We start from the raw sequence: 71,515 nt of genomic DNA, 5'->3' as shown, positions 1-71,515 counted from the left end.
AACATCAAACAACAACTATGAGTCCTGTATGCTATCACAGGTCCAGTCTCTGAGGTTTGATCACTTCTCTGCCAGACCTAGTTCTAACAGTGGCAGGGGAGACATGTGAGTCCGTTGTAAGCCGTACTGCTTGGGTAGGCTCCGTTACAGTAGGAATGTCCTCTGGTGTGAGGTCACACCTGTGCTCTGCTTCTGGCAGAGGCACGAGTTGGTGACGGTTTCTTCTGAGGGTACCATGTGGCCCACTGACTATGTAGGACCGTGGGGTGTGATGTGCGGATGTCACTATACCTGGCGACTTAGTGTTTGTGACCCACACCGGATCTCCGGGTGTTAGCACCGGCAGGTCTTTCACCCGATGCCTCTGATCATAGTTCTTAGAGTCCATCCACCTCTTCTCCCTTTCCTTCTGTTGAACCCTTCTCAGGTCCGGGAGTGCTGGTTCCAACACTGCCGGGAAGGCCGGCACGGTGGTGCGTAGACGGCGCCCCATGAGGAGCTGACTTGGACTGAAGCCGTTGCTCAGGGGCGTCGCCCTGTACGCGAGCAAGGACAAGTAGGGATCAGAAGCTTTTTTCAGCAAATTTTTGACTGTTTGGACTGCCCTTTCGGCCTCCCCATTACTCTGGGGGTACTTGGGACTGCTTGTTGTGTGGACAAAGCCATAGCTAGCAGAAAAGGCCTCTATGTCCTGCCCGGAAAACTGTGGGCCATTGTCCGACACTAACACTTCTGGAATCCCATGTCGAGCGAACATAGACTTCAAGTGAACTATCACGTCAGACGATTTAGTTGGGCCTAGCTTGGCTATCTCCACAAATCTGGAGTAATAGTCCACTACCAATAAGTAGTTGCTGCCCTTCAGGGAGAACAGGTCGGCCCCTAACTTCTGCCAGGGCCTGTCGGGTAGTTTAGTTGGCATGAGTGGCTCGCGTGCATTTACTCTCTCTTGGATACACGCCCTACAGTTCAGGACTAATTCCCCTATCTGACTGCTAAGCCCTGGCCACCAAACTGTCTGTCTCGCCCTCTCCCTGCACTTGACCACCCCCTGGTGGCCCTCGTGTATTCTGTCTAACACACTGTTCCTCATGGATGAGGGGATCACTAACCTTGTGCCTCTCAGTAGGAGTCCATCATGCATGCTCAGGACACCCCTCTCCGCCCAGTAGTGCCTCACTGCCGCACTCAGCCTGTTGCGGTCAGGCCAACCCTGCACGCAGTACTGCATGACCTCCGCACACACGCTGTCATTGCTGAGTTGTTCTCTGAGCTCACTCAGATAGCCGCTGCTCGCCGGCAGGTCCCCCATGACGGCGTCGACGTAAATGTTGGTAGCCTCCATCAGTTCATTGTCCATCTTTGTCACTCCGCTACTGAGGGGTGCACGGGACAGGGCGTCGGCCGTGAGGAGGAGCTTCCCTGCGACGTGAGTCACAGAGTAGGAGTATCTCATGAGCCGCATCCGGAACCTCTGAATTCTCGGCGGGAGAGCATCGAGCGCTTGCCCTCCTAGCAGGCTCACCAGTGGCTTATGGTCCGTCTCCAGCTCAAAATGCAGACCCAGGATAAAGTCACTGAAACGCTCGCAAGCCCAGGTTAGGGCTAGCGCCTCCTTTTCCACCTGAGCGTAGCGTTGCTCGGTGGGTGTGAGCGACCTTGAGGCATACGCGACAGGTGACCAGGCATCATCATGTTTCTGCAACATCACAGCCCCCAATCCGAAGGACGAGGCATCCGCAGAGATCTTCAGTGCTCGGTTTGGGTCATACAGCTTGAGAACCGGTGCAGATATGAGTTCCTGTTTCAGGCCAGAGAACACCTTCTGCTGCTCGTGTCCTCCAGACCCACTGATTCCTCTTGGATAGTAGATCTCTCAGGGGTTTGTCCTTTTCGGCGAGATTGGGAATGAACTTCCCGAGCTGGTTGACCATACCCAGGAAGCTCCTGAGCTCACTCATGTTTGTCGGTAGTCCCATCTGCCGCACCGCCTCCGTTTTGTCCGGATCCGGTCTCACCCCCTCCGCGGAGAGGACGTGCCCGAGGAATTTCACCTGCTGGACTCCGAACTCACACTTCTGAGTGTTGAGTGTGATGCCGGCCTTTTGGGCCCTGTCCAGGACCGTATGCACCCTTGTGTCGTGCTCCTCTTGGGATGAGCCCCATATAAGAACATCGTCCATGTGGCAGGCTACCCCCTCAAGGCCCTCTGTGACCTCTGTTATCATGCGATTTTGAAAATGTTCCGGAGCAGAGGCTATTCCGAATGGCAGGCGGTTGAAGTAGTAGCGCCCGAATGGGGTGATAAAGGTGGTGTAAAGAGCAGACTCCTTCGCCAGGGGAATCTGCCAAAACCCCATGTTGGCGTCTAACTTTGTGAAAAACTGGGCCCCGGCTAGCATACCGAGGGTCTGGTCCACCGAAGGCAGGATGAACTTTTCCCTGCAGACCGCTCCGTTCAGGGGAGTCAAATCCACACAGATTCGGACCTCGTCTTTTGTTTTCTTCGGAGCGACAACCATGCCGCAGCACCAGTCCGTAGGCTCCTCAATCCTGGTAATGACCCCCAGCTGCTCCATTCTCTGGAGCTCTTTCTTGACCTTGCCCATCAGCGGTAACGCTACCCGCCTTGGCACGCTGAGTGCAAATGGTTTGGCATCTGGCTTGAGCTTGATAGTGTATTCTTTTTGCATCAAACCCAGCCCCTCACAGAGCTTGGGGTACATCTCCTTCACCGTGTCTAGGCTAACACTATCTACCCTAGCCACCAGGTATAGCCTGACTGAGGCCGGCCGGCTCAACAGGGCTGTATGCAGGTTCTTCACTATGTAGACATCTTCTGTGACTGCCCTGTCCCCATAACACAGTGTCTCTCTGGCAGCCCCCTTAACCTCCAGTTGCGCCCGCCCTGGCCCGTACAGTGGTCTGCGTACACTGGTCAGCATATTTTCTGTGCCTGGCTGTACTATCTGTCTGTACACCTGCTCCGACATGACCGTAACATCGGCCCCGGTATCGATTTTAAATCTGACCGGTGAGCCCCTAATCTGGATGTCTACAGTCCATGGACCATCTCCTGCATCCACAGCACCTAGAAAAAGGTCACTCTCGCTGTCCTCTGAGACAGCATCCACCCCAGCTGATTTACAGACTCGACCATAATGCCCTCTTTTACCACATCGGTGGCAGTCTACGTTTCTAGCAGGACACTGAGACGTTGGGTGGAGCGGTGTCTTCCCACACCGGTAGCACATTTTCTGGTCCTCTCCCCTTGGAGAGCCTTGCTTGGGTTTATCCTGCCCCTGTGCCTGCCCCTTGCCTACGTACTTGCGCTGTCTGTTTTTAACATGCACAGCATCCACAGCATCAGTGTTTGCACTGGCCATCTCCCCCCTTAGGTCAGTCTGCTGCCTCTTAATTTCCTCTGACTGCCTAGCCATAGTGACTGCTTTAGATAGTGTCAAGCCTGCATCTAACTGCATTTTTTCTGACAGTGCCGTGTTTCTAATCCCCACTACTAGCCTGTCCCTCATCAGCTCATCACGAAGCACTCCATACTCACAGCTTTCAGCTAATGCGTACAGAGCAGTAATGAATGAGTCCACAGTCTCAGATGGTTGCTGCACCCTTTTGTTAAATTTGGCGCGCTCATAAATCACATTCTTCCTGGGTATGAAATGGTTGCGGAAGGATAGCTTCACTGGCTCGTATAGCTGCCGTTGCCGCGCGCTCAGATCCTGTCCCCTCAAGATGTCATCCGCCTCATCCCCCATGCAGTAAATGAGGGTGTTCACCTGACTCGCCTCTGATGAGTTGTTTAAGTTGCTAGCCAGCCTGAAGCGCTCAAACCTTCTGATCCATTTCTCCCAGTCCTGTGGTTTGGAGAAGTCAAAAGGCTCCGGGGGATTAATAGTGAACGTCGCGGACGGAGGCGCAGCCACATGCTGAACAGGAGCACTTCCCGCCGGCGCCGACGGCCCGGTCAAGTCTCCCGTATCTCCGTCCTCTTGATCGGACATGATATCCAACTGGGACCAAACGTAGCTAAACTTCCACCTTTCAACAGGTTCCTCACTCGACTCCGCTCAAAGTAGGCTCACTTCTGACACCATGTCAAGTTTAGGGTTCACTACAGTGAGCAGACGGAATGTAGTCTTTAAGATACGTTTATTAATGCGACCGGCATAGTCATTCACAAGCCGTAAACTGAATCCATCTAACCCTGGATGTCTTCCCGCTGACCTCTAAGTCCCGCCCACTCCCGTTAACTATTGGCTCACACCACAAATCAGACGGGAGCTTTCCTTAGAATCGTTCTTAGGAAGAAATTTAAGAACAGAACTTAAGAAGATATTGGTGAATGAGGCCCAATGATCTTTACCAGGTACTTTTTTGTTTGTTATTACAAATACGGTTTTCTCCCTGACAACAAACAAAAATAACGAGTTTTTACATCAAGGAATACAAATATGAATACAAATATATTTGTTTATCTACAAGCACATGCATAATGCATGTGTACACACACACACACACACACACACACACACATTCCAAATCACACGTTATCTACTCACAATTACCGAGGTTCATAATTAATTTAATTTGCCAGAACTCTCTAGGCAACAGCCAGGTGTGCTTCAAGCACTCTATTTTCAAACACTGAGCAAACAACCTCGTCTCCTATTGGCCCAATTACTAGTACCCCCCCCCCCCTCTTTCTCTGTTGACAGAGGGTAAGATCACTGAGATGAGAGATGATATCATATTTGCACAGGCACCTTAGAGAAGCCTCGTTCACGGGGTCCTCTTGTTTACATGCACTCATTCTCTAATGATTGGGTGCATCTTAATAGGTTGAATTAGCCTCAGCCCCCCCCCTGTCTCCCCTCTCGTCTCCCCGTCATCTCTCTTTAATCTCTTCTCCTCTCCTCCCCCTCCTCTCCCGTCCTCTCTTCTCCTCTCCTCCCCCTTCTCTCCTCTCTTCATCCTCCCTACCGAAGCTTTAGATTGGGGAAACCAAAATGGCGTACGGTCACTGTGGATGTGTTTACACCCATGCGTGCTCTTTTGCAGCAGTGCACACACACACACGGAGGGGGAGAGGAGGGCCAACCAGGCCATTCTGAAACACTCCCCGTCACTTCTAGAGTGGCCAAGTGTCTCCCGGTGATTTTTGTCATAAGATTTGTGTTACTTTGTGTTGTTATATTGTGATTGGAAGATATTAAAAGTGTGGTCTAGTGTTACTGTGTTTTGTGTGAATTGTGGCGGGGAAATGAATGTTCTCTGCTGAATAAATTATAAATGAAATAAATAAATACTGCAACATCTTTGATTGGCCTGGTCTGTTCTGGCCTGGTCTGTTTTGGCTTGGTCTGTTCTGGCCTGGTCTGTTTTGGTCTGTCCTGGTCTAGTCTGTTCTTGCCAGGTCTGGTCTGTTCTTGTCTGTTCTTGCCTGGTCTGGTCTGTTCTTGCCTGGTCTGGTCTGGTCTGTTTTGGTCTGGTCTGTTCTGGCCTGGCCTGGCCTGGCCTGGCCTGGCCTGGCCTGGCCTGGTCTGGTCTGGTCTGGTCTAGTCTGTTCTGTTCTGTTCTGTTCTGGTCTGGTCTGTTCTGGTCTGGTCTGGTCTGTTCTGGTCTGTTCTGGTCTGTTCTGATGTGCTCTGGTAATCGAAGGTTGGTGAGTGGTGGTACGGTATAACATTGTAGAGTCACAGAGAAGACCATGTGAGTGTGTTTGGTGTGTTGAGCTGTATTTAGACCCAGTAGGGTACATGGTGTTACGTTGTTGCGGTGACTCATCTCCCTGTGTATGACTCATCTCCCCTAAGACGACAGCAGACCCTTTAACAATCACTTACTGTGGAGAGCACACACACACTGTTAGCAAACACTTATCCATGATTATTTAGGAGTGGAGATGGAGCCAGAAGCATTAGCTGTCCTCATAAAACTACCCTGGTCTGTCAAATATTACAGAACCGGGGTGTGTGTGTGTGTGTGTGTGTGTGTGTGCGCGCGCGCTTGCATGTATCATGTGTGCCTGTCTAACTGTGTGCGTTACAGCAGTAAACAGTCTATAATCAAGCAGACTAGAACATTGAAAGAACAGCCTGGTAACTGTTACCTAACTGGAACATTGAAAGAACAGCTGGGGTTCCTGTCTCCTAACTAGAACATTGAAAGAACAGCTGGGGTTCCTGTCTCCTAACTAGAACACTGAAAGAACAGCTGGGGTTCCTGTCTCCTAACTAGAACATTGAAAGAACAGCTGGGGTTCCTGTCTCCTAACTAGAACACTGAAAGAACAGCCTGGTTCCTGTCTCCTAACTAGAACATTGAAAGAACAGCTGGGGTTCCTGTCTCCTGACTAGAACACTGAAAGAACAGCCTGGTTCCTGTCTCCTAAACATTGAAAGAACAGCCGGGGTTCCTGTCTCCTAACTAGAACATTGAAAGAACAGCCAGGGTTCCTGTCTCCTAACTAGAACATTGAAAGAACAGCCTGGTTCCTGTCTCCTAAACATTGAAAGAACAGCCGGGGTTCCTGTCTCCTAACTAGAACATTGAAAGAACAGCTGGGGTTCCTGTCTCCTAACTAGAACATTGAAAGAACAGCCGGGGTTCCTGTCTCCTAACTAGAACATTGAAAGAACAGCCTGGTTCCTGTCTCCTAACTAGAACATTGAAAGAACAGCCTGGTTCCTGTCTCCTAAACATTGAAAGAACAGCCTGGTTCCTGTCTCCTAACTAGAACATTGAAAGAACAGCCTGGTTCCTGTCTCCTAACTAGAACATTGAAAGAACAGCTGGGGGGCATGTGAGAATGGGGGATGGACGGACAGACAGACATTGGCCTATATCTGGATTATAGACGGGTTAAGTACTACCACGATCCTCCCTCTTATAGCAACGATTGTTTTTTTAGTTTGCTATTCGTGCACTTTGCCTTCAGCACTAGATTATGCTGTTAGTCACTTGTTTTAGAAAGGAGATGCACTTCTGGCAAGTAGTAGTTAATTGGCTTTTCCTATGTTAAATGCGATTATTGTCAGTCACTTTGGATAAAAGTGTCAGCTAATGACTAATGTAATGGGTTGTAATGTGATGTAATGGCTTGTAACAAGAGCAGAACCACACAGGTTCCAAACACCACCTTTTGGAGTGGGGTTTTGGGGGTAATGTGTTTATGTTGTGTGTTGCACTTGTACAGTTCAGTAAATATGAATTTCCTGCAAAGCACAATAAAGACTAATCTAATCTTAAAAAGGCTCTTTTACGGACTTCTTTCACAGGGTTCTTTTGCTGTTACACATGGTTATACGTAGCTCCTTTTGCTTTAGCATAGCTGCTTTGGTCACACATCATGAAGCACACCTAGTGTGCGTATCTGCGATGCGATATTAGAAATTAGACTCTAGATTGGAGGCGCTTCTCACATGATGCAAATTAGTCACCAATACGTATATTTGGTTGATTCATTCTCTCTCTCTCTCTCTGATAAGAGAGATGGATGTCAGATATTGCCGGTGTTTGATCACAATATTGGTTCTTCCCGTCCACTCTTCTCTTCTCTGAGGAGCGTTCAGTAATAAACGTCGGCCACCTCTAGTTCACCGCCGAGGGTCCAGGGACTCAGCCTTATCAAAAGTTTGCATTGTTACAAAGTTTTTTCCTCTTTTTTTGTCTGAAACCAATCATGAGATTTAATAGTTAAACACCCCTGTGCATATATTTGCATTCGATTTGGGTTGGTTGAGCATTAGACATTTTTAATTGGAATTCCAAAAGGTAGAGCGATATTATATTACCATCACTCTTCCTGCAGACAGAACGCTGTCAAAATGCAATATTCCAAATTAGATTTTATTTGGATAATCTTTTGAACTGTAATGGGTTTCAGCCAGCAGGCATATTACTGCTCGCACATCATTATTAAACAAAAGTGACACCGAACCATCACTTTGCTGGGCTGTGCCAGATAAACGCTCTGCGCCGTGCAAATAATATTAGTTCTGCATTCAGAGTCTGGCGCTTATCTCCACGCTGCTATATTGGGTTCATATCCCTGTCAGGTGGAGCGAGCTTCCTGACGGAAGTGTCTAAATTTATGAGGAACCACAAGGGTGTGAGTTGCATGTATGAATATCTGTGTGTGTGTTTGTGTGTGAGCTCTCCTACCTACTGTAGATGGACAGTGTGTCTGGCAGGAGAGACTGTCCTCTATAATGACATAATGAGACCCGTCAGAGTGGGTTACACTCAGACTGAGATAATTGCCTGAACACTGGGAGACAGGCGACGTCGTGGACGTCCACAGCACCCTACTGTATAGGCCTACTATTGAAAATTACCCATTTCTCATTCATGTTGTAAATAACCCTTAGTGAGGACTATTTATTAAGTAGTTACTTCCTGCAAGCCTTTATTTTTCTTAGTGCTGTTTTTTGGTTTGTTATGAGACCTTTATTTTGGTAAACTAACCTTCTGTATTTGCTCCCTGTAGCATTTTTGTTACCTGTAACCCATTAAGCACCTAGCTGGAACGGGAACAAGGTATTGTTTGTTGTGTGATTTGTTTCGATCCAACTGTTAAGAAGTATTTAATTCAATTGATGCATTTCTACCGCAATGGCATGCTGATGTTAGCTCCTGATGTTAGATGTAGTTGAAATTAATGGCTGTAACGCTACGGGAATGCTAGCTTTCTTATACATCAATTGATATGGTCTACCGTTTAAGTTTGTATGTTGTAGCTCATTTTATTTCCATCATCTCTCCTGTAGCTCTTACGGTGTTTCTTGAGGAAACTGATAGGAAGGCATTGTGTTCAATATAAGGACGGCTGAACAATAAAAGGCTTCTGGAAACATCAGTACGCTTCACCGCATTATCTAGCTAGGGTTTGCTACACTAAGAATGATTTCTGAAGTGTATTTCACTCAGAAAAGTATGGAACGTTTGACTTGGAGAAACCAATCCTGAGACGACACACACACACACAGTCACACACACACACAGTCACACACACAGACACACACTTACCCACAGACCCACACACAGACACACATACACACACACACACACAGTTACACACAGTCACACACACTTACCCACAGACCCACACACATTTACACACACACACAAACACACAGTCAGTCACACACACAGACACAGACACACTTACCCACAGACCCACACACAGACAGACACACACACAGACAGCAGAACCACACACAGACAGTGGAGAGGCTTTCCTACTGTAACAATACACTGGTCCCTGATATGATACAAACCTTTCACAGATCTCCATCCTGGTTAGCCCACCATCAGGTTCATGAAAGCTGATGTTGGTGTCTCTCACAGCCTGACATTGAAATATTATATCCTCACAATGATAATCTTCATCACGCTTACCCTCATGCCCAGAATCAGCATACACACACACATACACACTTCCATGTTGTCTCTATACAAGCTGCATCTATAGGCCTCTGGTCTCTGACTCATGGCTGTGTATATGACAGATCTCCCCTCCGCCGACAGCAACGTGCACGCACGCGTCCACTGGCTCCTCCATTTCTATCAATCTCTCTATCTCTCTCTCTCTCTCTCTCATGGCTCTCCTCCGAGACCATGGCCCTCTCAAAGTTTCATCATCATCCACTCTCTGCCCAGTATCAGTGATAACCATATACTGTATCTCGTTTTTCATGGTGCCCAGACACATTACATTTACATTACAGTCACTTAGCAGACACTTTTATCCAAAGCGACTTACAATAATTGCATTTAACGTAGGTAGTCATTAAGTCAGTGTACTACTACTCGTCAGAACTCACAAGTGCATTTCCTTTCTAAACAAGTGACTAAGAGCATAATCTAGTGCTGAAGGCAAAGTGCAAGAGTAGCAAACTCAAAATACAAAAGGTCCTTTAGAGGAAGGATCGTGATAGAGGTGAGTTTTGAGCCTGAAGCAAAATATTATTTTGACGTCAGTGGGCAGTTCGTTCCACCACTGAGGGGCCAGGACAGAGAAAAGCCGTGACCGTGTCGATTGACCGCAGGGGCCTTGGAGTGACGGGGCATCCAATCACCCCGAGGTAGCAGAGCGTAGCGGTTGGGAGATGGTGTAGGTCTTTACCATGGCCTGGAGGTAGGAGGGAGCTGGTCCTTTCATTGCCCTGTAGGACCAGAGTTTTAAACTGGATGGGAGCTGCTACAGGGAGCCAGTGTAGAGAACGGAGAAGGGAAGTTGTGTGGGAGAACTTGGGGTGGTTCAACACCAGGCAAGCAGCAGCTTTCTGGACATATTCCAGGGGTTTAATGGCTGACGCCGGGGCTCCAGCAAGGAGGGAGTTGCAGTAGTCCAGGCGGGAGATGACAAGAGCCTGGATGAGCACCTGTGCCGTTTCGTCAGTGAGGAAAGGGAAACATCCTCCTGATGCTGTAGGGCAGGAGTCTGCAAGGTCATGGCGTGGCTAGCCCTTCCCCGGGAGGAACAGCAGCTCAGATCTTGTCCAGGTTGAGTTTGAGATGGTATGTCGTCATCCACTCCGAGATGTCAGCCAAGCACCCAGCTATGCGTGTCTCCGCTTGTGTCAGAAGGGGGAAATGACAGGACCAGCTGGGCGTCATCGGCGTAGCAGTGACGGGTGAAGCCATGCGAGCGAATGACAGAACCCAGCGATGTAGCGTTTCACAATGTCTCTATACAAGCTGCATAAGGCCTCTGTTATATGTAGGCTACAGCACTGGGCTGCAATGCCAGGTTATTCCGATTCCACTGACTGTGTAGGACCAAGCTCAACCCGGTAGACTCCTCTCCCTGCATTACATTACAGTAATCTACCTTACTCTCCCTCAGTTCACAGCTGTAGAACTGCACTGACAATAAGGAGCAAAACAGTTCATTTCAGATATTTCACAGCGAAAATCAGAAAGATCTAATGTGATGGTTTTAATATCTACAACCTGTCGTGGAACTAGGCTCCTTTGTGTGTTGACTGTGTCTATGTGTGTGTGTGTGTGTGTGTGTGTGTGTGTATGGGCGGGGGATTCTGGAGATGAGCAGATTCAAGAGGACCAGGAAGTAGGCCTCTACTATTGCATCTCCCACATCTCTCCACAGACTCCTCCGTCTCTCTCTCTCTCCGTCTCCTCCGAGACCAGGGTCTCTGCGTCTCTCCTCTGAGAGCCGGCGAATCACGGAAAAGCTTCCGCCAGCCACGACTCCTCCACCGGCGATCTGAACGTTCGCGACAAGCTTTTCCCCCTCGGAGCCTGCGGGCGAGGTGTTAATCGTTAGACATATCTCCAGACAGCCTCTCCCTCTCCCGCCTCCCTCTCCCCCTCCTTCCCTCCAGCCATCAGAAATTGGATTTGGAGCAGAACGTTCTATTAGTTCCTCTCCTCTGTCCCTCCTCCCCTCCCGCCCTCGGCTTCATCTGGCTATTTTTACCTGGAGCGCGCGATGAGGTAATGCCTCTCCCCGTCTGTCAAGAAGCCAGTCATGCGTGGTGATTGTGAGCACGCGCGCGTGTAGCTGACGCAGCTAGCGCCATCGCGTGGCTCAAAGAAGGAAAGGCTTTATTCGAGAAGGATGACATCATGTGTTGTTGGTCTGGAGGTTACACTCACCTCCACGGAAGAGAGGTTTGGAGACAGAGCAGGGGGAGGATGACATGGGGGAGTAGTACATGGCCACTGAGAGAGAGAGAGCAGAGTGAGTGAGGAAGAGGTTTGAATGGATGGAGACAGACTAGCTGGGAAAACTAGTGAGAAGTAGGCTACTAACATAGGAGCCTAAGAGACATTCTGAGGAGGGCTGGGAGAGTGACAGCAGAGGTGACACCCACTCTTTCACTCATCCAATTACATAGATATAACAACATAATAAACAAAACAAAATAATAACAACAAAAATAATAATCACCATCATCATCATAAATATAGTGTATTATGATAACATACAGCTATTACCTCCAACAGGAGGTAGGGTATGTTACAAATGTTGACCAAATCAAATCACAAAGAAGTTAGGAGAGCCAACTTCACTGATCCGGTTGGCTGCGCCTGTCCAACTAGAACAAGACCACAGTGCCATCTAGTGGGAGAAGGAGAGAGCACAACATCCAGACAAAAGCAAGGTTTTTATTTCACAAAATAAAAGGTTAGGAGTACTGATTATGTACCTCTGTATTACATTATTAGCGCCTTGGAAAACAAACTACTTAAAAACATGGTTAAAACCACACATGTACAAGTTGTGTTATTTCAAAGGTGCTCTGCCAGAGCCTATTCAAACCAATCAGAAGTAAGAGCAGAAGGAAGACTCGTCAAAATCAGGAGCGCAGCGGAGTCGCCCCTCATACATACAGCTCTCAGATCAGTTTAGCAGTTTCCCCGTCAAACGCTGGCCAGGATTTGGAACGGGGGAGGCTTATTCCAGAGCAGCCCCTACCTGAGGTCGTATGCCTGGGAGAGGCTAAGCACAGAGCTGGGATAGCATGTAGCAATAATAAAACAACTCTCTAAAACCAGTCCGTCCTCCTCAGATCAACTCAGGGAAATCATTGAAGATTCCTGACAATAAATGACTGTTTATAGGAGCACAGTACAACTGAGAGATTCACATGAAGTCTCGTTGACTGAGTATACAAACAGAAACATTCTAAAAAGCTAACGCAGTGCTCCGTCATTCATTTTACTCCCTTGTTTACACCTCTGTTGCTATCGTACTTCAGCCTAATCAGATGCAGTATTGTTAGACCAAGATTAGGACAGAGCATTATTGCATTGGCCAATCAGACGTAGTGTTACTGGACAGAACATCATTGCTGAAAGCAGATCCAGTCAGGATTCCCTGTCTAACCGTTAAATAGCTATACGCTAGCTTTTCAGTGACCTAACAACCGCATCCACCTCACACGCAAGCACTGTCCCAGAAGATGTAACATAAAACGTACTTACTCAACATAAAACGTCCACTTGAGAAAAAGACAAATAAATAGATATACTGTACATGTAAAACAAGCCTTTTGAAATAAATAGCCAATCTATTTTTTGGTGAGCACTTGAAATCACCTTGCAGTCCTGACCCCCACCAATAAAACAATACTGGAGAAGGCGGAGGTTTTTAAAATGTTCATCCTTTACTAACTCTCCTTCTTTGACCGACTTCGTCTTCAGTCCCAGCGTCCTTGCTTCTCTGACATCACACCAATACCTCCACCTCCTTCTCCCCTTCCACCTTCCCCCCAATATATATATATCCTCATCACTCCTTCATTCTCTCTTCCTCCGCCCGTCTCTGGCCTCTCCCTCTCTTTCCCCCTCTCTCTCTCTCCCTCTCTCTCTCTGGTTAAGGCACAGACAGTGAGTGTAGACCGGACAGACTCGGAGCTAGCAGCTGCAGCGCAAACTCTCAGTCCTCCTTCCTCTTCTGCTCTGGCGAGAAGCCGTTGGTGTGGGGCGCAGCGTGGGGGGTCGGGGGGGCCGAGGGGGCCGAGGGGGAGAGGTAGCGCTGGCAGAAGTCGGGGTGCTGCTCTGCAAAACGCTGAAGGTCGTCTGGAGAGAGGGGGAGGGGGGGAGAGAGAGATACGGTCAGGGGTTACAATATCATGGCTCGTGTTCATGCTGATTTTATTCGCAGCTACAGGTGGAATTTGGAACTCAAGAAATGGGTATGGATGTGTGCGCGCGTGCGCACACACACACACACACACGCTGCATTCCTTTTGTATCGCAGTTCCAGATTTGGCGCCCGGGACAACGTCAGATCCCAGTTGAATACGTTCCAGAAAGAAAAAGCTACAAACCCACTTTCACCCATCTCACCAGTTCTAGCCAAGTTTAGCCATTGTTAGCAATACCAGTTGATAACAACGAACTATGCTATTTTGCGCATACGCACTTCATAGTAACATTGTCCACTGATAGACATTGGACAGTACTGTGTGATTTAATGAGACACAAATAAGACAGAAGTGCTAATAAACAGTCTTATTACAGCTGTCACTTATTGTTGATGTGCGGAGCAGCCATCTTGATTGACGTCAGCAGCTGACGTTGATGAAGTCGGGATAGATTGTTTTATCCCAAGTAAAATGGAGGAAATCCTGAGTTCGGTGACGTATTGATGACGACTCTGGCATCTAATCCAGGAATCCCAAATACAAAAGGAACACAGCAATACACACACACACACACACACACACACACACACACACACACACACACACACACACACACACACACACACACACACACACACACACACACACACACACAGAGCTCGCCCTACTCTCTTACCGTAAGTCACCTTCCCCGTATCGTCCGCATCAACGGCGGCGAACAGCCGAGAGACGTCCACCTCGGCCACTCCCAGCGCCGTTCTCAAAATGGCCGCCAGCTCCTCCTCCACGACGGCCCCACCCTCCTCCGCCTCAAACATCTGCAGTGCGACGGGGCGTTATTATGACGGAGCTATGACGGGGCGTTATTATGACGGAGCTATGACGGGCCGTTATTATGACGGAGCTGAACGATGGTCCCACTCACCCTGAAGGCCAGCCGGAGGGTCTCCAGGCTCCTAGACGGTCTGCACACCACGGACAGAGAGATCACATACCGCCTGACGTCCAGAGGCCCCTCCCCCTGGAGAGAGAGAGAGAGAGAGAGAGAGAGACTACGCTTATTGACTTGATTGACCGGCCGTGGTGTGTGCACGTGTGTGTGTGTGTGTGTGTGTGAGAGAGAGAGAGAGAGAGAGAGAGAGAGGTGAGTGTTGAGTGTGTGTCTGTGTTTGTGTGTGTGCGTGTGTGTGTGTGTCTGTGTGATAGAGAGACAGAAAGAGAGAGAGAGGTGAGTGTCTGTGTTTGTGTGTGTCTGCGTGTGCATTTGTGTGTGTGTTTGTGTGTCTGTGTGCGCATTTGTGTGTGTATGTGAGTGCGTCTGTGTGTGTGTGTATATGTGTGTGCATGTGAGTGCATCTGTGTGCGTATGTATATGTGTGCATGTGAGTACGTCTAGGCATGTGTGTGTCTGTGTGCGCATCTCTGTGTGTGTGTGTGTGTGTGTGTGTGTGTGTGTGTGTATGTACCTGGCTGAGCAGCTGGTACAGCTCTGTGAGTGTGTCTGTGACGGGCAGGTCCAGGAAGTGGGCGAAGTCCTCCAGCGTCAGCCTCTCCCCGCTCAGCTTCCTGGCTCTGCCGGCCTGCTGCTGCAGCGCCATGTCTGTAGTCCCTGCTCTCAGCCTGCACAGGGAAAACACAGCATAAAGAACTACAACTCCACGAAGCAGCCGCATCTTCACCTGTAGTCAACAGCAGTAGTCAGCATTTGCTACGAGCTTGCTCGATCGTCTCGTCGAGAGAAGGCAGGGAGGTTGTTTTGTAACAGTTCACCTATGTTGGCGCAAATGTTTGAACTGTTTTTTTTGCTCCAGTTCACCTATGTTGGCGCAAATGTTTGAACTGTTTTTTTTGCTCCCCTCTGGAAAATTAGCGTCAGGGCTAGTATATAAACGACTGATCGATTGATCAGCCGTGTTGTGTGTGTGTGTGTGTGTGTGTGTGTGTGTGTGTGTGTGTGTGTGTGCGTATACCCATACCCATGTGCCTCTGTGTATGAAAACGCACTATATAAACAAAAGCTAGTTAGATCGATCGACTGTTTTTAACTAAGACACAACAAACCAACCATCATCACCACACCGGATCCTGCTTACAGTTCAGCTTGCGCTTTCGACAGTAGAGGGCGCCGTAGTCCAAGCCAACTCCCTCCTTTGTCCGGGCTATAGGCGCTCCTCTAAACACACACCCATAGACAGACGGCTCCCGGTCGGACCAGTTAGACCAGTCAATGCCACTCACCTTAGGCGGCGCGCCAGTCTGTTGAACTCCAGCAGGCTGCTGCCGCCTGGGATTCTCAGCGGGCCCCGTGATAGGCTGAGCTGGCAGTCGTCGAACGACAGGTCCGTGAGCGGCAACCGCAGCGCCCTAAGGAGGGGGGGAGGGGGGTGGCAGGGAGATCGGGGTTAGACCTCATCCACGGAGGGAGAGTTCGCTCTCGACATCCACACACACACACACACACACACACACAATACCTACTTGGCCATGAGGCGTCTGACGTTGTTGCCGTACAGCGCCGGGTCGCTCTTCTCCTCCTCCGAGGGCGTGTAGATGGGCAGGTACTGATGGAGACAAGACGGGAGGAGAGATCATCACCTCCCCCTCATCCCGGGAAGATAGAGGACACACACACACACACAGGGTCGGGGCGACGCCCCGGCAGCGGGAGGCGGGACGGCCACGTAGCGGAAACGTGAGTGGAGACAAAACCCTCTCACCTCGATCTCCATGGGGTTGTGGAGCTGGCACAGAGTCAACCACAGGATCTTAAACCTGAGAGAGAGAGAGAGAGAGAGAGGGAGAGAGAGAGAGAGAGGGAGAGAGAGAGACCTGCTTCATTTCTGCATGAAAGGAAAGGGAGAAGGTGTGTACGGGGGCAATGGGAGGAGACTGGGATGAGGGGACAGAGGAGTGCTGCACACAAACAAGAGCGCTGTAAACAACAACAAGCAAACAAAGCGTCGTAGAAAGCAGAGGTCGGGAAAATCCCCCTCAAGTCTCTAGACACGGGGGGGGGGGGTTCACCTCAGGGTGGGACAGAAATAAAGGGAGACATACTAAATGAAGGAGAGAGATGGAACAGGAAGAACAGAAAGAGGAATGGAGAGAGAGAATAAGGAAGAGAAAGAGAGGGAGAGAGAGAGAGGGAGGGAGGGAGGGAAGGAGGGAAGGAGGGAGAGAGAGATACTCACGCTCCGGGTCCTTGCCACGTCCATGTCACAGTATCCTGTCGGGAGGAAGAGAAACAGGAAGTGACCAACACACAGCGCACATACCACGTTTCCTACACACGCACAGCCCATAACATGTTGCTTCCTACATAGTACACCCTTCCACACACACACACACACACGCACACACATTACACACATGCGCACGCACACACCACACACACACGTGCACACACCACACACACACACGTGCACACACCACACACACACACACGCACACACACGCACGCGCATACACACACAAAGCAAGCATACAGTTGAGAACATTTTGTGCTCAACTCTCAAGCACACGTTGTGCTCAACTCCCCAGAGTGGTCTTTCTAGCGAGCCGGGGACTACAGGACTACAGTTAGGACACCAGGACTCTACAGTTAGCTAGTCACTTTAACACAAGGACTACTCTGCAGTTAGCTAGTCACTTTAACACCAAAACTACTCTACTCTACAGTTAGCTAATCACTTTAACACAAGGACTACTCTACAGTTCGCTTGTCACTTTATCACCAGGACTCTACAGTTAGCTAGTCACTTTATCACCAGGACTCTACAGTTAGCTAGTCACTTTATCACCAGGACTCTACAGTTAGCTAGTCACTTTATCACCAGGACTCTACAGTTAGCTAGTCACTTTATCACCAGGACTCTACAGTTAGCTAGTCACTTTAACACCAGGACTCTCTAGGAAGACAGGCCAGAGCACACACTCCACCATGCATCATTCATGATGAGCGTGAGCACAACTAAGGAGAGAAAGACATGACACCTGAGACAGAGGTGGGGGGAGCAGGGCAGAGAGGGAGGGAGAGAGCACAAGAGAGAGAGAGGGATGGAGCGAGAGAAGGGGGGGCATAGAGGAAGAGAGAGAGAGAAAGAGAGAGAAAGGGAGGGAGGGGCGGACAGAGAGAAGAAAGAGATGAAATATCACTCCTGGTGAACATGATGTCAGTCGGCGCAGTGCAAACACTCACTCACGGGGGGGACAGAAATCAGTCAAAGATAGGCACCTTTAAATATTCAAACATCCCGCTTACATGGCAGAGGGAGGACACTGCTAATGAGAGCTTCAGGTGCGTGTGTGTGTGTGTGGACAGGGATGGAGTGGTGAGGTGTGTGTGTATGTGTGTGTGTGTGTGTGTGTGTGTGTGTGTGTGTGTGTGTGTGTGTGTGTGTGTGTGTGTGTGTGTGTGTGTGGAGTGGAGGACAGGGATGGAGTGGTGAGGTGTGTGTGTGTGTGTGTGTGTGTGTGTGTGTGTGTGTGTGTGTGTGTGTGGAGCGGAGTACAGGGATGGAGTGGTGAGGTGTGTGTGTGTGTGTGTGTGTGTGTGTGTGTGTGTGTGTGTGTGTGTGTGTGGAGCAGAGGACATGGATGGAGTGGTGAGGTGTGTGTGTGTGTGGAGTGGTGAGGTGTGGAACAGAGGGAGAGATTTACCAGTTTGTTGGGGTAGCGCAGAACCACTGGCTGGACTGGAACTGCTGGTATGAATGCACCTTAGGTGGAGAGAGAGATGGAGAGAGAGATGGAGAGAGGGAGAGAGAGGGAGAAGGAGGGAGGAAGAGAGAGGGAGAAGGAGGGAGGGAGAGAGAGGGAGGGCGAGAGAGAGAAATAAAGAGAGGGAGGGAGAGAGAGAGAGAGAGAGAGAGAGAGAGAGAGAGACGTCAATCACATGCCCTCAGAGTCAGGTGTGTGAGGTGATGGATGACCACCCCGTGACAACCTTCATCCTGGAGACACAGGGCCTCATTGAGAGAGTAATGACCAGCTGGTCACTACACAAACACTGGTCTGATGATGTTAATCAGAGCTAGAGAGAGGGGGGAGGGAGTGGGAGGGAGAGAGAGGGGGAGAGAGAGAGAGGGAGGGCAATGCCAGCCAGCCAGAACAGAAGAGTGCATGAGCCCTTATGATTACTTGATATAAAAACACGTTGGCGTTCAAACAAAACTAGAAATACTGCCTTGTGGTTGTGTGCCTCTGCAAACAGCTCAGGTTGCAGTTTTGTCTATGTCAGTCCGGACTCATACTAGTGTAGGGACTTTGAGGGTCATTCTACAGAAACCAAACATTAGATGAATAAACTTGAATTCATCATTGCAAGGATAGTCTTTATTTATTGAAAATATACTGTATATACAGTATATATGTGTGTGTGTGTGTGTGTGTGTGTGTCACTGTACATAGACACACTACATACTAACGGAAAAGTTTTTTTTTTTAAATACATTTGTAAATATTACACTTACTTATTCACTCAATTTACCTATGTTGTATTTACATTTATATTTTAACATGTGTTTTTTTTGTGATGTTTGCTTTAGCAATGTAAACATGTTCCCATGCCAATAAAGCCCTTTGAATTGAATTGGCAGAGAGAGAGAGAGACAGAGAGACAGAGAGAGAGAGAGACAGAGACAGAGAGAGAGACGGTGAGAGAGAGAGAGAGAGAGAGAGAGAGAGAGAGACAGAGAGAGAGAGAGACAGAGAGACAGAGAGACAGAGAGAGAGAGAGACAGAGACAGAGAGAGAGACAGAGACAGAGAGAGAGACGGTGAGAGAGAGAGAGAGAGAGAGAGAGAGATAGGGGGACAGAGACTCACTGATAAGAGTCTGGACCCAGACAGTACAGCCTAACACCCTAACACACACACACACACACACACACACACACACACACACACACACATACACACACACACCAACAGAGCCTGGACCCAGACAGTACAGCCAGCATCCTAACCCCAACACACACACACACACACACACACACACACACGGATCATGAGGACCGGGGCAGAGACACTGGGATGGAAGACTGGGGATTAGGACAGACACAATGAAGCATGGGACAGAAGCACGCACGCACGCACGCACGCACGCACACACACACGCGGACACACACACACACACACACACACACACACACACACACACACAGAAGCTCACATGGGGACTGAGGAAAAGATAACAGATAGGGGAAAGACACACTGATACAATTCACAGGGTAGCGCCAGTTAGAGGGAGAGTGTGAGAATGTGTGAAAACACACACACACACACACACACACACACACTCACTCACTAGATGGACATGCACACACACAACACCACATATTTTGAGAGAAAGAGAAAGCGTGTATTTTCTATGTGGTGTAAAGGGGGATGTGGATGTGCCCCAGTTAACATCGCCGGGTCAGCAGAACTCAACACATACCGGGACTGAACACATACCAGGCTTGTATCTGATGAGGCCCGATCTGTTGGTACACGTTCCCTCTGGGAATATCATCATCTGGAATGCATACACACACGCGCACATACACAAATACGCATCCAATGTTAATGCTTAACATTTTGTTGCGCTGTAACATAAACTGTTGTGTGTGTGTGTGTGTGTATGTGTGTGTGCGTGTGTGTGTACCTGAGGCCACTCCCCTCCAGAAAGGGCCCTGCGTTTGATCTCCTCCACAGTCTTCCTCCTAGAGTCCTGGTCTGACCTCGACACAAACACTGGTCTGATGAAGTTAATCAGAGCTAGAGAGAGAGAGAGAGAGAGAGAGAGAGGGGTGGGGGGGTGGGGGGAGAGAGGGTAGGAGAGGGAGAGAGAGAGAGAGGGGGGGAGAGAGGGTAGGAGAGGGAGAGAGAGAGAGAGGGGGGGAGAGAGGGTAGGAGAGGGAGAGAGAGAGGGGGGGGAGAGGGTAGGAGAGGGAGAGAGAGAGAGAGGGGGGGAGAGAGGGTAGGAGAGGGAGAGAGAGAGGGGGGGGGAGAGGGTAGGAGAGGGAGAGAGAGAGGGGGGGGAGAGGGTAGGAGAGGGAGAGAGAGAGGAGGGGGAGAGAGGGTAGGAGAGGGAGAGAGAGAGAGGAGGGGGAGAGAGGGTAGGAGAGGGAGAGAGAGAGAGGGGGGGGGAGAGGGTAGGAGAGGGAGAGAGAGAGAGAGGGGGGAGAGAGGGTAGGAGAGGGAGAGAGAGAGGGGGGGGGGAGAGGGTAGGAGAGGGAGAGAGAGAGGGGGGGGGGAGAGGGTAGGAGAGGGAGAGAGAGAGGGGGGGGGGAGAGGGTAGGAGAGGGAGAGAGAGAGAGAGGGGGGGAGAGAGGGTAGGAGAGGGAGAGAGAGAGGGGGGGGGGAGAGGGTAGGAGAGGGAGAGAGAGAGAGAGGGGGGGAGAGAGGGTAGGAGAGGGAGAGAGAGAGGGGGGGGGGAGAGGGTAGGAGAGGGAGAGAGAGAGGGGGGGGGAGAGGGTAGGAGAGGGAGAGAGAGAGAGAGGGGGGGAGAGAGGGTAGGAGAGGGAGAGAGAGAGAGAGGGGGGGAGAGAGGGTAGGAGAGGGAGAGAGAGGGTAGGAGAGGGAGGGAGAGAGAGAGGGGGGGAGAGGGTAGGAGAGGGAGAGAGAGAGAGGGGTGGGGGGTGGGGGGAGAGAGCGAGAGAGGGGGGAGAGAGGTAGAGGGAGAGGGGAAGAGAGGGTAGGAGAAGGAGAAAGAGAGGGAGTGTGGGAGGGGGATGGAGAGAGAAAGACGGTGGGAGAGAGAGTTGAGAATGTTTTGGATCTATCTAGGTGCTATGAGTGTTCCTGGACTAAGTTATCCCAGATAAAGCTGCACAATTCTGAGATTATTCATAAACTTAATGGGAATTAACGGAAATTTACAGGAAATTTACAGGAAATTTACAGGAAATTTACAGGAAATTTACAGGAAATTTACAGGAATTAATGGGAATAAATTCTGTTTTCCAGTTTATTCACGTTAATTCCCATTCATTCTCATTCAACGTTTGTGAACATTCCCGGAATTTGCAACCCTAATCCCAGATGAGGAAAATGGGCTGTATTTTTTTGTTGTTGTTAATTTTTTTACTCACTGCCCCAGACCGGGATGTCCCTGCTCTCCGCCTTGGTCACGATGGAGGACATCGTCATGGTGACGGGGATGGCATCGAAGTAGGAGGAGTGCGGCGCCAGGGTGAGGATGGGCGCCTGCAAGGGCGGGGCCGGCTCACCTTTGACCCTGATCCAGTGGAAGCCGCCGGCGAACCACAGTGCTCGCATGATCACCCTCAGGGATAGGTCGATAAACCTGGAGGGGCGGGGCAGGGGGGGCGGGATTACTGCGTGTGTTGACGATAGGGTTGCAAAATTCCGTGAATATTCACAAACCTCCCATGGAGATTAACAGGAATTTATGGGAATACACTGGAAAACAGAATTAATTCCCGTTAATTACCATAAATTTCCTTGGGAACTTTATGAATAATCCCGGAATTTTGCAACCGTAGTTGATGATGAAGACACCGTGTGTGTGTGTGTGTGTGTGTGTGTGTGTGTGTGTGTGTGTGTGTGTGTGTGTGTGTTTTTGTCTTTGTACTGAATGTCCCGTCTGTGTAGCTTTGTGTTTGAATGCCAGAGTTAGTCTGATCCGGTCTCTCTTGAGACGGAGCCCTTGTGTCTCAACGAGACGTGACTTGTATGAAGGTTAAATAAGTCAAGAGCCCTCTGACACACTCCACCAAGGTGATGTCAGCAGAACAGCAGGGGAAGCACCACACACCTGTGTCATGTTTCGTTTTGAGTCACAAACGACACGCACACCCACTGCACATACACACACACGCACGCGCGCACCTCCTCCACCACGTCTGCGTCTCCACGGCGAACTCGGAGCGCCCGACCGCGGCGACGAAGGCGAAGGGCCAGGCGAGCAGCATCAGGAAGGCGGCCAGCAGCAGACGCACAGGGAACACCGTCACTGACATCACCCCTATCTGGGGGAGGAGAGGGGAGGAGAACACCGTCACTGACGTCAGAGAAGAAAGACTTTATTTTACTACTGAGATGTTTCCTGGTTTTGTGTTCGTTTCCTGTTTGTTTGTGGTCTACACTACTGCTCTGATGGGGGGAGAGAGAGAGGGGGGGGAGAGAGAGAGAGAGAGGGGGGGGGAGAAAGAGAGAGGGGGGGGGGAGAGAGCAGTGGCGATTCTAGACCTTTTTGACTGGGGTGGCACAAGGGGGGGACAGAGATATGCCAGGGTGGCAGTTACGTTTTTTTTTTTTTTTCTGCATGCTTTTAAGAAGCAAAACACACGTTCCCAAAGCACAAGTTATACCTACAAGCTATATTGTTAAGAATTAAACTTTTTTGTAAACTGCATATTTCCACCCACTACAGGAATCACAATAATTAAAATGGTTTCAATAAACTTGACTGGATAAGCGCCTACCATAATGTTTTACTCACCCTGGTTCCCCAGCCTCCTCAGCACACACATCACAGGAATGCTCCACATTTGTCATGTTTTGTGATTTAAATGTTTCTGGCTGCTGTCTTATATTTGAAAGCTCTGATTTATTTTATTTTACTTTTACTGTAAATAGCATGACACACATCACTTTATAACACTCACTCACACACTCACTATCATTCTCAATGAGTTCAATTCTAGTCCCACTCCCATGACAGGAAAGCAGATCACCTTAAATTTAGCCTAGCAATCAGAAAAACTGTCGTTTTTTGTAACTTGTTTTTCATGAAGGCTAATGTGCATTTCAGCTAGCTAGCTATCATAGCTAGCTAGCTGACTTTAGATTTACAAACAAGTGGAGAGACGATGATGACACTAGCTAGCTTTCATTAAATCGTGTTACAAAGATAACTATGTTAAAATAACTATGTTAAAACGTTTTAACTACTGACACACTAAAAAATACATCTTTCTGAGGGGGGGAGTTAAAGAATATGTGAGAAGACCAAGTTCAAATACTCTAGTAAAGTTAGCTAACTGCTTGCTGCAGAGTGCAGAATGCTGTGTCCGCGAGCGTCTGGGGTGGACTAAACCATATTGTTAAGGGGTGTATAGGAGGCTCAACTATTTGGTGGATTAAAGATCAGTCTATCAAACTATATTTTCAACTCATTTTCATTTAGTTATGACACTGACTCATTCATTAGAATTGACAAAAATACAGACAAAATCACAGGGGTGGCTCCTGGGGTGGCCGGTCAGATTCCAAGGGTGGCAAGTGCCACCCTTGGCCACCCCCTAGAATCGCCCCTGGGAGAGAGAGAGAGAGAAAGAGAGAGAGAGGGGCGGAGAGACATTTGATGGTCTTTATTGAAACATCCTTACAAGACACTAAACACCAAACACTTTAAAACCATACAATTATGTTCTTAAAAGACCAACCACAACGCCCCCAGAGAGAGAGAGAGAGAGAGAGAGAGAGAGAGACTTCCTTCTAGAGGACAAGTCGGTTTCAAATTTCTGTGTTTTCCAACACTGTTCCCAGTGGGCTGGTATATTAGTCACCACCAGCCAAGCCTGGTCTGCAGAGACTGGGAGAAGAGGAGGGGGAGGAGGGGGAGGAAAAGCCAAACTACCATCACTAACAGATAAACAAGGAAGTTGGAGTTCCTGGCTATGTTAGCTGCTAGCTAGCTGACATTCACACACACACGCACGCACACACACACACACACACACACACACACACACACACACACACACACACACACACGGCTACAGCCTTTAGTCTAATCAATGATATATGAGGCTGGATCATGGAGGGGAGATTATGTGTCCCATCATTGTGTTGATGAAACAAAAATGGAACGGGCCAACTTTTACAGAAAACCAATAAAACTTGTCCCTAAGCCTTTGCACAGGATAAAACTTGTTCCTAAGCCTTTGAACAGGATAAAACTTGTTCCTAAGCCTTTGCACAGGATAAAACTTGTTCCTAAGCCTTTGAACAGGATAAAACTTGTTCCTAAGCCTTTGCACAGGATAAAACTTGTTCCTAAGCCTTTGAACAGGATAAAACTTGTTCCTAAGCCTTTGAACAGGAAAAAACTTGTTCCTAAGCCGTTGCACAGATTTTTTTTTTTTTGCACTACTGTACACTTGAACATTTATCAACACTCGAACAATTGAACACTATGCCCAACTGTCATTAAACGTTATTTAATGACAATTAACACACACAAAAAAAAAACGAGAGTGACTCAGAGTGACTAATGGCACTGCCTACATCATGGACACAGACATAGTTATTCATGATCGGATGGGGTAAGTAGATGAGGATGATACTGACAGACTGCTAGATGACAGATAGTATAGTAAAGGTTTGGCAACCTTTAAATGTCTAGCTGAGAACCTAGGACTGGAATAAGGAACTGATTAGCACTGATAAGATACTGTGAGGACAAGCGATTACAAGAATTGTTACACATGGAAAATAAACTTTAAACTATTCTATTCTAGTCCCAGATTAGGACTGGGACTAGGGTCATCTGACCCTGGATGAAGCCTTGGTTAGGTCTCATCTGAGCCCCCCCCCCCCCCAGCAGGGCCTAAGTTCAGGGGTCAACCAGGGGTCAACCTCCAGCAGTGGCCCTCCCCTCAACGACCTGTCAGCTGATTGAACTGTCATGCCTTCTCTCTTGGTGTAGATGAAGGGGATTCAGTCATCCTGGTGTGTGTGTGTGTGTGTGTGTGTGTGTGTGTGTGTGTGTGTGTGTGTGTGTGTGTGTGTGTGTGTGTGTGTGTGTGTGTGTGTGTGTGTGTGTGTGTGTGTGTGTGTGTGTGTGTGTGTGTGTGTGTGTGTGTGTGTGTGTGTGTGTGTGTGTGTGTGTGTGTGTGTGTGTGTGTGTGTGTGTGTGTGTGTGTGTGTGTGTGTGTGTGTGTGTGTGTGTGTGTGTGTGTGTGTGTGTGTGTGTGTGTGTGTGTGTGTGTGTGTGTGTGTGTGTGTGTGTGTGCGCGCGCGTGTTGTACCAGAGGTCGGCTGATTCTCTGCTTCGACTAAAAGGGTCACGGCCAGCAGTGTAATTTCTGACTGTGACAACCTCCTTCCCTCGTCACTCTTCCTCTCCTCTCCCCATCTCTCTCTGCCCTCCCTGAGTTCCAGTAATACATCTTCCCCAGTCCCAGGGGACCCCTCCATACAACCCTCCCTCCCTCCATCTATCTATTCCTCCCTCCATCTATCTATTCCTCCCTCCCTGCACCAATTGCTCGCTCCCCGGGTCTGTTTATGGATCCATAATCGCCCCCCCCCCCCCCAACCCCCTCCTCCCCCCCCATCTCTGCATTCCCATAATGCACTCTGTATTCCCATGGGAGCTCTATCACCACCACCACCTCCTCCTCCCTCCCTCCCTCCCTCCATCTATCTGTGTGTGAGGCCCAGGTGCAGGATCCAGGACCAGATAAATAAGTGAGCAGCGATGGGGCTGATTTATGAGGGCCTGCTGGAGGCCTCGTTGTCTGAGGCAGCGTGCGGCGACAGCAGGTTCACGCAGTTCGGGAGGCGAAGGCCCCGTTGTATAGTGTGTGTATGTGTGTGTGTGAAAGAGAGAGAGGGACTCAGGGACAGGCTTTTTGTTTCCACGCCCCCCCACCCCCAAACACACACACACGTGCACACACACTCGGTTGAGCCTCACTGAAACACACGCACACACGCACAGTAGCACAACTCGTGACGTTTGCCTTCAGGAGTTATGTCAGCACATTAACTGTGCGGTTCTCCAGATCGAGGAAGCGTTGGGAATGCCATGTACGGGCTGTGTGGGTGTGGCCAAGCTCCTGCCCTGTGGGGCTATTCTCCATCTGGCCTTCACCCCTACCCCACCCCACAATCTGCCGGGGCACCAATTAACACACACACACACACGTGCAGTATGAGATTGTGTAGGCCTATGATGATAGCGCTCCTCACCCCATCCCCTCTCTCTCCCTTCTTCCTCCACACTTCCTTCCTGACTGTGCCTCTCTCTCTCCCTCTCTCCTGCTACCATCTATCCCTCCACAGCTCCCCGTCTTCTCTTCCTTCCTGGCCACAAAAACGGATCCTAGACACCCGGGTCAGTGTCTTACCAAAAGGAGAGCGGGGTAGTCAGGAGAGTGGGGTAGCCAGGAGAGTGGGTTGGCCAGGAGAGTGGGGTAGCCAGGAGAGCGGGGTAGCTAGGAGAGCGGGGTAGCCAGGAGAGCGGGGTAGCTAGGAGAGCGGGGTAGCTAGGAGAGCGGGGTAGCTAGGAGAGCGGGGTAGCTAGGAGAGCGGGGTAGCCAGGAGAGCGGGGTAGCTAGGAGAGCGGGGTAGCCAGGAGAGCGGGGTAGCTAGGAGAGCGGGGTAGCTAGGAGAGCGGGGTAGCTAGGACAGCGGGGTAGCTAGGAGAGTGGGGTAGCTAGGACAGCGGGGTAGCTAGGACAGCGGGGTAGCTAGGACAGCGGGGTAGCTAGGAGAGCGGGGTAGCTAGGACAGCGGGGTAGCTAGGACAGCGGGGTAGCTAGGACAGCGGGGTAGCTAGGACAGCGGGGTAGCTAGGAGAGCGGGGTAGCTAGGACAGCGGGGTAGCTAGGACAGCGGGGTAGCCAGGACAGCGGAGTAGCCAGGACAGTGCGGCCTAGCTAGGACAGCGGGCTAGCTAGGAGAGCGGGCTAGTGTGTGCTGGTCAGGGGGACAATAAACAAACCCCATTCTGGACTTTAGAATAATAAAATAGATTATTCTAGGTGCATATGACTCGTATACAAGGTCTGGTTGCCTGATGTATCCTACCTAGGGCCCGACCCGTCAAGAGGGCTCAGTCTTAAGGGGGGCATATGAACTGCATGAGGGGGCACAATTATTATTAAATATTCAATGCAAATACAGCAGGTCCCCAGGCACTCAAAACCAGAAGGCGAGGAAGGTAGGAGAAAAAAGCCTTTATTCAGTCATCTTGGGCTTAAAAAAAAATTTTTTTTAAACTACATGTTTCGACCATTCTCTGCCCCGAAGAAAACCAGTGCGGTCGAAACATTGAAGTTTCCCTCCCAAACCCCAAGAGCACCTGAAAGACTTGTATTACCCTGTTCTCACCTGAGCGCCAAGTTGAATCTGCTCTAGTTTATTATTAAACATTTTTACTAATATGATGCTATTGAATTTGTGCAATGAAAACGTCTAACCTAACTTGGGGCGAGGCACCATGCTGCACAGGATAGGACCAGATGGAAGCAGATAGTCGAGCCTTATGTTCCTCAAGGAACGAAGAGGATCAAGTATTGTATTTGTGCAGCACTGACGCCTACTAATTAAAGTGAGCTCTCTCATTCTCCCTCTGACTCAGTGGTTGGAGTTGAAGGCCGCGTTTTTGAGTGTTGAATCTTCACATCAAAATGTCCTTCCATTGTGGGGGGGGGGGGGTCCAGGCTCTAAGGCCTGTCCACAGCGACGACCATGGTAGGGAATAGCAGGTAGATCTGAGATCTCAAACGTGACACCCCACTCCCATAAATCTTTTGGAATTAATAGTACACCAGCTACGCCAGCGAGCAGCTATTAATCTACATAGGGGAGGAGGTGGGGGGCTACGCCTGACGTCTGTGTGTTCCAGCGCTGCCTGGGTGAGAAGGTCCAGCAGGCCTGGAGGAGTTGGACTCTAGATCCCCACCGTGGGCCCGTCCCCAGAGAGTGACCTCCGGCAGAGGAACCATACCGACGGTCTCTCCAGCACGTCTCCCTCTGTGACGTCGGTTTATTAATTATGTTCCAGGGAGAACAAACCAACATGTCTCTCTCCTGCTCCTCTGAGGCCCCTTCTACAGCACCCGACGTCAACACACACACACACACACATATGTGTACACACACACAAAATATATGTATGGCACACACTGACACACACACACACAAATGTACACCCACACAAATGCACTAAATAACAGACATGACCTGTCATATATAATATTTTCTTTGAGGCTAACTCAAGGATCAGATACAGAGGAGTGTGCTCCTCTGTCTCCTTGGCTGTGTGTACTCAACTATAGTCCATATTACAGTCCATACTACAGGCCATACTACAGTTGATACTTTGTTGAAATGAAACACCAAATGAGTGGAAATAGAGATGCAAGACTTTTGGCGCAGGTTCACATTTTCTTTGCACGTTTTGTGCATTTCGGCAGTTAAAGCATCGTAAAGACATCTTTTTTTATATTGCATGAAATCATCCCCACACTGGGAGGGACTTACATAGGACACATTCAATACAACATGTAAATATATAGGCTATTTGAAAAGAAAAAGAAAAACGCACTTAGCAAAATAGCAATGAGATCACCATCGACTCAGCATAGGGGTTACCAGGGAAACCATCTATAAATAGCATGTCAGCTGAAGCATAGGAATTATCAAGGAGCCATACAATAGCCTAGATATCGAACTTGAATGTACTAGGTCTAGGCTTATTGCAACATAGTGTATGATAACCAGTGCATGAGAACCCCCCCCCCACACACACACACACACACACACGCACAAACAAAAAAGAAGAAAAAAAAATTGAAATGGTGATCGTAGAGCACACACCTCTGCCCATGAATGCATTTCTTGGCTCTATGCATGCGCATGTGCGTGCGAGCCAAGCATGTTTGGTATTTCTGCATTCGTTGTGTCGAGTCCTTTATGCCAGTCCAGACCCCATGTCTCCGTGACCTTCCTATGTCGAGATATGTCCGTTTCAATTCCCCCCACTGACAATGAATTAGGGGCATTTTTCACTCCTGAGTCCAAAAAATTACTGGAGGTGAATGGGTAGCCATGTTTGGGCGGCTCTGTCGCGTCGCACCCCCCCCCCCCCCCCCCCCTCAGGTCACAGCTGGTGGGGGGCAGTGTGGTGCACTCCGGGCTCTCCCCCCACACACCCCAGTCCAAACCCTGTGTCTCTAGTGCCCCACACAGGGAGCTGGCTTCAAGTTTTGTTTTCGTGGATCAGGCCTGTGATTCGGATCCGTTGCAAAATGTAATGGGTTCTAAGATGGCCCATGATACACCCCTACACCAAGTTTCATGAAAATCGTCTTGGTAGTTTTTGCGCAATCGTAGTTCAAACAATTAATGAAGGTGAATGGCTGGTCCGGCTGTGTTTGGGCGGCCCGGGGACTAGTGTTATCACAATACCAAAAGTATACATTCGATACGATACCTGCTAAAAGTATCTCGATACTGATACTGAAACGATAACATGGCAAAAACCTAAAACATCAGGAAAAGTAGGCTAATGGAATAATACAATGTCAGGTGTAGCCTACTGATCTGTGTTTGCTGTCTGCAGAGGCGGAGCAAGAATGTCAACTAAACTAAACTAAATAAATTACATATATATTTTATTTTATTATTTTATTCATTAAATGAAAAAAAATCTCTACTTAGTAAAATAATAAGCTTGGGATGCTACAATTATAAGCTGAAAGTGTCCACTAGTCTGACACTCAGATTGAATTGCTATTCAGATTCAGGGGCGGGAGCCAGGCTACTGATGCTCTCCTTCACTCTGTCCGCGCGCAGCAGAGTGGGTCGCAGCCTCGCAGCACAGAGCAACGGTGTTCACGTTACGGCATGACGAACTCTAGAGTCTACAGATTGACTCACTGATGTTATGAGGTTCCCCAGCTATTAGCATTGGGTTTAAATCTGAAATATTACCGAATAGGCGCTTTTGCTTTTGGAAATCCTCCGCCACCTTCTAGAGTAACCAACTGAGCAGCCCTCAGTCCTTTCACTTTCCTTCGCGAACGGTCTTGGCAAACTATTTTACAACTTTTTTCCGTTAGATTTGTGTTTGCCCCAAACATTTGCAGAAATAAGCGAATGGTCTGAAAGTAGTTTGGTGAGCTGGACAGACAGTTGGCACGCACACTCAGTTTAGGGAGTAGCAGAGAGGAAAGGGAGTAGCAGAGGAACAGAGAGAAGCAATAGTTTTTGTGTAATCAGAAATACAAATACATAAACGCACGCACGACACCGAAAACATTACTCCTCGCCCTGTGCTGTCGCTGGGGCGGAGGTACTGTACCTAAACACAACAAACAGAACCAAAAATTAGGCTACATCCAAGCCCACGGGCTATTCCTGTTTAAGAAGGTTTGATATATGAAAATGCATCATTAAGTGCCTGTGGCTGCCTGCTATTTAGTTGATGTATCCAAAACATCTTGGCGAGGTTTCCCCCTCTAGGGGCAGAAACTTTTTCTACCCTGGGAACAAAAGGAAGGGTGGATGAGGATGAGGATGAATGGTTTGCTTGTAGGGATGTAACGATAACCTCTATAATGATACCGTGATCAAATTTGATTACATTTATCGTGATACAATCATTAAAGCCGTGTTTGATTTCCACGCATTGAAAAACTCACTGTTAATACAGTCCAGCATCAACCAAAGTTAGCAATAGTCTCCAAGATGCATTATTTTATCTTTAAGCAAATAGAGATGTAATGGTGTGAACATTTCATATCACAATTATAGTGACCAAAGTTTCATATTGAAACCCACAAATAAAATGAGCAGAACTATGCATGTTTTGTTTGCATAAACATTAAAATAATGTGTCTTGGAGATTGTTACTAACTTTGGTTGATGCTGGAGTTTTTCAAAGCATGGCAATCAAACGGTTTTTATGATAATTTCATCACGATATATTTAATCAAATTTTATCAAGGTTTATCGTTACACCGGTTATCCTATGTCGTGCTAAACTATTTGTGGCTGGGGATGTCACGAGAACCGATACTTCTGTATCAAGTCAATGCCAAAATTCAGAAAATATGACAGTATTCATTTTTTCTACAGTACCGTAGTACCGCAGGTACCGGGATGCAGTTTTTCCAGACCTGATGGGCGAATATTAATCCTACTAGTGAATACTACTCACTCCTAGTGAGTGAGTAGTATTCACTCACTCCTATTGTACTGCTAGCATAGTAACGTTAGCTGATGTTAGTTCTTGAATTGAAGAGACACAAAACAATGCAAATGATTTGTCTCAGAATGGGCTTGAATGCAGCTGCTAGTCTAGTAAAGTTAAGAGACCCCATCAACTTTCACTTTCACAGACATTCTACATCCACAATTACTTGAAAATTAACCATTTCCAATTACATTTTATGAATCTATTTTGTACCACTGAAATGGATTAAAAACATGTTTGGCTGTTTGGCTAGTGCTACGTGCTAGCCAAAACCTACTCGCAAAACATATGCAGATATAGATGGCAGCTAACGTTAGTTTACCATACTTGTCACACAGGCTAGGCTACCTGATAACCGAAGTCTCATAATCCTCCTTTCACAGTACAGTATCAGACATGTTTTTAATAAAGTAGGCTGTATATTGAAATAGGCGACATTGGATTTTTATTTTTCTTACCGAGGTATCGAATTTGGTATCGAGAATCGTGAAATTTCACTGGTATTGGTATCGACTACTACATTTTCGGTAGCGTGACATCCCTACTTCCGGCTGATTTGTTACACACTGTCGTCTAGTGAGTTAAAAGAGTGGGTTCACTGTAGAACATGTTATTTAGTCAACACACTTCTGGGAAAAACAGGCTGTCCAGGACTGAGGGCCAGGGGAGGAAATGTGCAGAAGCACATGAAGAGACACACAGGCACACACACACACCACACACACACAGACACACACCACACACACACACACACACACACACACACACACACAGATAGACACACACAAACCTCCTTCTCATATTGCCGTGCTGCCAGAGGCATTTTGGGAAGTGATGTTTTGTTCGGCCAGCGCGTGTGAGTGCGTGCGTGTGTGTGTGCGCGCACATACGCGTGTATACACGTGTCTGGAGTGGAAAAACACACCTCACCACATTAGCTAACAGCAGGTAGGCCCGTAGGGAGGTGGGAAGTGGAGACAGATAGACACATGGTTCAGAGTAGTGCTTGCCTTACAGCTTCTCCGCTCAGCAGTAGACCTGCATCAGGTTCAGTCTCTGCCTGAGGCGAACACACACTAAACCTCTGTTCACCATCAAATCTATTCTCAAACATCTCCCTAATAAAGGCAGGAAGTCTGCGTTAGGGCTGGCCAGGAATAATTTGAGTATTCCACTATTCGTTCGGTAGGTTGGAGCTCAATTCACTATACGGAGTATTCGTTTTTTGTCACGATAATCCAAACCGATACCAAGGTCGTCATAATATTACACTGAGTGACTCGCAAAAAGTGCAACTGAACAGAAGCGAATTTCATTCTCATGTTTTCTCCCTCAAAACACTCTCTGCGGGTCTCTGGTTAGGGCTGTCGACCTCTGGCTGCCACACAAACACACACGTGCGCACGTGTGTGAGGCAGCACGGGAGCAGAGGAGAGACAGAGGATAAAATGCTTCTTAAATTGACAGCCCTAACACAGCTACTAGCACACAATCACGTTGAGTTGGAGCGAGCAAAGCTGGACCAGGATGACGACAGCCCAAAACATTATTAAAGCTTTTTCGAGTTTTTAATGACTTTGGTAGGCTACTACCAGCCTCTAGTTTACTGTGGTAGAAAATAGATTTTTATAAAACTGAATAGGAAGTGGTTTTCAAGAGTTTATAGATGTAGCCAGAACACAAAAATTAATCTACTTGTCAGAACGCGAAGTGAAACCTAAACTTGGGCAAACACACAGTCAGTCACAAGCCATGATAAAATAAACTCACACATGATTAAATCATGAGCAAATACTCAGCTAGCAAAGCCAAACAATCTAGCAAGCTTACAATCTACAAGCAGCAGGAGGCAAAAGTTGCACAACAAGGGAATAACTGTCTGATGCATTGCTCATCTTGTCACCGGACTACAAACTGCCAGCTAGGAGTTGAAAATGAATATGATTCAGTATTTGCTCCTTCACATCAAAGAGTATTGGAAGCCTGTAAAATGGTAGTTTCAACACATGACCCATGAGAGTTCTTTCGCTGATACACTACGTAAGATACTCTGACTATGTTACTGCATGCTGCAGATCTCTCCATGTGTTTCGGATACTTCCTGCAAAAATCTGGTGCTCAAATCCAGGCAATTCATTGGTTTCGCAAGAATCCCTGCAAAACCAATCAGTAACGACTTTCGCGAACAGGCGCTCCCACCCATAGATATACCCCGCCTATCTAACCTGGGCTAGCGTCTCTCATTTGCTGCTACGACCTGTCACTCTTTCAATTTTGAACCGTCGATATGCCCTCAGAACATGAGCTTGAGCGGCGTAGTGGCACAGTGCAGCATGCGGAGTGCAGCAATTCAACGTAATATTTGAGTCTGGAGAGACTAATAAAATGTTATTCTGGACTACCCTGTTCCCTACACCAGGGCCGGACTGGGGAAATAACTCCGGGAAATGTAGCCCCAGTCAGGCCACTTTTTAAGCCGGATCAGACCAGTGATCTTGCGACACGCCGACGTGGCGAGATGGAACACTTTCAGTTTCTTTTTGTAAATGTGAAATGAGCGCGTTTTCCGATTATGAATAATACATTGTCGGCAAGTTGTTGAGGGGGGGCTGACAGGCAATTCTGATTGTGGGGCGGTTGTTGGCAGAAAATTTTTACTTTTCGCGGGGGGTACTTCCCTCCCGGTGCTCCCGATGACCACTCGCCCCTGCCCTACACGGTGTGCCGTGTGTGGCAAATAAAGATGTTTGTTGTTGAACATGGTTGATATACATTACAAACGAATGTGGTAGTGAGCGAATAGACTTGGGACAAAGACCTTTATTAATTTTATGCACAAAAGACTACTATGGAAGGGGAGTTGTTTCAAGTCACCTATTATAAGAGTATATTCATTTTATTTAGTGCATTTAAGGAAAATGTAACAACATATACCAATAACCTTCATAAGGAATTTGTTCTGAGTTATATGGGCAAGGGCAGGCACAGAACGGGCCTGGGCCCCGACGGGCACTGCACTAGTCAGTAGCACCAGTCAAACAAATACAAATAAAGATCAGTCATCAGTATTCAGTGACTCGTCCCTGAAAGAAAAAGGAAAAAAATAAAAGTTAAGGCCAACCTGTGCAACAGACCATTACGCACAGACAGCGAATATCAAATGGCTACAGGAAGGATTACTGACACTTTTCTTTCATTTCTAAAACAACTACCACATTGTGTGTGTGTGTGTGTGTGTGTGTGTGTGTGTGTGTGTGTGTGTGTGTGTGTGTGTGTGTGTGTGTGTGTGTGTGTGTGTGTGTGTGTGTGTGTGTGCGTGCGTGCGTGTTGGGGGATGGGGTCACAGAGATGAACCAGGGAGTGGCCCCAGCAGGAGCTCCATGCCTCCCCCGTGGGGGCAGCTTCCTGGACTCTGAGCTGGGGGAGAGTGGGAAGAGACAAGCCCTGGGGCTCTGAGGGTAAGACAAACACACCGGCGAACACTAAAGCCCTACTGCCTACACTTCCGCTCTGCCAGCGTATGGGGGGGGGGGGCTCTTCATGGAACACTAACTGCCAACCGTGTGAACAAATCAATCCGGTAATTGACAGCCATATTAGCCAGTGAGATAGAGAATGGGAGGAGAGAATAGAAGAGGTGAGGAGTAAGAGAGAGAGAGAGAGAGAGACAGTGAGAGGGTGTGTGAGAGAGAAAAGGGGAGAGAGAGAGAGAGAGAGAGAGAGAGAGAGAGAGAGAGAGAGAGAAAGAGAGAGAGGAGAGTGGAGGGAGAGGTTCTATACATCACCAGCTGAGCTGTCATCTCCTGAACCTCACATATGTCAGGAATGTGTGTTGATTCAAAAGCCCCACAATGCAGGATGGCTCTACGGTACTCTGGTTCACACGAGACAAAGCAGCTTCCTAATGAAGACACGTTTTCACCTGGCAGCTTTCCTCTCAAAATTACTCTTCAACTGAGAACACGCTAGCAGGCAGAAAATAATTTAAAAGAAATAATTTTCTGCCTGCTTTATTTAAAATAACCCTAATTTACAAAGATCAACAAACAAAATAGAGTAAAATAAGTTACAAAAAAAAAAAAAGAAATAGCATAATGTCCTGTCTAAAAACACCTCAATATGATTCTCAAAACATGCACATTGCTACTGTGTTGGGCACCTCGTGAGGTATTTTGTTTATTTGTATATCCACTTGCTGTTGTTTATGCACTAAAGCCAGTTCTGTTGACACCAAGGTGTCAAAAACTCTGTCTGTGTGTAAGAGAGAGACTGATTTGTTCATGTCCTCTACAAACAAGTTACTAGGAAAATGACGACTGGCATTGATCATTGATAGTACCAATGAGGCAGTATTAAAATCAAATGCAAACGCTTGACATGCAAATGTTCAGTAGGCCTACGGACCGTCGCATAGGCTACTGTAGCATGTCTGGGAGGCATGGAAAACTTGTGAGGGGGAGGGGCGGCGGTGGCAGGCAGAGAAGAACATTAAGCGTCGACTACAGTACAGGCTTGTCTGACGTTTTATCAAGCAAACTAACGTGATACCTACCAGGTTTAGCTAGGTAGCGTCACAAACACCTGTAGCCTACGCCAAGTTTGGATGTTGGTGGCAAAACAAGAGATCTGCAAAAGTTGAACAGTCGGTTGCTTACCTTGATTTTTTCCATGGCCGTGAATCTTAATTCGTGAACGAAAGGGTTTCTGAACGGAGGACCCAACTCCGGTGCATCTCCATCTGTGGGGGGGTGTTTATTTGGCAACTCCATCGCTAAAAACTAAACAAGCGAACAAAAAAAAAACAAAGCAGTGTTTTCGTTATCTCAACTGAAGAGATAAATTCCTTTTTAAAAAACCTAGGTGTTTTCCAATGCACAGTCCTCTTCGGCGTCTAGTCTTCCAGCTGGTCGTTCTCAACCAACGAGAGGTGTGGGGCGGGGAGCACGGCAGCGCCGAGAGCCTGATGAAGAGCTAGTGCGCATGCGTGGAGACGAGCCCCTGACAAGCTCGGCATGGCCCCTCTCTTCTCAGTGAGTATCTATGGAATCCGGCGAATCCAGTCCCGTTGTCTTCGACCCACCCATCAATTTGAGCCTCAATTTGTCTGTGTTGCGGCACGTCAAGTTAAGACTATTTATTAGACTCCTATGTTTAACTGCCAACTTGTAATCAGCCTCCTGAAAAAAGTCAATTCCAATAGGCTACAATTAAATTAGTCGATTCATGTAATACTCCCCTTGCTCAGGTTTACTGATTCACAGCAGTACGTCAATAACGACGATACACGTGCAGACCAGAATCAGAATAAGGTTTCTTGGCCAGGTAGGCTACATTTTAACACATTAATGTGTTTTGGTCAATAGTGCATTTAACACTGATGGAGGCAACATTAGACAGGGTGCAGGGACAAGACGGGACAGTGCAAAGACAGGACAGTTCAAATGAGCAGTACAAAATACAATACACAAAATGGAGTGCGATGAGTATACAGTATGTGTACAGAGTTTGTCAATGTCACTTTATTTCTATAGAACCATTCATACAAATCAATGTAGCACATAGTGCTTTACATAAAAATAGATTGATGAAAACATAAATCATGTAAAAACAGTGAAAACAGATTTAAAAGAAACAATCAAATTCAAAGAATTAAAACACTCATATATATATATATATATAACAAGAGAATACAAATTAAGAACACTTTAAGATATTAACCCATCCCAAGTAAAGCTACGTGGTAAAAGCAATATTAAAAAGGTATGTTTTAAGATCTCGCTTAAAAATGACCATGGACTCAGACATTCTCATGTCCTCTGCCAGGGTGTTCCAAAGGCTGGGGGCAGAAGAACTGAAGGCTGCATAAAAGTGTATGCGATGTTTTTACGAATAATGTGTGTGCCGTGATATGTGTGTGCAGCGTGGGCCTAAGTACAGCAGAACCAGAGGTCGTGCAGTAGTGCAAAGGAACATAGCCAGAGAGAGGGGGGGGGCGGCGGGGGGTCAGAAGGGGACACAGGCCTTATTGACGAGGTTGGTGACCGCGGGGAAGAAGCTGCTTTTGTGGCGTAAGGTCTTGGTACTGATGGACTGCAGCCTCCTGCCAGAGTGGTTCAAAGGGATGGTCCTGAAGGAGCTGTTGTTCACCACATGGGAGGGTGGGTGATCATGAGCATGATTTAAATACCAGCATAAGAAGCCAACCATGAGATCAATAGCCATACATCTGAATGTCAGGTCAAGGAATCAATTAGAAACACACACACACACACACACACAGGCAGTAGATTACATTGGAAGACTGACTTATTCAAATTACAAACTTACAAACAAGACCAACTTATTCAAGCAGGGTAGGTATTGAGAGGTTATATGTTGTTGACAAAACACCTTGACATGCCATTCCAGTTTCCATGGCTGCGCTGTTTGCAGGTTCCAGTCTGTCAATACTCCAGTGTGTTAACCTTCTCCTTCACAGATCTCAGGGTCATTTCAGGCGGAGAATACCTCAGCAAGGTGCGTTTGACATTTTCCTGCTGCAGGTTTTCCTGTTTCATACAGTGGTATAATGTAAACACTGGTCTTGCTGGTCATTGGGGCTCGAATTGGTATGTGTGATGTTGGCGCCCTCATGTGGCTCATCCCCAAAACTTCAGTGTACACCAGGGGTCTCAAACTCAAATTGGCTTGGGGCCACTGCTGGTCAACTCATAGGAGGGCCACTTCAATGTCAACTTCAAGTACTAACTATAAGAAAGTGCAATATTTCTGAAAATGTAATTTTTCATTTAACATAACTAGACTCACAAGTCAGTCTCTAAATGTTGTGAGACTACTCAAGAGATTTAAGATTCCAGATTTGTCATTGTAACATTGCTGGTACAACGAAATTAAAACTCACACCTAACGGGGCTCCAATAATAAAATAGAAAAGTAGATAAATAATAAAATAGAAAAATATGTAAAAGTACACTAACACATACACACTCACACCATTATATACACACGCACATAATATATACAGTATAAATAGCTAAATATTTACATATTGCACATTGCACAGGTAGATAATTATTGCACTTGCGTGTTCCACAGTGGATATTGCACTGGGTGTACAGTATATTGCACAAATGTATGTAGTGGCAGCATGTGTATTAAGACAGATTTTTCAGTGCAGAGTTCAGTGTGGTGATGGCCCTGGGATAGAAACTGTTCAGCAGCCTAGTGGTGCGTGTTTTAGCAGTTCTGTACCATCTGCCTGATGGCAGGAGGTTAAACAGGTGATGGCCGGGGTGGGTAGTGTCCTTGACGATGTTGGTGGCTTTCCGTAGGCAGAGGGAGGTGTAGATGTCCTCGATGGCAGGGAGCTGGGTGTTGGTAATCTTCTGGGCTGAGTTGACGCCTCTCTGTAGAGACTTCTTCTCAGCCGCAGAGCAGCTCCCATACCACACACAGATCCCGTAAGTCAGGACACTCTCAATGGTGCAGCGGTAGAAGGACACCAGATGTTGTGAATAGTTAGTGCAAATCCATTTTCCTTACTTTTATTTTATCTTGAATAGCCTTCATTTGTACTTTATTCTATTCTAGCTGCAAGATGCATCACTACTGTAAGCCTGCCTTGGACCTGTACTTGCATTTATTTAAGTTCAAGTTTGTTTCCATTTCTTGCCAGACACTTGGAATACATTTGTAGGCTACTATCTATTTCTTGCCAGACACTTATCTTGAAAAACTGCACCACATTTTTTGGCTCATGGCTCACAGCTCTGTGCATTTATACTCAATGAGCCGTGTCCTGCTGTGTCCATGTGATGCTATGTTGTTACCAAACAAGAAAATGGTTCTCATCTCCTAGCAACACAGAACGCTTTGTCTCTCCAGGCTAGTCAACCAATCAAATATGTGCGACATATAATGACGCGATGTGAGCTGCTAGAAATTTGAGGTGGTACGAGACATTCCAAATGCCGTCAATGAGCCAAAAATGTGGCTCACCGCTCACAAAGTATAAATTAGGCTTTAGCCCTCTCAGCTGTGTGCCTCATCTTTTCCTCTTGTCTCCCTATGACTCACACTGTTCTCCATGTTTAGTAATGAATAACGCTTGACATTATATTCCTTTAGAACAGCAACTTTTTTCTTGCATATCAGGCTGGTAGCATTTCCATTGAACTCCACAAAATATACTGCAGTGTCCATCTTTCTTGAAACTGTCTGTGTTCCTAACGTTAACCATGAAAACAGCCTCTCTGTGGCTAGCTGCATTCTGTTCATAGGTGCAATCAATCCGCACGACTATTAACTGTGACTGTATGCAGCATTCGCCTCGCGCGCTGCGCACAATAACAGCATTTCACCCCATGTTTGAGCATCTTGAATTTCACATTGTAGGCCTGCCTGCCGGCACCGTGTATAAGAAATTATTTTGCGGGCCGGATAACATTATATTTCTGACATCATGTCCCGGGCCAGATGGAGGGGTGGGCCTGATTGGCCTCCATGATTGGCTGTTCAAACGCAGCTGGATCTGGTGATGAGCTCCGCCACAACGCCCATGTTTTTGACTCCTGACTAGAGTAAGGGGCAAAAGAGCTAAGAAACATAAGAACATTTAGTCAGAACACTTTATTACGACACAACACGACATCTTAAATCATAGTATTTCTCTCTCCTCTCAACCCTGCCTCTGCTTATGCCGTGGGTGTGTCTTACAAAACACAAACAGACGTCCCCTCCGACGCACAAAGAAGCAGTCCTGACAGCGCAGTTTCAGCGCGCTCTTGGTTTTCATCCCGGCGGAGGAGGGCTGGAGGCAGGCGAGGTGCTGGCACTGTCCCAGGAGGGAGCTCCTACCCTGGGTCGGGGCGCCGGGGGAGGGGGCCTGGAGGGATGTGGCTCTGGACGGCACCAGGAGGCCCCTGCTGGGGGCAGACGTGAAGGCGGAAAGGCATCTGTGGACGCGGCCGGCGGTGGACGAGTGTTGGCTCAGGTGGGTCAGCTGGCGGGCCAGGGCGCTGACCAGGTGGGTCAGCAAGATGGGGCCCATGATGGAGTAACTTCCACCTGCATAACAGAAGAGAGCAAATTGTGCTCTCAGTTGTTCTACTCGAATGAATTGGTTGTTGGCAGCAACACACGCCTTATGTTAACATTATAAACATGATCTATATATGCAGGCATCATGTTAATATTAATGGAACTATGATTCATGCCATGGACAATGGGTTTTGGAATTGTTAACCCAAAACAACACAACGCCAGCGACTGTGAGAAGGTAACATGATTTTTGAAACATGCTCCAATTAAGATTGTCTATCCAAGCCATTTCTTTTACAAATGACCCCATGCATAATCTAAATATGCAACGCTAAAACGCACCACGCTTGTTTTCAAGCCCAGACAGACAACTATCTGTGCCTTCGCCAAAAACGGGTGCCTCTCTGCAAGTTACAGCGCCATTCGTTATCAAATTAAGATTATAATTGAAAGTAAAGTCAACTAACCTTTCTGCTCTATCGACAACGTTCAGCTCTGGGCAGCAGAGGCAATCAAATGTTTATTTTAATAAAAACAACGCGACCGTGAAGTCCCCTCTCTCGTGATGAGCAGTGGACTACCGTCTTCCTGTGACGTCACGCAGGAAGAACGCGTGCACTGTGTGAACCGCTGGGTCCTTGTGCGTGACTGCATACGTTTCACTTTTTTTTTCTGTAAAATCCTCATATATATATATATATATATAACACGTTCTTATCGTAACTCACAAGACATTAAAATTAAGTAAAGTATGCTCACTAAGAATACGTTATCTTGTCACCGTTTATTCGTCAAAGATGTTTAAGCACTTTTACTCCCCACATGAACCCGGAGGAGGTCTGTGTTGTGATTCGCCTCTTCGCAAAGCAGTGTGGGTAACAGCGGCAGGTCAGTTGTAAACATGGCGGCCGCAGCGGGCAGGATTCTGTCCTTCACTAAGAACGCTAAGGTGCTCGTATCGCCCCTGAAGCCCTCAGCTGTGTCTGCACGGCCGTACAGCGTGCCCGTGGCAAGCACCGGCGAGAAGATCACCCACACTGGTCAGGTGAGGCTGAGAGGCTTGCTCACTTGATGTCATCTTCCTCATCTGGACTAGGACCGTTAGCATTAGCTAGTGCTAGTTAGCATTAACGTTGGCCAAGTTCTGCGTAGTTGGGCGACTCTTTTGGCTGCTTATGTTGTCAACCAGCAGATCTCCCCTGACTTGTTAATACCCTTCAACGTGTGTTTTCTATCCAGGTGTTCGACGAGCATGATCCCAGGAGGGCCAGGTTCATTAGCAGACAGAAAGAGGTAAGATGCGCTCGGTGGTTGGTTGCCAGGTTTGTTCATCATGCAATACTCATCAAGTTGGACGGTTGACGTTGGACTTATGTTGGACTATGACACGGCCTTTGGAGTCAGTTTATTTTTCTGAATCAGAATCTGTATATTGCCATACAGTTTTTCAACATTTTAGGAATTGTTTTCGGTTGTGGTGAATAACATTGAGACAACATTGGACAGGGTGCAGGCACGAGACAGTGCCAAGGGCGAGTACAAAATGCTAGTGCAAAAAAGGATAAGCTAAGAACAATTGACAAAAAGTAGTATGGTCAGTGTATATTCAGTGAGTATGCAGAGTGTAATATGTGAGTGAGTGTATGTGTGCGGTGTGATGTGTGAGTGCAGTGTGTACTATACATACATTCAGGTCATGTGCGAGTGTCTATAGACAGTGTCTCTCAACAGTGGTGGGGTCCTCAGTCCGTGGTGAGGCCAGGGGGGGGGGGGGGGGGGTCAGAGAGGGACACAAGCCTTGCTAATGGGGCTGATGGCCGTGGGGAAGAAGCTGTCTCTGTGGTGTGCAGACATGGTCCTGTTGGACCGCAGCCTCCTGCCTGAGGGGAGTGGCACGAAGAGATTATGGCCGCGGTGGGAGGCGTCGGTTGCAATCTTCCTGGCCCACTTCAGGGTCCTTGAGTTTGCAGTTTGGAGTTTGAAATCCAGCCTCTGTGCAAGTCTGTGTTTCTTCTAAACACATTTTTTCCCCGAGTTACCTGTTCTTCATTTCTGTCCTTGACTGTCTGTGGTGCAGGTGAACAAGAACTTTGCGATCAACCTGGTGGCAGAGGAACCGGTCACTGACATCGGGGCCAGGGTGGTGTCCTGCGATGGGGGTGGAGGGGCCCTGGGGCACCCCAAAGTCTACATCAACCTGGTAACGGACCTCTTATGGACAGCTACACCATAGCTAGAGGGATAGTTCACTCAAATGACAAATTCTTTGGATGACAAACTGGCCTTTTATCAGCAGAATTGACTTGTTATTATTAGCAAGTATACATAAGTATGCATATCTGTTGAGCTGTGTGTCTGTGCTTTCTATTGTGTGTGTGTCTTTTCAGGACAAAGAGACTAAAGTTGGCACGTGTGGGTACTGTGGACTTCAGTTCAAGCAGACACATCATCATTGAGAGGTTCCTTAGTCTTCCCCACTCACTCTCTCTTTCTGTGTACCTTTGTCTTTGTAGTTAATAAATTATATATCTTCTCTTCAACCAGTCTCTGTATGAGTTTCTGTGGTGATGGTGAGGGTGAGGCATACCGGTATTTATCACATGTAAAACACATTTAAGGTAGGTTGGTGAATCAAATTAAATGTCTTAAGATATCAATTAAGGTGTGTAGTTTCCAATTTGAAAGCGTAGTAATGCAGCCATGAATATCTTGAAATTATAAAACATATCTTGAGTTTGTAATTCCTCTTCTGACAGGCAGAGGGCAGCAGTTGCTTATCTGATCATTGAATAAAGGATATATGTTTCGGGTGAGAAATACAGTGGTAGAGAGGATGCTGTGCTCGTTGTCATTAGCTGGTGTAGCCTATGGTTGATTTTGACGTCAAACCCGGTGTTATGAGGAAGCAACCCTAACCTTCATCGACACTATGGCCTATTCAGCATGAGCAATATCTGTGTAATACCAAAACTGACTCTTAGCGCCATATGATATTTAGGCTATATATTAAGCAATTGACCACGAGAGGCAGTAGGTTACACCGCTATCGCGTCGGGCCTAGCTGTTGTAAAATCCTGTGTAACCCACTGCCTCGAGGTTAAGCCTGATTTTGTGATGTTATTAAAGTCTATATCCAGATGTTTTTCGGCACACCAGGTCTGGAAACAACGCAAAGACCAGTTTGTCTGTTTGACCGTCCCGGGCTCATTTCTTGACATCTCCAGATCTTCCAGTTCTCCCTCCCTCATTTCATCATGTCTTCTTTCTTTTTGTGTGTTGGCTGTAAGCCGACACACCTAGAAGAGAGAATCCTTTTTGTCGCTCCCTTCCTCTTTCTTGTTGTTGACGTGCAGTTCTATTGTTGCTACCACAAGAGGCAGTGGTCCCAGAACATCAAAACAAAAAGAGTCCACAGATTTCCCAGGTCAGCGGTGGAAAAGTGGATAGTGCGCTGTTTATATTATACCTCCATGTGCGCTGCCTATCACCGCAAAGGTTGTGAGTTCAATCCTTGTTGTGGACATACCAAGGTACCATGATATATTTTGTCACTGGATGTTATAGAAGTTATGTAACGAGCGTGGGTCATATTTGTTAATTATAGACCATTTTACAGCCTAGTCAGCACAAGTATGCGCGCGCATTCTTGAAACAGTAGTGTTTGCGGTGCCCATTTTATATCAGGTAAGTTATTTTGACTACCTGGTTTCACTGGAATGTCTGGTTGAAACGTAGCCCTTCTCAGTCCTGTTGTCGCATTCCGCTCGCTCATGCCAGACAACAGTCCTTTGCTGGTCCATTCACTTTGCCGTCAAAATAAATCGGTGTCGGCCTAGTTAGGAGAGGCGCTCATATACAAGTGTCGGATAAACATGAAACTTCACTTACCTAAATATGAGCGCTTCTAACTAGGCCGACAACGATTTATTTTGATGTGAATGGACGCAAAGTGAATGGACCGGCAAAGGACTGTTGTCTGGCATGAGCGAACGGAATGAGGGACTAAGAAGGGCTAGTTGAAATGTAGAGTAATATCTGAAGTAAACAGTAACCCATAACCTGGCTGCACGCTAAGCTAAAGCTAAGTTCAGGAAATCAAGCCCAATGATAGCTAGCTAACGTTAGCTAGTGCTAGCTAACATGCTAGCTAGTGTTAGCTACCTAACTCAAGGCCCGAGGAGGTGGAGTTGGTTTTCTGTGCACGTTCTCTGAAAGTGCTTTAGCTAAGGTTAGCTACTACAAGCTAGCTAGTCCTTGTCACCAACACTTGCCTCACAACGTACGTAGCTAAACTATTCACACAGCAAGCAACGTCAGCTGACTGGGACTGTCTCGTGAGTAGAATAACCAGTGAAATACATTTAACAACTGGTCAGTTGATATGTTGCACAGCAATCGAGCAGGACAATATCATTAGGGCTAGGTTAGGTAGCTAGCAAAGTCAGCTTGCCCAGCTGGTATGGTTATAGGCTCATTCCTATGGGATAGCTTAGTAGTTTGTGATTTAGCAATGGGTTGACTAGATCAATATTTTCAGTTGGGGATAGGACTACAACACCACCTGTGCTGTGGCACCAGGAATCTGCTCTGACCACTGTTTTTATTCACCACCATATCATGTTATTATGCAGATTAAATGTACTGTATGTCTATGCAACACAAAAAAGGCTTTATAAAAATGTTATTTTTGGCCAATATTTTAATGCACTATCTCCCTTCTGTTCTGTTGCAGCTTTGATGCTGGGATGCCTGGTGCGGTTGAGGCCAGAGAACACCGTGATGCAACACCAGTCAGGTGTCGGCTGCTGTGCAACGCTGATGTCCAGCCCCCCCAAAGATGGTCTTCAGGTGCAAGCCCCACCCGGACAGGACATGGCCAGACAGCAGTATCTGATCATGGATGGCTGTGACTGTGTTCATGATACAGGCAGTGCAATTACATAACATGTCAAGTATACTGTACAGTAGTACTATGTTTACAATTGTTCATTCATGATATTATTACAATTGAATTTCAAGTCTGCCTACACTTAGGTTACTTTGCTAAGAACCATTTGAATTACAATTTACTTCTAAGGGCAAATACTTTACTTTCATATCTTCATAGCAATATAATATCAAGATCCTAGTAGATGTCCAAATAACCCACTGTGTCCTGGGTCTACTTATTCACCACCTAAAGGGAAGTGCAAAACAGCAAGTCATGACCTTTATCCAGAAACAAAAGTTAAACCCATTGCAGCAAAATAGCTAACATTACAGGAATCATCAGTGTAACTGCTAAATGCTTAAGACATTAATGTTATGGAAGCTGCTGCTAGTTGTTGTGAGCCCATGAGCTTACTGGCTATCCCGCTCTCATTGTGCTGGATTAGCATTGGAAGCATTGGAACTGATGTGTCCAGGTGACAAGACCCATCTTTATTTATCAGACATTACCATCCTACCAGTCCCGCACAGAAACAAGCCAGCCAACACACATAAGCCAGGCTTGACATGGCCTGGTTTTTCTTTCATTCTCTTTGTCCACCTCTTCCAGCCACTCATCAATAGGCTACTAAACCCACGCGGCAAGTCAAAGTTAACAACAAAATCTCTCATCTTTTCTTGTTGAAATAAGGCTGTCCAGATTTGTGTAATAGGATACCTACAGTAGGTAAACAGACGTAATTAATAATAATAAAAAAAAAAAAAAGGCGAGGTTGCTGCGAGGGGTTGCTACGCAACGCATAGTACCGCTTGATCTTGAGATTGACGGCGCATTAATACTAATTGCTATGTGGTCGCAGCCGTGGTTACAGAGTAGTTCACAACAGCTGCTAGCCAATCAGAATCAAGTATCCAAACTCTCCGACGTAGAATTAGTAGTCCTAGGCCTATTTGTATGTAATTAAATGAAATATTTATTTATTTATTACGGTGGGGTTAGAATGATAATAATTGCTCAGTGGAAACATGATATAAATTCAGCGTGTTTTAACCCTTAGCACAGTGCGCTGTGTCAGTCATCTCACAATTAAAAATACTTCTTTTTTTTTCTTTTTCTTTTTTTTACCATATTGGTAAGGTAACCCACACAGTAAAAAAAAAAAAAAAAAAAACAGTTCCTTATGATTCCTCCTGCCTCCACAGCTGAGCAGAGTCCGTGTCTTGTCTCGCTCCGCCGAACTCTGGAAGGAATCGGGAGGGATTCAGCCACACAAGGAACAGCAGTGCGGAACAATACATGTTTGAAGAAGATCATATATATATATTTCATCAGGGACTACTCTCCACAGACCCCTGCATGCTAAATTGGCTCGTGCTCGGCATAGGCTACAGACAGCGCTAGCCGGCGCCGTCCCCGGTGGAGCAGCCGGTGAAAGTGTGTTTTCCACACGATAGAGCTCAGGTTGAGGAAGAGCGGCCAGGCTGCTGTAATTGGGCCTGGTGGCTCTGGGGGGGGTCTGAAGGGAGAGTCGGGGGGGGGGGTGATGCTGTGTTTAAGCTCATCCATAGTCAGCCCCGTTTGGGTGATGGGGAGAGGGAGGAGTAGCTGTGCAGTCAGTGTCAGAGTTGATAGGTAGTCTGTGTGGGTAGGTGGTTTGGCGGGGGTGGGGGGTTGAGGGATGGTTGGCAGGTTTTAGGCGATGCTCAAAGGCAAAAAAAATCTTCGGATGAAACCAAGCATATGACTTGTGCTGAATAAAAACGGCCGCGTTCAATAATGAATCCCTCTAAAATGCTCTGTCCTTCTTTGGGTAATTTTAGATGACGATCAAGATCATCTGACTAGTCAAACAGCATCACGTCCAATGTGCATATCATCTTACTATATTTAGAGCCTGTGGTGGGAAGCCAGGATCCCCATAGCACACAGATTACGCTGAAAATATTAATCATTTTGGGCATAGTGTTTTTCAAGCAAACCCAGAAAGCAAAGGTGAGCCGTATTAGAGCACAGAGGACACTATTCTCTCTTCTTCAACACAGTAGATAATAAGCATAAATGTCACATTTCATTTTATGTGGACCCACTTCAACACACACACACACACTCGCCAATGCAGTCTGTTCTCCCTCAATGCAAAACAGAACCCCTTGTGTTTAATTGGCCCATTAGAAGACTCCCTCTCTGAGTTCTGTCATAGCTCTGTCATAATTCTGTTCCAAGCTCACTAAGCACTTGCCCAGCTCTGTCCCGTTGGCCAATTATCTGAACTTCCTGTGAGGCAGATCTAGGATCGGTCTAGTCTCCTCCAGTCTCAACCCATATTATTAGGGGCAACCTTTAATCAGTGTCTGGAGGTGACTCTGCTCTACCCCCCTAAGACGCAGGTTACAGAGCTGACCTTTACCATGGAAATAATGACATGTTCTCGTTCTAGTGGCTCAGACAGCTGGTGGCGGAGGTAGACACCTCCTCTCTGACGGGTGACAGGGTTTCAGGGAGAGGGTTTGCACTCGGCACTTTGATAGCCCCCTAAAATCTATAAGTGTGTGTGACAGGGCACCAGAGACCCTGCAGTGTCGTGGTGGTGGTGTGTGTGTGAGAGAGAGAGAGAGTGAGAGAGAGAGACTGTTGAGTGGGTAGGTGTTAGACCAGAGGTGCAGACAGGGTGAGAGTAGGAGTTGTCAATAGTTCCTTTCCAGACATGCCAGCGAAAACCTCCTGCTACCCTCAATTACTTTGACCAGTAACCTTAAAGGTATTACAATAGACACTGGTCTTAGATAAGCAAAATAAAACACTGTGATTTTAATTAAAAAGTGTTTTGAGGATCGGACCAGATCATCATTCAGCAACATTCATTCATAACTAAGGTCTACACGCTGAAATGCCCTGGGCGCTTGTCAGCTACAGTACTGAATTCCTGTCTACAGCATTACCTTGTTGTGTTTTCTCACATCACACACACACATACACACACCCACACATACACACACACACACACTCGGAGGTGTCTTACTCAGTAGGGCGAGACAAACGGCGTGTCATTTTCCCGCCCTGTCGAATAACACGCTGTGCTCATTGACATCACATGGCCCAGGGAGCAGCAGGGGTCTGAGGGAGCGTCTAGACTGAGGTGAGAGAGGAGGTGTGGGGGAGAGGAGGTGAAAGGGGGGTGGGGGGCGGTCCTGATGGGTGATAGAAGGCTGGGGGAGAAGGAGATGGTCAGAGGACAATAATTAACTGTCCAAATTCAGGGCTTGAATCTTCAGTTACTTGTATGTCCCTGATAGTAGGAGCTAAGAGTAGGAGCAGGCCTGGCCACTGCAGGTCAGCAGCCTGAGTTGTCCCTGCATCCATCATGAGCTCTCCTCCTGACCCAGACAAGTCCCACACAGCCACGGGTGAGAACAGGTAGTCTTATCTCGGTCAAGCCCTTTTGGAACATAGGCTATCTAACTCTTATCTTTCTCCACCTCGCATGCCACGCGGGATAAAAGTATAGAAGCGTTTTTCTTTTTTTTTGTTCTTAGACTTTACTACAGCTAACACTGTAACACATTGACGACAACGATCTTCGCATAAGGTAAGTATATCAAATTATAATTATTTTAGGAAATTATTCGGCAGACCTGTTCCTTTAAGGCGGTGGTCTGTCTCCACTCTGTAGAAGAAAGTAAACTTTACAGAAAGAGTCACTGAGTCAGATGTCATTATTTATCACCTTAAATCTAAGTTATTTATGAAGCAGAAAAAGAATGGAATTCTCGGTTGAATTTGTTCTGAATTATTTAGTCTGAAATGGTTAATTCCATACAAAGCCCCGGTAGATCTCTCCTCTGTTCTAATAAATACTTTATCATCTTTCCGAAATCGAAAGCAGAGGAGGAAGATGAGAGAGGAAGGAAGACCTATCCACACACTCCTGTCGCGTGGCCTACTCGTTTTACGTTTTGGGCGAAAACCCAGACTATAGGCTAATTCTAAAATAAAATCATCGATGATTTGAATCAGAGAAATAAGACTGGAAATACGGAAAGTGCATGGATGAAATAAACTTGGATTATAATTAAGATGAATCAGAGAAGGGAGTAGGAATCATTCTTGGGAAACGCTCAGCCTCTTGGTTGTTGCATGCCATAGAGCTCCAACAGTGAGCCGATAAGCACTAGAAATAAAGATAGGAGATATATCCGGTGATGTTCTCCTCTTCTGCTAATGGATCTTGAGAGGTATATTCTATGAGCCGCCTTTAGCGCAGTGAATTTGCTCCCTCGGTCCTAGGTTGATACAGTCAAACGCCGCCTAATGAAAACGGACGCATCGCAGATTGCAGCTATATCTGAGCCCTTGGTGGAAATGGCATCGATTTAACAATTTAGCAGTAGGCCTACCGTCCTGTCCTCTGTGTGTTTGAATTAGTCACGGCTGAATAACAGCCGGTTCACTCCTCCTTACTCTCCCTCCAACCGCTACTTCCTTGTCCTCTCTCTCTCTCTCTCTCTCTCTCTCTCTCTCTCTCTCTCTCTCTCTCTCTCTCTCTCTCTCTCTCTCTCTCTCTCACATTCCTCTCCCTCTCCCTTTCTCTCTCTCACACATTCCTCTCTCTCTCTCTCTCTCTCTCTCTCTCTCTCTCTCTCTCTCACACACACACACACTGAGGGTGCATACATAATCTTGGCGAAGCACGACAGCACTCAACTGCTGAATTTAGGCCTATTTCAGTACCATGGACAGTGAACGGAAAGATAGATAGATAGATAGATAGATAGATAGATAGATAGATAGATAGATAGATAGATAGATAGATAGATAGATAGATTTAGAGGTAGGCAGACAGATGGGCAGACAGGTAGGTAGGTAGATAGGTTGGTAGGAGGGTAGGTAGGTAGGTAGTTAGGTAGGTAGGTAGGTAGGTAGGTAGGCAGGTAGGTAAGAATGTAGGCAGGTAGGTAGGTAGGTAGGTAGGTAGATAGGTAGGTAGGTAGGTAGGTAGGTATTTAGGTAGGTAGGTAGGTAGGTAGGTAGGTAGATAGGTAGGTAGGTAGGTAGGTAGGTAGGTAGGTAGGTAGGTAGGTAGGTAGGTAGGTAGGTAGCAATCAGAGAAAATGTCCACCTGCAATATAAAAACCCTTTATTTCTGTAACTTAACAACGGCAACTGGACTTGGGTGCTAGAATACAGTGAATGTGTACAACGTTATTTGTTTTTATCCCACATCAGATATCTGTGAGAACGTAGGCGAGACCGCGGGTTTATTGTGGTAACAGTTGGGGTCATCTCCGCAGGGGGTGAAAGGTCAACTCCCCAGAGATGCAGTGTGTGTTAGATTATACAATACCAAAAGTGTAATCATACACATAGAGGTGATATTTTGTGCTCTACCGCCTAAAGTCACGACAACAAAAGCGCAGGGCGGTTCTAGTGTTCTGGCTGGTCAATCCAGCGTTATGCAATAGGTGAACACTTTAAAGGATTATTCGAAAGACAGTGGTGTTGGGGGGGGTGGGGGGGGGTCGACATATCAAAGTCTACGCCTGCTGCAAAGAGGAGGATACGTGTTCAAAGGAACGTCCGAGAGTTTCCACCGCTGCGGCCCCACTTAACCCTTTCCACATGGCCGTCGGCCTGGACGGTGTCTGGCTCCCAGGCCGCTGCTGCTGGAACAGCGGGGGGTTGTGGAAGACCCCGTCCACCCACTCCCTGAGCGTCTCCACCGCGGAGTCCTGCTGTCTCTCCGCCGCTGCGGTCAGCCCCATGTTGACCGTGTAACCCGGGTAGGAGACCTCGGCAGACGACAGCATGCAGGGCGGATACTCGGGCTGGACGGCGGGGTTCATGGAGACGGCCGTTTGTGCGATGGACCAGATCTTTGGCTTGCCGTCCGCAGCGCCTCGGGGATCCAGCTCGGCCGGCGCCGGTTTGGGAAAGTTTGCAGACGAGCGCTCTCCGTCTCCCCGCAGGGCGTCCGCCGGGTGCCCGTACACGACGAGACTGAGGGGCGCGTGGGAGGAGGGGTCCGGCGGGCGGTCTGCCGTCGAGCGCGTCGTGGTGCCGCCCGCGTGAAAGTGTTGTTTGGGTTCGCAGTCGGAACCATCTGATTCGAGCAGGTCGAAGTCCTCCAGATCGCTCTGCTGCAGGTCCGAGCAGCGGACTGTATCTGCTCGACAAAGAAAACACGCTGGTCTAACAGTATGTCGCATTTTATAACAGAAAGAAAGCACTCTTCGCTTCGTTTGTATTGTAAATCTGCATCGCTGTCATTAGCCCCTTACATGCGGTTTGGCCTATACTCACCAGCAAGGTCTCTCTCACTTTTGATTGGCTGATCCTCCGGAGACTGCTCTCCTCCGTCGCTGTCGTCGTCGCAGCCTCTCTCGTCAGAGCTCTTATTGGCTCGCGGGGACCAGGTGACCTTGTTCTCCTTCTTCAGCCTCCTGCGCGCGTTGGCGAACCAGGTGGACACCTGAGCGAACGGAGGGGCGGAGTGAGGGGAGGGAGGGAGGAATGGTGGTCGGGAACGGCGTCTGGACAGGTCGCCCCTTCGTGTGAACGAAGGCGTATAGACTAGGGATGCACCGATATGAACATTTTGACCGTTACTGATAACAGATATTAAAGGACCATACCGGTCTAAATATGATTTGTCTCCTAAAACTAGTCACTCAACCAATATCACATTACCACAATCCATTTTCCGAAGTAAAGCTCACGTTAAAAGATATTTGCATTGCATGTTTTACTTACATTTCAAAAGTTGAATGTGATGGCTTCAACACATATTTTTTGATTGTTCCCTCGTTGCGCTGACAAACTCGCCCCGGTTAATTTCAAATAATTTTCTGTAGTTATTATTTTTGTTTTAACCCTCTTTACACCTATGCCAACGTTCTGTCTTCTTCCTGTTTACATGGTAGCCGTTGCTAGGAATGCTGGGTAGAGAATCTAGCGTAGGGTGGATTAGAGAATATACCTCAGGAGTTCAACGGATTCAAATGAAAATAATATCAAATAAAACTACTGAAAATTATTTGAAACTAACTGGGGCGAGTTTGTCAGCGCAACGAGGGAACAATTTAAAAATATGTTTTAAAGCCATCATGTTCAACTTTTGAAATTAAGTAAAATGCGAAAATGCAAATGTCTTTTAACGTGAGCTTTGCTTTGGAAAACTGATGGTAATGTGATATACGTTGGGTGACTAGTTTAAGGAGATCAAATCATATTTAGACTGGTATGGTCCTTTAACATTGCTGTTATGGCCAATAACGGATATTTATGTTCTGTATAAAAACAAGTTTCTATGATAATCAAGTGTTATACGTACCGAAAAACACATTGAAACACTGTCTCTATTTCCAAAACATTTGGTTAAGCCGATAAATCATAAATTTACCACATTGTTTCCTCTCAAAAACAACAAACAACAGCAGCTAGACAGAAATAATTATCGGCTGTTCACATCGGCTCTGTTTTGCACATCGGACCGCGATATATTAAAAAATGACTCACATCGGCCGATACTGATATGATTGCCGATACATCGTGCATCCCTAATATAGCCCAGAGCCCAGAACAAACACATAGCCCACCTGTGTGAGGGTCATCTTGGTGATGATGGCCAGCATGATCTTCTCCCCCTTGGTGGGATACGGGTTCTTCTGGTGCTCCTGCAGCCAGGCCTTCAGCGTGCTGGTGGTCTCCCGGGTGGCGTTCTTACGACGTGACGCCCCGTCCGCGCTTGCATACCTGTCATATCGCCGCAGCGTCGATAACAACCACGCATTCAGGAAGGAAATGCATGCGTGTGTAAATGTGACGCATAAAAATAGATTCTCAGTTAGTTGTATTGTGGCACTACTGGAGAGACACATGTTTGATATGGCAGAGAACGCTTGGATATTGTGAGGCAAACATAAAACAGAGAATTAGGTAACAGTGTCAGGACCCACCCATATCTGTCGTATGGGTACTGCCCAAACGCGTAATCGTATGGGTAGTATGCAGGACTCTGAGAGGCCCCCACGTGTGCAGACGCAGAGCTGTCTTTGGAGTCCAGGGTTCCCTGCAACATGACATGAGACGATCAGTCATTCCAGACCGTTCCAGCATCACGTGTTACAAACATGACCTACAGCTGGTGAATGAGAACAAGTATAGACCAGTCTAGAACAAGTATAGACCAGTCTAGAACAAGTATGGACCAGTCTAGAACAAGTATGGACAGGTCCAGAACAAGTATGGACTGGTCCAGAACAAGTATGGACCAGTCCAGTGTGCATACAATGGACTGGTCCACACTGGACTGGTCCATACTTGTTCTGGACCAGTCCATACTTGTTCTCATTCACCAGCTATAGGTTACATTACACAGTGATGATGAAGTTGTTATTGAGTCAAGAGAACATGGATAAATAAATCCTGGATTATTTAAGTAAACATTTCATAAATTTTTTCATGCATTAACTCCTGCATAATTTGTACCACATTGGCTAATTGACTTTGTTCTTCCTAAATCTTTTTATTTTATTTTATTTATGTTTATATGTAGGCTGCTATTAAAAGCCTATCAATATGTTTTCTCTCAAAGTGTAACTTGTACCTCAAATACTCTAAAAAATAGGCTAATGCAACTCAAAACTTATTTAGCAACCAACCCTGGAATAGAGCGCCGTGGCGTCGCTGACGCAGGTGCTGTAATACCCCTGGCTCTTCGCGTAGGCGCCGCTGTAGACGCCGATCCCGGCGGCGGGAGTCAGCTCGTGTCCCGGGGATCCCAGGACTCTGCTCTCGAACACCGGACAGCTGAGGGCCGCGTGAGCGGGAGGCGACAGGGTGTCCACGAGAGACCTTCCACCGGGCTCAAGACAGCTGGCCAGAGAACTCGGGGACATCAAGAACTAGCGGAAAAACAGGGGGGGACTCATCAGATTAACGCGTTAGCTTCAATACTGTTCAAATCAAGAAACTTTTGTTTCCAAAGTAAATAATGAATACAATCCAATATTACCTGAATGAGACGGATGACTTTAGCCTACCTGGTGTGTCGGCGCGTAGGGGTATCCGAGCTGCGGGTAAGCCATGGCTGAAGCTGACATCAAAGGTTCGACCGCGCGCATTCCACTCCGACAGACATCCGCGCGGCCAGGCGAGGTTTCCGCTTGACGCTGTCCCGAGACAACTTTGACGTTTACTTGGGGAGTTGATAGATCCTCAATATTCATAAAAAGGAAATGTCTGCCAAGCGTGTGTGGGTGAACCCGCACCAGGCAAGGTGCCAGTGGCCAGGCTTGAGTTTGTAAATAATAAGCTGGTTCCGGGTTGTCTTTTTTCTGAGTTAGTTATCCAAGGTTAAGGTCATTTTGTTATTGTCTTCTCAGATCTTGAGATTAAGGGTTGAGAGGTAAATGGGACTTGTTAGGGTGCAGTCTGTTGTTGCAGGCGCATCGTTGACAGTCCCTGGCCAGAGTGATGTGATCCGCACCGCGCGCCGCGCAACTCCTAAATGCGCTCTTTGGTTTTTTACGCGCTGCTCTCTTTGACGTCACGTGGACTCTGGTATGGTATGTAGCCTGCGGGTCCTCTCTTTAAAGTGGCGAGCTCGTATTGAGCCCAGGAACCCCACTTCCCATATTGTGCTTAATTTACTAAGCGTTTTCCCCGCCCGCTATATCCCATGTGCCGGTTCCAGCTGAGCGCACGCACACGCACAGCCCCGGGGTCTCAGTAAATGTAATGAGGATGTGTTCGATTCCAACCTTCAAACACACACACACACACACACACACACGCACACACACACACACACACACACACACACACTTGCCGCAGGAAACACTTTCCAGAGGGGGGATCACGAATGTGACGTGACACCACATTGACAGCCCAATAGATGATTGATGACTACAGAGGTCTATTAGCATAATCGTTTTTCCCTGTAGTTTATATACCCTGTCACCTCAATGAAATATGCTTGTCATCAGGTTATTTATGGGTAAGGGAATTACATGTCAAGTTTGAGCAAATTAATCAAACAATAAGCACTGCTTTCATCCTATTTGAGTATGATATATTTTTAGCAACTTCATCTTAATCTTTAGAGCCAATCTGATCTGAAGAAACAAGCTGAACACACACACGCGCACGCACACGCACACACACACACACACACACACACTTTGTGCCTGACTGACCACTGTTTTTCTTTGAGACTACACAACTTAGTCCCCCCTGACCCATAACAGCCAACTACTCAGGCAAGAGAGAAGAGAGAGAGGGAGGAGAGGGAGAGGGATGGAGTAAGGAGAGAGAGGGCTAGGAGAGAGCAGAGAGGAGAGAGAGGGAGGAGAGAGAGGAGAGAGGGGGAGAGGCAGGTGGGGGGACGGAGAGAGGGGGGTGAGAGAGAGGGAGGGGAGAAAGAAGAGAAAGGGAGGATAGAGATGAGAGAAGGAGAGAGAATGAGAGAGAGAGGAGAGAGGGGTGAGGGAGGAGAGAGAGGAGGAGAGAGGGGTGAGAGAAAGGAGAGAGAGGGAGGAGAGAGAAGGAGAGAGAGGTGAGGGAGGAGAGAGAAGGACAGATGTGGAGGTGTGAGAGAGGGGGATCGAGAGAGGAGAGAAAGGGCTAGGGGGGAGAGAGACAGAGAGAGAGGAAGGTGAGAAAGGAGAGAGGGGGAGGAGAGAGAAGGCTAGGAGGAAGAGGGGGAGAGAGGGAGGAGAGAGAAGGTGAGAGAGGAGAGGGGGGAGAGGAGAGAGAACGCTAGGAGGGAGAGGAGGAGAGAGAAGGAGGAGAGGGGGAGAGAGGGAGGAGAGAGAGGAGAGGGGAGGTACGGAGGAGGGAGATGGTATGGGAGAGCGGGAGAAAGCTGTCAGGAGAACACAGGAGGTGGGAGAGGAGGTGAGCTTGAGAAAAGAGAGGACAGGGAACAGGAAGGAAGTGAAAAGTTTGGAGGTCTGCGGGTGCAATCGACATCAGCGCAGATTCCTCTTCCTCTCAGACCCCATCTCAGGGTCAAAAACAACAACCGCCCCACAGCACCCGAGAGAGGGAGAGAGAGGGAGAGAGAGAGAGGGAGAGAGAGAGAGGGAGAGAGAGAGGGAGAGAGAGGGTGGGAGAGAGACAAACAGACAGATAAACAGAGAGAGAGTGGGAGCGACAGACAGAGAAAGACAGACAGACAGACAGACAGACAGACAGACAGACAGACAGACAGACAGACAGAGGGAGAGAGAGAAGAAAGACAGACAGACAGAGAGGGGGGATCGAGGGAGCAGGAGAACGAAAGAGGAATAGAGAGAGGTAGCAGAGAGAGAGAGGGGGGGGGGGGTATTGCGAACGGGTAAAAAAATAATAACAGGAAACAAAAGTGTAGCCTGACGGTCCCACAGCTCCCCGAGTGAGGAGGAGACAACAGCAGACGGGCCGTCCTGAACGGCGAACGCCCCCACCGGGGACCGGCCTCCGCGCGCATCGGCTTGACTGACGTTCCATTTGTCTGATGAAAGGGGCTCATATATTGAACAAGCGTCTCGCCCTCAGCTGCGCTCCGAGCTCGCGCTGAAATGAAGCTATCTTCTCCTCGCTCCGCACAGACAAAACACGCGTCACTCAGAGACCCTGGCAGTTTGTTTACAGGCTCTGACAGTGAACAAGACCGCTGTTGTTTTTTAGTAGATTACTTTATAGGGGAATAATTCCAGGGGTTTATAGATGGATGAACAAACATGATAGGAGGTATGGGCAGACCTTGCTTTGGTTCAGTCAGCTTAGTCAAAGCTTTGGTTCAGTCAGGCGCAAGGGTTTTAAGCATTTAAAGGGGCACAGTTAATATTATTCGGATTAATTGCTTCAATTCTGTGTGAAGGAGCTTTTGTAATAAACATCAGTGTAGTCATTTCCTTACATGGAAGACGGAATCGTGGAAAAACTTCAAAGGCAAACTAGTTGAATGACGTCATTGAACTGGTTTGCCCTTTGACGTTCTTTTCTGCGGTTTCTGTGATTCCGTATTCTGTGCACTGACTGTGAATTTAAAAAAGGCCTACACACAGAATGTAAGTTTTTAACCCAAATAATTTAAACTTAAACAAGCTTGACCGTGCATTTATTAGACCAATGTAATACATTTTACTGTGTGGCAGTATGGCTCTTCGACAGAAAGCTCTGTCCAAGCCAGGCCTGTTTTCCAGATATGGTGTACTGAATTAGGCTACATAGGTACTGTATAAGGAGGCATAAATAACATAGTCTGTCCCATTTTTGAATGTGCAATGCCATGATTACATATTAATGTATCTATATGGACCATTCGTCCAGTGTGTATTGGGAAGTATGTTCGTTAGACCATGATTATCTTTATGATTCCGCTCCCTCCACATCAATCATTCATTCATAATGCTTCAGAAAGACACACACACACACATACTTAAACACACACACTTAAACACAAACGTGAAAACACACACACATACTTAAACACACACACACACACACACATAAACAGTTTAGATGCTTTTATTTGGATCCACAAAAGAACAACCTTTTTTGTCTGATCCAAACATTTAGAAGAAGATTATACAATATGGTGGCTAAACCAGACACTGGATGTAAATATGCTTAACACACAGAGGAGTAGAAGAGGTCATAATGATGATACTCTAACAGGTGTTAGCAATAGCATTATGGAAATAGTCAACGCTCAAGGATAAATGAAACATCTCCAGATAGAGAGGCTGCCAATAGTTGCTGAGACTGAGCAGTACTTTGCCAGTCTTTTTGCAGCAGTCTTTTGTAGTCCTGCTAGTTGCAGTCCACAGAGCACAAGTCTGTGAACACGCCCCAGACTCCCAAACACAAGCACAAACAGTTGGCAGTTGTATCCTATGGCCTTAAAGGAGTAGTAAAGGGAAAAATCATGTTTAGTCTTGTTTTAAGGTTACTTATGATCATATACAATGGTTCAGATCAAAAAGCTGACAAATCTAGCACTTTAGAGAAAGTCTGATAATTGCTCTACCACCGTTTTGGTCATACAATGGATGTGGGTGGGCACCTTGAAAAATCATTCAAAAAACAACTCAAAATTTCAAAGACAAAAAACTCACCGAGGTGTTAGTTGGCGTTCTGACATATAATTTGCCATAAAGTAAGATTCTAGTTCATCTGGAAAGGCTTTTTTTAATATTTAGCATAGAACTATTTAGTCGCAGCACATACGTGTGTAAACTTCCGCAAACTAGGTAGCCTAGCAACATAAACAATAACAATAGCTACCGTAAGTAGTTCCGCTTCCTGAATCCCTTCTGCTGATTGATCTACACATCTACAACGGTCGCGTCAATACAAATAAATGGATTTCATAAAATGATCAATAAAACCCTACAGGATTCATACTTTGCGGCGAATTTGATGTCAGAACACCAACGGACACCAATTATCCCCTCGGTGAGCTTCTTGTCTTTGAAATCGAGAGTTTAACATGTTTTTTAATGATTTTTCAAGGTGCCCACCCACATCCATTGTATGACGGTGGTAGAGCAATTATCAACTTTCAAAAGTGTTAGTTGTGTCAACTTCTTGATCTGAACTATTGTATATGATCATAAGTAACCTTAAAACAGGGCTAAACATGATTTTTCCCTTTACTACTCCTTTAATACATCCATCAAGGGCTGGTATTTCATCAGTCTGAATATGAAGCAAGTGTCCATATACAGATCAAAAGAACATCCTATTTCAAAGATGATAACTGATTTTCTTGATTCATTAATTCATTAACACACAAACACACACGCACACACACACACACACACGCATGCACAATTAAACATACATAAACATGTGCACACACACACACTTATTTTCTCCTCTCCGCATCTCGCGTCTCCCATAATGCCGTGGGAGGCGTTTGGTGGTTAACGAGAGAGTTGTGTTACTAAAGTGTGAAGGGGTGAGATGAGGAGAGAACAACTACAAACACAACTTCCCTCCATCACAGGACAGGGGCATTTGAATATCCTCTACCCGGAAATATGATAACTAGCCTATACACTTTTAATGACTGTTTAGCATGTAGGTGCTTTTGGGGTCTTTTTGGGCTTCTGTCACTGTTTTTAGCTTGATCTGGTTCTACATTAAAAAAAATACTTTGACAGTTCTGAGAATATTATAGTTTTATTATTTTGAAGTCTCAGACGAAACAGTAGGCAAGCAAAAGAGAGAGGGGGTAGAGGTAGAGAGGTAGAAAAACAGACAGAGAGAAAGAGAGATCAAGAGAGCAAACCCACAGGACACAATCGTAGTCTACCACTCTCTCCCTGAAGGACGTATGTGTAGTAACGTAGCAAACCTCTGCCTCAGAGACCCATGGCTTTACCTTCCGTCACTAAACAAACGCGTCACTAAACAAATGTGCCAGCACCGTGTCCAGGTCCCAGGTAGCCCTCCCTCCCACCATCCTGTGTCCCGAGGCTTCCATGTCTGATCAGGCCTCTACAGAGCTGCCCGGGTTACTGAACTAAGTGTGTGAGTGAGCATAAATGCACTGACCCCCCCTTCATCAATGATGCATAATAAGTGAACAGAAACATGCTATCCCTTTTAGCCACCACCATGTGGCAGGAGAGAGAGAGAGAGGGAGGGAGAGAGAGAGAGAGAGAGAGAGAGAGAGAGAGAGTAGAGAGAAAGAGTCAGAGAGAGAGGGAGAGAGAAAGTCAGAGAGAGAGAGATAAAAAAAAGGAGAGAGAGAGAGGGAGAGAGAAAGAGAAAGAGTCAGAGGGAAAGAAAGCGGGAGAGTCAGAGGTAGAGAGCGAGAGAGTCAGAGGGAGAGAGAGCGAGAGGGAGAGAAAGAGCTCTTTAAAGTGTGTGATTCCTGGGAGAGCCGTATTCCTCCCCATCACTTCCACTTCATTACGCTGTGAGCGTCCATCCATTATTCAGCTGCTCAGCCCCCGGCCCCCTGGGACCAATACCGCTCTTAACACACACTTTAACCTGCTTCGCTGTTTACACAATTACACTCTCAGCATCTCTCCATCCATCTCTCTTTCTCTCTCTTTCTCTCTCTCTCTCTGTCTCCTCTGCTTTTCTGTCTATCTCTCCTCTTTTCTCTTGGCTTGCTCAGCCATTATATAATATGTCTGTATCCAGCAACAACAACTTGTGCCTAGAGCTATGGGACAGTTGAACATATAGGCACAGTAGGCTTCCACCATTTTGCTTACACCCGTCTCCTGTCTTTAGATCTGTCAGACAGTGGAACGAGCATTTGGGTTGTTTCTGGACTGGCAACCCACAGTAGCCTGTCCAAGGACTGGACTGTGCAGCTTTATACACGCACACCACTTTGGTTCTGGTGCCACCTTCTGGAAACATGAGGGATTACGACACACAGACAATCATATGGCAACAGCAGCTGTGCACTCTTCCTGGCTTGCTGCTAGCCTGTGTGATGGTGGTGGTGGTATCGATCCACTGGAGGTCCCCACAGCCTTCCTCATGCTGTATCCAATTAACCTGGACCTCACAGAGGGCTGGCCAAGGCCACCAGCATAGCCACCCACCCCCCTCTATCTAGTTACCTCCTCCATAGCTACCCCTCTAGCTAATACCTATCTACCCCCTAGTTACCCCCTACCCCTCTAGCTAATACCTATCTACCCCCTAGCTAGCCAAGTACCCCTGTAGTGATACCCATTTTCCGCCTAATTACCCCCTACTACCCCTGTAGTAATACCTATCTACCACCTAGTTACCCCCTAGTACCACTGTAGTAATACCTATCTACCCCCTAGTTACCCCCTACTACCCCTGTAGTAATACTTATCTACCGCCTCATTACCTCCTAATACCCCCGTAGTAATACCTATCTACCCCCTAATTACCTCCTAATATACCTGTAGTAATACTTATCTACCGCCTAATTACCTCCTAATACCCCTGTAGTAATACCTATCTACCCCCTAATTACCTCCTAATACCCCTGTAGTAATACCTATCTACCCCCTAATTAACCCCTAGTACCCCAGTAGTAATACTTATCTACCCCCTAATTACCCCCTAGTACTCCACTAGTAATACTTATCTACCCCCTAATTACCCCCTAGTACCCATGTAGTAATACTTATATACCACCTAATTACCCCCTAGTACCTTGTAGTAATACCTATCTACCCCCTAATTACCCCCTAGTACCCCTGTAGTAATACTTATCTACCCCCTAATTACCCCCTACTACCCCTGTAGTAATACCTATTTACCCCCTAGTTACCCCCTAGTACCCCTGTAGTAATACTCATCTACCCCCTACTTACCCCCTAGTACCCCTGTAGTAATTCCTATCTATCCCCTAATTACCCCCTAGTACCCTTGTAGTAATACCTTTCTACCCTCTAGTTACCTCATAGTACCCCTGTAGTAATACCTATCTACCCCCTAGTTACCCCCTAGTACCCCTGTAGTAATACCTATCTACCCTCTTGTTACCCCCTACCCCTTTAGCTAATACCTATCTACCCCCTAGCTTCCACCGAGCTGCCCCTCGTCTGAGAATATCACTGGTTTGTCGACCTATGGATGGTGCGTGTAGATTGGCTGTTCGGGAGCCTTTTCTCGCTGACAGGTTTCTGGGTTAAGCTCATGGGACATAGCCTCCTGTACTCTCTCACTGATTTAGACCACGATCACCAGTTGTCCTATAGTAACATATTACTTTTCAAGTTAAATTAGTTAAATTGAATTGTAATAGAAAGCGTATGACGTGGCAGCAAAATATATAGATGTAAAATTTTGTGTAAAGGATGATAAAGTAATTCTACGTCTATGTTGTTCGGGATGATCGTGTGTCTCAGTGGTAGTCTGCCGGGGTTGTTGCGAGTAGTAGCAGATGATCTAAAGTCTTTTCTTTTCCAGGAATGCGGATGTTCCCAGGAGAGGAGGGGTGCTAAGCTGTGATCCCTCAGACGCTTCCTGAGGGAGATATCAGTGGGCTGCTGATATCCCCTGTCCTCTCCCATCACAGCACTGATGGGGAGGCCACTTAGTATCTGTGACAGGGGGAAATTAGATCCTTTGACCGTGTGTGTGTGTGTGCGTGTGTGTGTGTGCGTGTGTGTGTGTGTGTGTGTGTGTGTGTGCGTGTGTGTGCGTGTGTGTGTGTGTGTGCGTGTGTGTGTGCATGTGTGTGTGCGTGTGTGTGTGTGTGTGTGTGTGTGTGTGTGCGTGTGTGTGTATGTGCGCATGAGTGTGTGTGTGTGTGCGTGTGTGAGTGTATGTGTAAACTTATCCCTTAGAACTGATAAACAGTTGGCAGAGATCCCCTTTCCCCTCTGTCACAGATGTGAAATTATAAAATCACTCACACACAGTCACACACACGCGAGCGTGCGCACGCGCGCGCACACACACACACACACACACACACACACAGGTGGTAGATATTCTCCATTAGTCTCTATTTCCCTAAATGACTCGGACAGATGACTCACATTACATTGTGTGTGTGTGTGTGTGTGTGTGTGTGTGTGTGTGTGTGTGTGTGTGTGTGTGTGTGTGTGTGTGTGTGTGTGTGCGTGTGTGCGTGTGTTTGTGTGTGTTTGTCATCTACAATTAAGCTGCAAAGATAAATTACCAATAGGTTGTATTATTAGTTTGCTATTCTTCACCTTGTATTCAGCACTAGATTATGCTCTTAGTCACTTGTTTAAGAAATGAGAAGGAGAGTAGGCTACTTCCTACATTAAATGCAATTATTGTGAGTACTTCCTACATTAAATGCAATTGTTGTACGTCGCTTTGGATAAAAGCGTCAGCTAAATGACTGTAATTTAATGTAAAATCTAGGTATGATCTATCATTATAAGCATCAACCGCTAGATCTTAGTGAGGAGAGCTGCAGTATTGCGTTGTGAAACTGTCATCATCAGAGATGAAAAACCTAAAGCCTGAATGAACTGACTGAATACAGGAATAATCCCGTTCCCCGGGCTCCACCCTGCAGCGTATCATTCCGCGGTCCCCGCTGTACTTAGCTGTGCTTGAATGGTCATTAAACAAAGCGTTAGCAGTCAGCAGGCTCGCCCTCTAGCCTCCTCCGTCCCCTCGCGCTGCTCCGCTAAGCCACCCTGCGATGACACACACGCCGGCGGAGACGCGAGACTCAAAATGGCTGAAAGGGCGCAGCGATGCGAACACTCAGCCATGAACTCAGCCTCACCTCATCTCACTCTCATATTCTCCGCCCTAAGATTATTTAGCCTGAATGTAGAGGGGTGGGGGAGCGACAAGTGAAAAGATTGATGGCTTCTCAGCCTTTCGTTGCTGTGTGTGTTTTCTCTGCATATTAAATTTGCCAACTTGAAGCCATTGATCATGTTTAAGCCCTGCAGCTACTCTAGCAATGAATGTAGCTGTAACCAGGTAAGCGGCAGATCACTGGTAAACTGCTATTGTTTATTTGTGGCTATTGAATTATCGATGAATTCTCATGTTCAGAATTTGTGCAAATGTTGTATTTTTAAATAATTTGACTAATAGGCCTACCTGTGGAAACGAGAGATGCTTCTCATAGGCTACTGAATGTCTTCTTTTAACAGCTTGGTTTGATTCGGGAATTGGAGAACGGAACTCACGTTATCACAATAATAACACATTGAAAAACTATCTCTCTGTCTCTCTCTCTTTCACACACACACACACACACACACACACACACACTCTCTCTCACTCTCTCTCTCACTCACTCACACACACACACACACACACACACACACAAAACAAACTAGGAACTCATCTAATTCGAAACAGCGTAAAAGAAATGCATTTTGATTAGTGATACACCTCTGAATTCAACCGTCATCATCCCGCTCACTCATACACCTCACTTCCCAGCTGCCCTTGGGGTCTCCCTCTCCTCCTCGTCAGTCCTTTGTCCCCCCCTCTCCCTCGCTCTCCTTCCTGACCGTCCCTTTCTCCGTCGCTGGCCCTCTCAGCGGGACTATAGAGCTCTAGTTTGTCTACATTTACCCCCTGTATCCCCCGGGCCAATATGGACGCCTCTTCGCGAGGCTGGCCGCTTAAAACACCTCCAACCCCCCCGAGTCAGATCCCTCTCTCTCTGTTTTCGTGACCTGTGACCCCGGGGGCCATGGCAACGGGGGGAGGAATGCTAGCGGTGATTGACGGGAGAAAGAAGACGGCCCCCTCCCTCCCTCCCGCTCGGAGGATTTAGAGACACTTTGAGGAGGGACAATGGAGGATTTGGGTTTGATTGGATCACTGATGAGCTGATGACTGTCAAAAGAGAACGTCGTCTTTACATAAGCCTGATTATCTCTGCATGCTGGAGGAGTGGAGGAGGGGAGAGGGGCCAGGGGGGAGCGGCAGGGTGTTAGACCCCCGGCGGGTGCCTCTAAAGGGGAGAGGTCCGTACACGAGGCCCAGGCTGTGGGGCCTAGACCTCTCTCATCCGTTGGGGGCCCTTTAACAAATCTATTCAGACGACCAGAGCCCCCTGATACATGTGGATATCACAGGGGGACGACAGTGTGTGTGTGTGTGTGTGTGTGTGTGTGTGTGTGTGTGTGTGTGTGTGTGTGTGTGTGTGTGTGTGTGTGTGTGTGTGTGAGGGAGTGTGGGGGTGAAGACACATGGAGGAGGCAGGCATTATCTAACATAACTATGGAGAGAGCACACACACACACCCTCCCCTCTTCCTAAAACTCCTGAACACAAACTCTCTCTCTCACACACACACACACACACACACACACACACACACACACACACAGAGGACAGAAAAGAGCAATGGGACAGGCAAATCAAAGACAAATCCCTGGCCCTAATCTGTCTCTTTAATAGGGATTAAAACCCACCAATGAGCCAGACTTAGAATACCAAAGAACCAATGAGAGGCCTTTTCAGGCTGAGGGCCCAGAGAGGGCCACAACTTCAATAACACCATAGAGAGTTATGTCACTCAGTAGAGTTATTGTGGCGGATGTTGATCTCTAAGACTATGCAGGTGTTGATCTAAAACTCTTATAAACCTCTTCACTGAGAAGGAGGCGACATCCACAGAATGCGAAACATTACAAAATCACAAGGTAAAAGAGGATATAGGCCTAGCGTCTTCTCAGAGAGAGGCTGTTGTGTTTTTGGAGTAATGTTTATGAGCCGTGACGAACCGTACGCTTCTGGGGAGTTTTCGGAAATGCTCCGACGGGAGGAAACAGCCTCAGTCGCTGTGAGGAACGACTGGGGCGGGGACCGCCGCTCTCCTGCTTTCAAAACAATAGAGGAGTTGCTGGGAGACATGGCAGAGCCGGGCACCTCGTCTCATCAGTCTTCTGGCCCGCTGGCAGAGGAGGAGTGTGGAAAGGGTGCATTGTGGGAGAGTGGAAGAGCGGCTAATATCCTCGGTGACGGTCCCCGTAGTTGGTCTCTCTCTCTCTCTCTCTCTCTCTCAGCTGGCAGGAGACGTGGAAACGGCCTGGAGTGCTTGGCTCGAGTCCATCCTGTTCTCACATCAAGAAAGAGCTCTCACCACATCTCTCTCTCTCTCTCACACACACACACACACACACATCTTCACTCCCTCATGTACCTCTGAAATGAAACAATTAGCTTCGATCAGTCCACTTCGGGGGACGGAAGGACAGACGGCGAGAGGGACAGAAGGACAGAGCGGGGGGACGGGGACGAGTCTAGAGCAGAAGCTGAATTTGTGGCGTGGTGAAGCTGCTTTAGGTAATGAGTGTGTGAGGTGAGGTGAGGTGTGTGTGTGGGGGGAGGGGGGTCAGTCACGCTCCCGCAGACTTCTGTGTTCCAGCTCTCCTCTCTGACAGGTGAGGGGAGGACATGACAGCACCTCGGGAGCGGATCATCCGCCTGATATATGCTCCCACCTCAATTTAGTCCAGAATGCTTAGGCATGTGGAAAAAGACGACGGGTTTTCCCGATGGTGAAGTCTGAACGAGCAGACAGCATGATGAAGTCTACTGCACGATACCTTACCTTTCTGTCAGAGAGAGAGAGAAGGAGAGAGAGAGAGAGGATCTATGCCAGTGGAGTAGAGGGAGAGAGAGAGAGAGAGAGAGAGAAATGGGGAGAATTTGAGAGAAGCACAGCAGAAGTTGAAAAAGCTCTGTCTCGTTAAAGGCAGTCACATCAGTGTAGCAGCTACCTGAGAAGGAGACTGGGAACAATATGGTCCTTTTCAAATACTCAACACTGTGACGACAGGCCTACCCTCCCGACACACTCTACATGATGATGGGGTTGAGTTATTATTTGCAGAGAGAGGGCACTGTTGAGTCAGGCTGACAGGACAGGCCAATCACGGGACACCGGATGCTTCTGATGGCCTATACTGTTTGTTTGGGATCTGTCTAAGATACAGTTCAGCCTCCCCCCCATCGCATATTCATCCCCTGGCCGTTATCAGGGACAGGACAGCTATCTCAGTATCGATCATCTCTACCTCCAGTATCCCGCGGCCTAGCCTTACATCAGAGCTGACAGTTAGACGAATGCTCTCGTTCACCGAGGATAGACATGACGTGTCCTATATGTAGCCGGGTATGTGGAGGTTCAGAGAGCCTGATGACCCCACGCCCCCCTCCGCTCCTGCCCCCATACCTGCTCACTGCCCTTTCCATCCCTCTGATCCGCGTTTCAGAGACGCCACCTCGGAGCGGCTAATCCCACATAAAAGACGGGAGGGAGAACAGAGAGAGGAGAGAGGAGGCAGAGGGCAGATAGAGGAGAGGAAGCAGAGGGCAGATAGAGGAGAGGAGGCAGAGGGCAGATAGAGGAGAGGAGGCAGAGGGCAGAGAGAGGAGAGGAGGCAGAGGGAAGATAGAGGAGAGGAGGCAGAGGGCAGAGAGGGGAGAGGAGGCAGAGGGCAGATAGAGGAGAGGAGGAGGCAGAGGGCAGAGAGAGGAGAGGGAGGAAGCTGAGACCTAGAGAGGTGTCCCTAGAAGGTTAGAGGTTAGCTGCTAAGTTAGCAGCGAGAAATCTTGAATTTCAATTAGCGCTGTGTTGGAAACTGAAGTTCCAAATCTCATAAGTAATTTATTTTGCAATGGAGATCAGAATGTAATCGTAATAGGATTGCTTTATGTGAGAATCTGGAATATGAATTGAATATAGTTTGCCAAAACCAGCGTTGTGAAATAAATAAATAAAGTGCAGACAAGACAAACATTTCAAGAAAAACACTGAACTGACTTTCTGCATTTTTCCCCACCACATTCCGTTTGAAATGTAATCTAAATATTGCCTAATTCATTTTACTGATTTGGTGGAAATTGCTATGTGAAATTAAGATTTTTAATCAAATAGGCTACGTGACCATGGTTAAGTTTATTTCTCAAAAATATATTCTTTAAAGGAAAATCCCTCCTATTTACAATTTTCGATTACTTTCCATAGACTACACAATGCCAAGGAAAAACATACAAAGCCTAAATGAGAAATTGCAGACAAATATTTGTTCAAAACATGTATCTTTTGTTGCATGTTATTGTATTGAAAGAAAAACTGCAATAAGATCGCCACTGCATATTTTCTTCACAAAAATAGTTTCCGATAAATTGTTTTTCGTTAAATATAATTATTCCAGTTATTCTTTGAAGATATCTGTCCTCTTCTTCATAATGTAGACGTCAGAGTCCGCTGAGGCGCTCCGTGGAGAGATCGTCTGATGGGGAGAGAAAACAGACACTGAAACGTCAGAAATGTAATGAGCTTGATAATGAATAGGCTTAATATATTATCTATAATGACATTGCTATCAGCAGATTTCCTCGACATATGTGTATTGACTGGACGGGCGTGAATAAATTGTGGTAGATTATTCAAATAAATGAATGACGGTAACTGAATGTTCCGCCCCGTGGGTCATATTAGACGGTGCCTAGTGAGGCGTTAAAATAGCGATTAAGTCCGTGCAGATGATTTATGAGCGAGGGCCCTGGCAGCCGAGCCAGTCAGGTGAAACATTGTTTACCTTTGCTTTTCAAGTTCATTTAACACCAGAAAAAAACGGCGAGGCTATAGTCATAATATTATGTCGAGGCTGAAATACCTTACCTGTCTGTGATAAGATGAAATGATGACTTAGGAGAATCGGATCTGTGATCACTCTCTTCATCTGTGAAAGAAAAAAAAAAGATAAGAAAAAAAAGATGTATAGGCTATTTGAAATAGGCCACGGTATTGCAATCAAATACGAATCAACTGGAGTTTCAGGTAATGTATTTAGGGAAATACGTGGGCATATGGGCTTGAAAAACAACAATCTAGCCTTAATAATTTAGGCTTAATAGGCTACAATGTTCAGTGAAAATGACTGTGAAGGTAATAACATAATTGAGGTATGACATGCTTATGAATGTGTGTGACAAGTAGGCCTACAGTAGCCTACCATCTCGCTTGGGACTGAAACTCTCTGACGAGTCGTCCCCGCTGTCATCCTCCGTCCCGGACGCCCTCGCTGCCCGCGCGTCCTGGCGCAGCTGCGCGCCGTGCAGAGGCAGGTGTCCCGCGGCGTTAGCTCCGAGAAGCGAGCGCATGCTCAGCAGGGAGTTGGCGCTGAGGAATGCCGCGTTGGTCCAGTTGTGAAGTTTGCCTATTTGGCATGTGTATATTCCATGGCTCGGGAGTAGAGCTGGGTGACCAGTGGGATTAGAGGTCGAGTTAGGGACAGACGATGCGGGTGTATGCTTGTGAGAGTTATCGGGGCTGGTGGCCGTCTCGGCCAATGACCATATTTTAGGCTTACTCTGTGCCGGCCTCTGGCACTCCTGGCCATTGTGTGGAATCTCCACTTTACCCACCGGCGCCTTGACGAGAGAAATAGGCCCTTCCATTCCCCGTAGGGCCTCCACAGCCAGCGTCCTTCTGCTCTCCAAACTAGCCGAATCGGACGCTTCCTTGGCGGCTAGCATCCCCTCTCCTTCCCCGGCCCTGTGATCCCCGCTGTCCTCTTCGGAGCGGTCGGTATCGACAGTCTCTAAATCTATTTCCTCATCTTCATCATCCTCGCTCCCGTTCTTCTCAGGCTCGTCCTCGTTGTCGCTGCTGAAGATCCGCCCGTCTCTGTCCTCCGCGCTACGTCCCCACGTGACCTTGTTCTCCTTCTTCAGCCGCCTGCGCGCGTTGGCGAACCACGTGGACACCTGAGAGAATTATAGTGGAGGATTGATTGACGTTCTACTCTATTTCAGGGTTCAGACAAACAGCACAGACCTCATAGGCGCATAGATAAATCCCAGAACAAACACATAGCCCACCTGTGTGAGGGTCATCTTGGTGATGATGGCCAGCATGATCTTCTCCCCCTTGGTGGGATACGGGTTCTTCTGGTGCTCCTGCAGCCAGGCCTTCAGCGTGCTGGTGGTCTCCCGGGTGGCTGTCTTGGCCCGGGACGGGTCGCCGTACTGGTACTGGCCGTAGGGGTAGAAGCCTTGGGCGGCGTGGACAGCCAGGCCTGCTGGGTGGGCCCCGGGACCGTCCTTCAGGTCATACTGCGAGCCCTGAGGGATAGAGAGCAATTTGTCACGCTGCCTTCCACTCCGTAAATATTACTGTCATTCCTTCTACTGACCTATCAAAGGGTGAACGTTTATATTTTTAACGAATCAGTCAATGGGCCTTGCTTACCGTTTCCTCTCTTTGACAGTCATGTGTCAAAAACAAGCCTACATTTATAAATGCAGAAGATTAAATACGTTTTTTTAAATCAATTCCCCCCAACGGGATTATCAAGGCCAATGTATCTATCATTACTTTTGAATTTCACTCACATTAAACAAAAATGGTTCTTAAATAAATTCCCTCCTGAAAAAAACTGAAAGATTTTGTTTCTAATTTTTCATTATTATATTTCCTTTACTAAGGTTAATTCAGTTGATTCATTTGCGTACATTTTTGACGCCAAAAGAATCCCCCATGACCAGCCTACATTTATCTAGCCTAATCTAAATTTGATGAGGATACTGTTGTTAAGTTTGATCTAGGCCTAACCCTGTGGAACAAATACTTTTCTGTGAAGGGGGTACTTGATTGTCTTTTAATGATATTTTAAAAGGAAATTAAACCGCAATTAGGTTTGTAATAACGCAATGAGAGAATAAATTAAATGAAAATGAATATGCTCATCAAAACTATTTGATGGTAATTTGATAGGCTAAGTGAATGAAATATTTGACCAGACACAATGGGGGAAATAAAAGATTGTCATGAATAAAGCTTAAATAATAATTGACTGACAATTAATGAGAACTTTAATCATACTGACATACAAGCGATTATAAATTCACATGCACGCAGGTGTCCAAAATCGTTACATACTCGGACAACTTTCAATTGCGAAATATGTCTCACCATTTGGGATATGAGGGCGAGATCCGCCCCGCTGTAAGGCAGAAAGGCACTGTAGCTGTGAGCCGCCCATGGGCTCCCATACATCCCCAACATGGAGCTAACCGCAGCGGCAGTAGCGGACGAATTCACGCCGCCCTCGATGCCTCCTTCTCGGGTAGATCCTGCGCGATCCCCCCCGTAGACCTCATGGGAGGCACTTAGGAACTGGGGGTAGCCCAGCTGAGGAAAAGACATGTCCAGAAACTCGTAAATCTCCCCCACGCAAAGTCACAAGGGGAAAAAAATAAAATAGCAATTCCCAGTAAGGATAAGGATGTCTAAATCACTGCAGCTGATCTGTCAACTCCACTTCCCGACGGCGTAGTTCCTTCGAAGGCGATAAGTTTGGCACTTGAGCGCGCAGTGATGGCTCTCTCTCTCTCCCTCTCTCTCTCTCTCTCCCTCTCTCTCTCTCTCTCTCTCTCTCTCTCTCTCTCTCTCTCTCTCTCTCTCTCTGCGCCCGCAGGACTCTCTTTCACTGTGGAGCTGACGAGATGATTGGCAGGCTACTTAAGCACCAAGCCCCTCCTATGCCCGGGGCAGGCGATT

At 47.3% G+C, this 71,515-nt stretch overlaps 5 protein-coding genes across 5 annotated transcripts; 1 reads left to right on the top strand and 4 right to left on the bottom strand.

The window, feature by feature from the left end:
* Nucleotides 1-13,426: 13,426 nt before the first annotated feature.
* On the bottom strand, nt 13,427-36,346 carry lpcat1 (lysophosphatidylcholine acyltransferase 1; the record flags this gene model as incomplete). Its single annotated transcript, XM_084455584.1, has 14 exons — nt 13,427-13,569; nt 14,314-14,455; nt 14,563-14,658; nt 15,104-15,257; nt 15,876-16,001; nt 16,116-16,198; nt 16,355-16,409; nt 16,829-16,863; nt 18,297-18,355; nt 20,093-20,153; nt 20,283-20,395; nt 21,712-21,926; nt 22,472-22,611; nt 36,233-36,346. 14 exons carry the CDS (start codon nt 36,344-36,346, stop codon nt 13,427-13,429), a joined length of 1,536 nt encoding a protein of 511 aa, XP_084311710.1.
* A 3,908-nt stretch (nt 36,347-40,254) lies between these two features.
* mrpl36 (mitochondrial ribosomal protein L36) lies at nt 40,255-41,181 on the bottom strand (the record flags this gene model as incomplete). Its single annotated transcript, XM_084455636.1, has 2 exons — nt 41,084-41,181; nt 40,255-40,643 (listed from the first exon to the last, which is right to left on the bottom strand). The coding sequence occupies exon 2, from the start codon at nt 40,624-40,626 to the stop codon at nt 40,255-40,257; it is 372 nt and encodes a 123-aa protein (XP_084311762.1). The 5' UTR covers nt 40,627-40,643; nt 41,084-41,181.
* Nucleotides 41,182-41,512: 331 nt separating this feature from the next.
* Nucleotides 41,513-43,142, top strand: ndufs6 (NADH:ubiquinone oxidoreductase subunit S6). Its single transcript, XM_084455088.1, has 4 exons — nt 41,513-41,661; nt 41,856-41,909; nt 42,694-42,816; nt 43,004-43,142. The coding sequence occupies exons 1-4, from the start codon at nt 41,518-41,520 to the stop codon at nt 43,070-43,072; spliced, it is 390 nt and encodes a 129-aa protein (XP_084311214.1). The 5' UTR covers nt 41,513-41,517; the 3' UTR covers nt 43,073-43,142.
* A 7,935-nt stretch (nt 43,143-51,077) lies between these two features.
* irx4b (iroquois homeobox 4b) lies at nt 51,078-54,629 on the bottom strand (the record flags this gene model as incomplete). The annotated part of the gene is made up of 6 exons (XM_084455583.1): nt 51,078-51,706; nt 51,844-52,012; nt 53,139-53,295; nt 53,499-53,611; nt 54,204-54,446; nt 54,585-54,629. 6 exons carry the CDS (start codon nt 54,627-54,629, stop codon nt 51,078-51,080), a joined length of 1,356 nt encoding a protein of 451 aa, XP_084311709.1.
* Nucleotides 54,630-68,191: 13,562 nt separating this feature from the next.
* On the bottom strand, nt 68,192-71,161 carry irx1b (iroquois homeobox 1b; the record flags this gene model as incomplete). Its single annotated transcript, XM_084455582.1, has 5 exons — nt 68,192-68,240; nt 68,633-68,693; nt 68,967-69,720; nt 69,835-70,077; nt 70,928-71,161. 5 exons carry the CDS (start codon nt 71,159-71,161, stop codon nt 68,192-68,194), a joined length of 1,341 nt encoding a protein of 446 aa, XP_084311708.1.
* Between the last annotated feature and the right edge of the window lie 354 nt (nt 71,162-71,515).

Source organism: Borostomias antarcticus, assembly GCF_949987555.1.
Source record: "Borostomias antarcticus genome assembly, chromosome: 21".
NCBI classification, from domain to species: Eukaryota; Metazoa; Chordata; class Actinopteri; order Stomiiformes; family Stomiidae; genus Borostomias; species Borostomias antarcticus.
Note: the sequence above shows the minus strand (reverse complement) of the source record. Positions and strands in the feature narration are given on the sequence as shown.

Coding starts and splice junctions, on each gene's coding strand:
- ndufs6 (XM_084455088.1), top strand. CDS start 41,518: ATGGCGGCCGCAGCGGGCAGGATTCTGTCCTTCACTAAGAACGCTAAG. Junction 41,662..41,855: donor AGATCACCCACACTGGTCAG/GTGAGGCTGAGA, acceptor TTTTCTATCCAG/GTGTTCGACGAGCATGATCC. Junction 41,910..42,693: donor TCATTAGCAGACAGAAAGAG/GTAAGATGCGCT, acceptor TCTGTGGTGCAG/GTGAACAAGAACTTTGCGAT.